Source organism: Peromyscus eremicus, chromosome X (genome assembly GCF_949786415.1).
Source record: "Peromyscus eremicus chromosome X, PerEre_H2_v1, whole genome shotgun sequence".
In the NCBI taxonomy this organism is placed as follows: domain Eukaryota; kingdom Metazoa; phylum Chordata; class Mammalia; order Rodentia; family Cricetidae; genus Peromyscus; species Peromyscus eremicus.
The window spans coordinates 99,302,724-99,374,212 of record NC_081439.1 but is presented as its reverse complement, the minus strand read 5'-3'; the positions used below and the strand labels follow the sequence as shown (position 1 = coordinate 99,374,212).

At 44.3% G+C, this 71,489-nt stretch overlaps 2 protein-coding genes and 2 non-coding genes across 4 annotated transcripts; all 4 read right to left on the bottom strand.

The window, feature by feature from the left end:
- Positions 1–7,009: 7,009 nt before the first annotated feature.
- Slc25a5 (solute carrier family 25 member 5) lies at positions 7,010–10,529 on the bottom strand. The gene is made up of 4 exons (XM_059250366.1): positions 10,317–10,529; positions 8,847–9,333; positions 7,975–8,115; positions 7,010–7,421 (listed from the first exon to the last, which is right to left on the bottom strand). The coding sequence occupies exons 1-4, from the start codon at positions 10,425–10,427 to the stop codon at positions 7,264–7,266; spliced, it is 897 nt and encodes a 298-aa protein (XP_059106349.1). The 5' UTR covers positions 10,428–10,529; the 3' UTR covers positions 7,010–7,263.
- A 10,085-nt stretch (positions 10,530–20,614) lies between these two features.
- Slc25a43 (solute carrier family 25 member 43) lies at positions 20,615–57,347 on the bottom strand. The gene is made up of 5 exons (XM_059250854.1): positions 57,073–57,347; positions 49,893–50,134; positions 44,253–44,425; positions 25,309–25,443; positions 20,615–23,285 (listed from the first exon to the last, which is right to left on the bottom strand). The coding sequence occupies exons 1-5, from the start codon at positions 57,345–57,347 to the stop codon at positions 23,085–23,087; spliced, it is 1,026 nt and encodes a 341-aa protein (XP_059106837.1). The 3' UTR covers positions 20,615–23,084.
- Positions 24,397–24,507, bottom strand: LOC131900294 (small nucleolar RNA SNORA36 family). The gene has a single exon (XR_009376196.1). It is a non-coding gene; the product is annotated as a small nucleolar RNA SNORA36 family (small nucleolar RNA).
- On the bottom strand, positions 30,847–30,979 carry LOC131900300 (small nucleolar RNA SNORA51). Its single transcript, XR_009376201.1, has one exon. It is a non-coding gene; the product is annotated as a small nucleolar RNA SNORA51 (small nucleolar RNA).
- Positions 57,348–71,489: the final 14,142 nt, after the last annotated feature.

Below are 71,489 nucleotides of genomic sequence, written 5' to 3'. Positions count from 1 at the left end.
ATATTATGTCCTGATACTACTGTCCATTTGTGGGGCTTTTCCATCACACAAAACAGAGATTCTGTACTTAGGAAATCGTTGCTCATCGGGCAGTGGTGGCACACGTCTTTAATCCCAGCACTTGGGAGGCAGAGGCAGGCGGATCTCTATGAGTTCAAAGCCAGCCTGGTCTACAAAGTGAGTTTTAGGACAGGCACCAAAACTACACAGAGAAACCCTGTCTTGAAAAAAACCACATAAAAAAGAAAGGAAATCATTGCTCTATATTTCTTTCTTCTCCATCTTGAGATAATGTCTAATCTTTCTGTTTCTATGAATTTGTATATTCTATATATTTCATATAATATAATTCTATAGTATTTGTCCTTTTTTGAATGTAAAAACATTTAATGTACAACTGCAACAGAAATAATACACAGATAGCTTGAACATAAAAACAGGTTATAATTCAAAAGTCCAGGGTTATTTGAAACTGGAAAATATTTTCTCTGTAGAAAATAGTAAAAATAATAACATTTCCCAATAAGCCCCTTTAAGCCAAATAATAGCTGAATTATACATATAAATATTGATTAGATTCTGGGATACAGAAGAGACCTATCTTCACCTGTTCAGAGAGCTATGTTTAACGTAAGTTGCAGAAGCACATTTTCTTACTTCAATCTGTCTTTCTCTAGAAACCCCAAAAGGACTATAGCCCCATTTAAGAAATAAGCTGGATGGGCTGGTACATGCCTGTATTTCCCCCAGCACTCAGGAGGCTGAGACAGGATAATCACAAAGATTGTCAATTCCAAATTAACCTGGATACATAGCAAGACCCTGCCTCAACCAACCAACTAATCAATTGATCAACTAATATAAAATTTGCCTTCCTGGAAAAAAACTGCTTTCTTGGATGTAAACACACACACACGTGCACACACATACACACACCCACACATGCACACACCCCCTCCACACACACATGCACAAAGTTGATTTCCAGTTTTCCTGATGGAAAAACTGACTCAAGACAGACATGGGGCTGAAGTAGGATTAGAATTTCTTTCTTTCTTTTTGTTTTTTTTGTTTTGTTTTGTTTTTAGAGACAAGGTTTCTCTGTGTAGCTTTGGAGCCTGTCCTAGAACTTGCTCTTTAGACCAGGCTGGCCTTGAACTCACAGAGATCTGCCTGCCTCTGCCTCCTGAGTGCTGGGATTAAAGGCATGTGCCACCACCCGGCAGGATTAGAATTTCTGTGACTAATTGTCTAAGTAGCAAGTAGGGTGCTTTTACCCATAAGCCCAAATGCTTTTTATCCTGACCTTCATTTCTAGATGAAGCTACTTACTACAAGGCTTTTAAAAAAATATCTTGCAGTGCAGAGGATTGAACCCTGGCCTTTGGCTGCCAGAGCGAGCACTCCACCACTGAGCTACCTTCCCACCTCTTGCAGCTTTACAGCTCAGTTTTTACAATGAATGGACTCCTGAACCCTGAGCCTACTTGCAAAAGTGAAAGGAGATCATTGCCTTTAAAGGTCTCAGGGGGTTGTCTCTTCGTAGCAGTTTCTTTCTCTAGGGAGTGAAATCACAGGATTGGGCAATCAGGTGAGGGCCTCGCAAATTCCTTGAAATACTGTGAGAGCAAAGGGAGTGGCAAGGGCCCTGGCGATTGCAGGGGGTTGGCCGGCTGAGTGGCACAGACTGCTTGGGAGGCAGGCCGGATATACTTTTGACCTTTGCTCCCTTTCGTAATCAGTGTTGTAAAATACAACCACATGTGCCGGTTGTTCAGTCCATTCCAGGAGTGTCATTTTCTTTCTTTACAACCTGTGTCTGATTTACTTTCTACCCAACACATGTGGAGTTTTCTTGAGACTGGTCTTAAAAAAAAAATGTGCAAATTGGGCTGGGGATATAGCTTAGTAGAATTCTTGCCTAGCATGCACAAAACCCCTAAGTTCATCTCCAGTACTGCAGGAGAAGAAAAATGTACAGATCAAGGACACATCATTTACACTAGCTTCCCATCGGTGATATGAAAATAAAATATATTGATAAAGCAATTAACAGTTATAATAAGATTAAAATTGTACAGAGGCTTAGTACAGCCTAGTTATGTAGAATGTGACTAGCATAAGTGAGACCTTGGTTCTGATCCCCAGCATAAACAAACAAACAAACAAACAAACAAACAAACAAACAAGTAAGACAAATGAACAACCACCACAAAGGCAAAACAAGTTGTTCAAAAATATTTCAAGAATAATGATAAAGTCTACCTTGGGGAAAAATACATAGTAATTAAAGGCATTAACATGTAGAAAGTCCTTAGAACAATGCTAGAGAAACTGAGGCAACAAAGCAGCTAGGTAAAAGGTGAGTATCAAGTGAAACACTGTAGTGCTTAAAAAGCTGAAAAGCTTGTGAGCAGTCCTGAGCAGGAAGCCTAGGAATGGTGTGTTTGGTTCTGGTAGAGATCAAGTAATAAGGAAGTCCCAAGCTTGGATCCTGCCACTGCCCTGGTATGCTGTGCTGGCTCTAAACCCCTTCTTCTCCTCCTCTAAACCCCTTCTTCTCCTCCTCTAGACCCTTCATCTCCTCTTCTAAACCCCTTCATCTCCTCCAACTCCACAGCAGGAATGGATCCAGGTTTAGGATTTGAGAGCCTCTTTAAAAAACAAAAACAAATAAACCAACAAACAAAAAAAACCTTATGAAAATTTTTACCAAACCATCTAAACAAGTGAATGCACTGCAGGCCCCTTTCTAGGCTTGGAAGGGGCCAGTGCAAGGGATGCCTGTGAGGAGGACGCATCCTCAGCATCGTCTCAGCGGCCTGTGCTGCTAACATGTCTCCCTTCTCAGCAGCCAGCCATTGGCGCTCACTCAGACAGAAGAGTTTTCTTTTCGCTCCCAAACATGAGGCCCTTGGAAAGTTGACCTGTCAAAAGCTATTTAGAAGATACTTTGCTTTGGGCAGGCAGTGAAATGCTTTTAATATGATCAGGTTCTAAATCTCACAGTGCTAAATGTCTTCCCTGAGTTGGCAAATGGCCTAAGGGATTGACTCTTCCTCCCCAACCCCAGAATGGATGTTCAAGGCTCTCTTCCGTTGCCCGCTCCGTTGACAGTCATGGGGGAAACCACAGATTAATAGGCTCCTTTAATTCAACTCAGTTTTGTCTCTGAAAAGGGTCCAGTAAAAGCAACCACCCAATCTGTCACTTGAACGGTGTTTCTATCTGTTGCTGGGATACCGAAGGCTCTTTTGAGCCTTTGGCTAAGAGGGGCACCATGCTTCTGACCTTATTCACCTGCACACACACACAGCAAATAATGGCCAAAATGACAGGAAAGCACATCCAAACATTTGGAGTGTAACACAAGGCATTCCCAAATTGCAGCATCCAGTATTTGTTGTTTAAATAAATTTCAACCTGCATACAGAAGTACACATTACACATAATAAGACAAGGCTTTGAAAAGACAGATAGATGTTAATTATTTGGAGGTAAATCGGATCACCTCTGACCTACCACCCTGAGCTGTAATTTTGTGGCTCTGCTTGGTCCTGAAATTGATGTAAATCTTTACATTTGTAATTTTACTTACCCACCCACCCAGTCTGTAAATGACTGCTGTGAGTCAGAAACGATGCAGTTACAATTGTGGTAGGTATTTTCAACTGTGCTCTGGGAGGATTAAATCACCTAACCCAAGTCCTTTCATTGCTTCAGCATTTTATGTAAAAATGATGGAGCTGGAGGCTGTAAACTGGAAGGGACTTTAGAGTTTGTCTTCTCCCCAGACTCTGTCTTTCATGGATGACAAACTAAGGCTCCGAGATGTTAGAAATGGTTTGACGATTTGCCCCCCGGTTGCTCAGTGATCATGGCTAAACCCAAAGGAAAGTACTGTTTTGGGGTGTTAATAAAGAGCCACACTCAGCAAACTGTGCTCAGAGTCTAGAAGCCGCCGCTTCCCTGCCCTCTTGCCTCTGACAACATCTGTGAGTCTTGGCTCCCGCTGAATGACACGCTTCTCAAAAAAAAAAAAAATGACATTTTAAAATCCAACTGGTGAGAATATGGTTCCGAGAAATCAGCTACTGTTGTAACAACAAGCATCAATTTGAAGAGGATGGGTAGATAGACCAGAAATTGCCAATAATGGTGACTTTTGAGGCGGGATGCTAGGCATGGAAGAGGCAGATGGATGGAGAGATCTTTACTTTGCATTTTATGCCTTGTCTTTACGATTTAGCTTTGATTATGATGTACAGACATTAACTATATTAAAAAACTAAAAGGTAACTTACAAACACCATACCCACAAATATCAAAGGAGAAATAGAAAGCATCCTAGTAACACTGATGCCTGAAAAGCCATTGCACAGTCCATCAATACTTTGAAAATATTTTTTTTTTCTCCCAAAGTATCCGTAACAGCAGAGGAGACTGAATGGACTTCCCCGTCTGGGGGAAGTGCCAGCAATGGTCCTTGTTTACAAGAACTCACTTTGCAGTTTAGGTTTTAAAAATAGTTTCTAATTAATAAACCCCTAGTCTAGCACATCTGCATCTCTTTTAATACAAAAATAATGGCTTAAATGACTTACCCTCCACGAAAGCTGTCCCTCTGGGAAGCCACCTCTTGTCTTTGCCCGGCGGTCTGGAGCACCCGCAGCACACCGCTTCCAGAGACTGAGTGGAGTGGCCCTCTGGAATAGAAAGCGCGCTGTGCACAAGCTGACCTGTATTCTGGCTCTCTCACCTGGAATCAGGCTCCACAGATCCTGTTGTGCATTGAATAGTAACAAAACAACAGCATAAATTAGGGTGTTGCTAAGATGTGTACCATCAACGTTTGCATGAGCATAATGGACGTAATGAATTCTATAGCACTATCCTGCACAGCTTGGAGAGATTAAAATCACTTTGTCTTTAAATTAAATTTCAAAAATCATTGAACAACAAGAATAGCAAGAACAACAACAGAACCCCCCCATCTGTGTCAGCCACCCAATGACAGGAGGTACAACTTCTTGCTTTCTGATCATTAATGCCCAGTCCTACATTTATTTTAATAGCTGGCAGCTCAGTGAGTACACATCTATTGTAATAACCATAAAGGGGGCTTGGGTCCTCTGTCCTCTTGTATTGTGTTTGCAACCCTAAGTGGAGAGCCTCTTATTCCCTTTCAGGAACAAAATCTATAACTGAAAGGCCTGAGCTGAAGTTTATTTTATATCAATGCTACACAAAATGGTATGTCTAGTTTTTTTTTAAGGTGGGCTTGAATTTATTCATAAGTTCTGCCATACTTTGTTCAATAGGAATGGGTGCTGAATGGCAAAATAAAACCTCACATCGGAGTGTTGATTAGATGCCATGTATCACACCCACTACTCAACAGGGTTCTTCATCCTCACAACACCCTCCAAGAAATATGGCATCACTATCTTGCCATTTTACCAGTGAGGTAACTGAGGCTCCTGGAGATTAACTGACTTGTCTGAGGTCATACAGTATGAAAATCCAGGTACTTCTTCTGATCATAGAACTCTGGAAGCTCAACTACCTCCTGATGATCACAGGTACCATTTAGGGGGTGCTTATTACATATGTTCTGGGGTATCTGGTTCCCATAAACAATTTAGCCTAAGAAACAGAGGCTTAGAGAAATTAAGTAACTTGTCGAACCTAGAGTTCAGATTTTAGTTCCGGCCTCTGTGATACCAGAAAAGCATTGCTTTTAAAATATTTCCCTCCAGAAACATCTCAGATGATGCTCTTTTCATCTTCTGTGCCAGAAAGGGGCCCAACCACTGGAGAAGAATGAATTCAGGCAAAGCAATACCAAGTGCCATCTTCACACAGGAGAGAATGGAGAATGCTGTCACCTCCTTGTCATCAATACAGAGCTCTTAAATAAGCTACACTGTGACTCGGGTGCTTGGCCAGTAGGTGCACAGCAAAAGCCTTAGCATCTCCCAGGTCCCACTATTTGTCTGTGAACAGCCTTAACACACACCAGTGAGTGGTGTTCATGTGTTCCTGAGCTTTATCTGCAAGTGCACCCATCTTACTTCCTATACATGTTGAGACACTTCATTCTTCATATAAATCTCATGGTACCGGCAAAATCCACTGTACTTCTGAGCCCTAATGAAGAGCTTCTGAAATTGCACACACTCCCCTGTGGACCCCAAATAAGAGCTTATTCAATAGAAACAGGAACATTCTCCCCTGAGGGCTGTGAGCATGTCAGGCAAGATGCAGGTGCTGTTTCTCCTTTGTCAAGGGAGTTCCGAGGTTGTGGCTGTCATCCAGCTCTCCATAATCTTGAAGAGCACTGCAATCTCAGCACTACAGAGCAGTGCCAGCCCTAATCCTCTGCTTTGAATGAGATTAAATAAAAACGGCTCGAGCCAGGTGAAGATGAAAGAAGGCAACTGGATGAAAACTGAGAACTGTGATTACCTCGTGTCTCAAAGAAACATTTAAATGAGGTGATATTAAGAGTCATTTGAAAATGAACAACTTGGCTTAGGGTTCTTGTTTAATAACCACAGGAGTGGGAAAAACAGGGACATGATACTTTTGGGGAGAAAGCTCATACAGCTATGACAGGCTACAGACCAAAAATGTTTAGATACACTGGTCCCAAATTTTATTTTGCTAGTGAATTGGGAATAGACAGGTACATATGCAAGTTATTCCTTGAAAAATTGATTGCTGACAATTGGTTTTAAAAGTTCATCTCATCTCAGCCAGGTAGTGGTGGTGCACACCTTTAATCCCAGTACTCAGGAGGCAGAGCCAGGCAAATCTTGAGTTTGAGTCTAGCCTGGTCTACAAAGTGAGTTCTAGGACAGCCAGGGCTACACAGAAAAACCCTGTCTCAAAAAATGTTTTTCTTCACCTCAAGAGATATTGCCGGCCTCTATTCAAATGTAGTGCTTACCCACATACAAAGCAGATTTTTATATGGAAAGAAACAACAAACAAAACTGTCTTTAGATATTTTTATTTCTTCAATTTTTATTATCAGGAGTGACTGAAATAAAAAATATAATTGAGTCCCATCATTATTGTCATTATGGAAATGGCTTTAAGAGAAAACTGGTCAGATGAATATTATTGCTTCCCACTTTTCAACTGGTAAATAGTTGCCATTGATAAAACAGACAAGCCCAGAGAATCTGTCCAGAATGTTCAAGATATGGTGTATTATACAACATGCCTGTTCTCAGGAGAACACCTAAGACATAATAATTATGTGTACTTCTTGATCTCATCATACAAGACAAGCACAAAGGCACCACCCATTCCCCTGAGAACGTTGGACCATGCACCCTTGAAGAAAGCCTTGCTTCCTTCATCACGAGCGATCTTCCTCCAGCAGTCAATCGTGCCTGTATACATGATATCAGCTGCAAAGAATAAAAAGACAGGGAGTTGATGTCTATAGGCCAATGAACGTCCGTCCCCATGTTTATAACACTAAAGAAACAGCCCTACCTTTAAAAGGTATTTTCAGTTTTTTGGGGGGAGTCATCCTGAGGATGGAACCCTGGGCCTTGTACATTCTAGGAAAGCTCTCTACTATTGATCTATTCCAAATACTTAATGTCAGTTTTCAACCCAGTATTTACACGTTAGCACAGGCAATGCTTAAGTATTAATGTTCTGATTGGAGTAGAGGGATGACCTCTAAATACAATTTAGGCACCCCAAGTCATAGGCATCCAAAGGGCTGCTTGCTCACAAGGCAGTTGTGCAGCCAACATGGATGCGGTCACCTCATCCCTTCACTGTCTACAGTGTTTTATGACACTGGAGATTGAACTCAGGACCTTGAGTATAGTGGGCTAGCATTCTACCACTGAGCTGCTTCCCCAGCCCCAGCCTGCGGTTTCACTCATCACTAGTTTGTGGCCATAACTTGTCCCATGCCCATGACTTTTAGGCTCAAGCAGAACTTACTTCCTTTGCGTCCCGACTGCATCATCATACGACGGCGAACCGTGTCAAAGGGATAGGAAGTCAGGCCAGCAACAGCAGTGACAGACTGCGCAATCATCCAGCTGATGAAGATGTGAGTATTCTTGGGATCTGGAAGCATTCCTGGAAAATATATATATATATATATATAGTTAGATAGGTGCAATGATTTTTCAAACCATCTCTTAATAGCTTCAGGCCAGGTGGTGGTGGCTCATGCCTTTAATCCTAGCACTTAGGAGGTAGAGGCAGGAGGATCTCTGAGTTTGAGGCCAGCCTGGTCTACAGAGTGAGTTCCAGGAGAGCTAAGACTACACAAGAGAAATCCTGTCTCAAAAAAAACAAAAACAAAAACCAAAACAAAACAAAAAAAATCACCCCAAGAACAAACAAACAAAAACCCCCAAACAACAAAAAACCACACAAACACAGCTTCAGAGCTTAGTGTGGTGACACAATGGTACAAGCCTGAAATCTAAGGCACTTGGGAACCTGAGGCAGGAGGACCTTGAATCTAAGGTCAGCCTGGGCTAACTAAAGACCTTATCTAAGAAACAAATCAGGAGCTGGGTGTGGTGGCCCACGCCTTTAATCCTAGTACTCAGGAGTCAGAGGCAGGTGGATGGCTGTGAGTTGGAAGTCAGCCTGGTCCACATAGTGAGTTCTAGGCCAGCCAGGGAAACACAGTGAGACTCTTGTCTCAAAGAAAAAAAGAGAAAAAAAAAGGGAGAAAATAACCAGGGCTTGGGGAGACAGCTCAGTACTGGGATTAGTATGCACAAGACCCTTAGGTTCCCAGCAATGCAAACAAACATCCAAAGCTCCCACACCTTCTAAGTATATAGCATACTTACCCTTTGCAGTGTCATAGATGCCAAAGTAGGCAGCTCGGTAGATGATAATGCCCTGTACTGACACATTAAAGCCTTGGTACAGGCCCCTAATCCCATCAGATTTGTAGATCTTAACCAGGCAGTCACCAAGGCCTTTGAATTCCCTCTCAGCTCCAGCTTTGCCCACATCAGCTGCTAGACGGGTACGGGCAAAATCAAGAGGGTACACAAAGCACAAGGATGTGGCCCCAGCGGCACCACCTGATGCCAGGTTCCCAGCAAAGTAGCGCCAAAACTGGGTCCTCTTGTCCACACCACCCAAAAAGATCTGCTTGTATTTATCTTTGAAGGCAAAGTTGAGAGCCTGGGTGGGGAAGTATCTGATGACATTGGCCAGGTTACCACGCCAGAAGGACAGGACTCCCTGTTCCTTGGGGATACGAACCACGCAGTCTATAATGCCCTTGTATTGCTTATCTGCCGTGATTTGCTTGCTGGCATGCTGCACCTGATGGACAGGAAGAAGGCAATAGGAACAGTTATAACCACAGGGAAGGGAAAAAGGAAGAACATAGACATATAATCTTTAAGGTTCGTTCCCCTTTCTCCAAATCTAGCTTTCAGAATCACACGAGCTGGACACTCCTAAGTGCTGACACTATCACAGGGGTTAAGAATTGATCTGCACCATCAGAAGTGGCAAGCCTCCACCACTGTGGAGGCACCCCCAAGTGGACCTATGACCTTTAGACCTGGAAGAAAGGTCATTCCCTCCATGTCAGATTCAGAGGCATTAGGGTGGGACCTGCATAGGACACGGTCACCTTGGTGACCACGGTCAACTTCTCAGGTCTCCTGAGCCTCCTTTTCGCCCCACCCCCACTTTTGTCCTGGGAGGGGGAAGGGTGACTAAACTTTCGCTCGCGAGTGCCCTCTAGAGGCACTGCGCGGCGAGCGCGCGGCAGGAAGGCCGGCGAGGGGCTGCGCGGGGGCGGACGTAGCAGCAGGCACATGCTCTTCCCAGCGTCCACTTCCGGCCTGCCGGCCGGCGAGGCTAGACCGCGTTGTTCACAGGCGGCGCGGCCGCGGAACCGGTCCGCGTGGCCTGCCCAAAGCTGTAATCTCCTTGCCGTGACCTTGAGGTTCTCGGTAAGGCCAGGTGTTGTTTTCCAGGGCCTGCTTTCAGGCCTATTGCCCTTACCCCTAAATCCTGGGTAGACAGTGTCTCTCCGGATGCCCTATCCTAGTTCTCTGTGCTGGGGATGGCCCCAAGCGCCTCGGCTCCCTCTGGCCCCGACCACTTGCTACACTCCAACTCCAGGTCCTTAAAAGCGCTTTCCTCCAGCTTGCCTTTTGGTCTGACTCTGTAGCCAGGCCCGGCCTTCACCTTGCCCCAAATCTAAAGATTGAGCCCCACTCTCCCGCTAGGGTACCCCCCTTTCTGTGCGGATCCCCGACTTCCTGCCTGGGCCCCTCGATCCCAGGACATACCTGCAGCAGCAGCTTGACCCGCTCGATGGGCGCTACCGCCGTCTTGGAGATGGCCGCGGCCACTCCACCTGCCAAGAAGTCCTTGGCGAAGGATACAGCGGCATCTGTCATGTTGAAAGAAAAAGAAAAGGCAGAGGACTGCGGGACAGGACTGGGTTGACAACCGGCTTTGACTCCCGGGCTCTGGGGCGGAGCAAAGCAAATGGCCGATTTATATAGTGGCAGCCGGGCGCTGAGCTGCCGGCGTAAGGGGCGGGCCGAGGCAGGCGCCCAGCACAGGCGCGCAGAATGGCTGAGCTGCTGAGTGGCTGGCGACCTGCGGGAGGAGTCTAGGGAGGTCGCCCTCCCAGCCTCTCCTGCCCTTGGCACCTGATCAGGCCGGAGTAAGGGGCAGCCGCAGGTAGTACTTACAACTGGGACGCTGGATCCTGAGAAGGGTCTGGGAATGGTGAGGAAGGGCGAAGATAAGTGTGCCCAAAGGAAAAAACAAAAACAAAAACCTGGGCCTAAGGCCAGGCCTAGGGTAAAGACGCTCCAGACAGACAAAACCTCCCCAAACCTCAGGAATCGAAATAAATATCTAATGGAATATTAAAAAGATTCCATTCAGACACAGACTGCAGGCAACTCACCCATTTTTGTAAAGAAAATTGTTTGGAGACCCAGACTGGAATTACAGTGAGGCACAGGAATCAAGGTCACGCTAGTACAGGATGGGATTCTGTCTTTGTAAAGTTCTGAACATTCATAATCCAAGGATTTTTGCATTGTTTTTGAGTTTTTAAAACACTGCACTGAGATTCATTTATCTTGGTTGCTGGGTTGTTCTGCGTCAAGTTCTGTGAACTTCACCCTAGACCTGGCACTACCCTGAAGCTTGTCCATGAAGCCAGAGAGAACTGAGGTATCAGCAGGGTGCGAGCCTGTCAGCTTGCCCTAGACGGGTTTGCAAACAGTGTAACAAAGATCTTTCAGGGAATTGGCCTAGGAGAGTCCAAAGGACTGGACTCAAGGGGAGGAAATGATTTTAACCGGAAGCCAAATAGAGAGTATCCAGAAGAGTAAAAGGCTTAAAAAGGTTAAGAATGTAGTTGGCATTTGACTCTGGACTCCAGGTAAAGTGCTTTTGGATTGAATAGATTGCTGAACTCCATCTGTAGTGCCAAAGGACCTGTGTTCTCTGAGGCCCTTAATCCCTGAACTGAATAAATATTTGCCACAAACGACCTTAAGATCAGGAGCACTCCCTCAGGTTCAGAACGGCAGCAGATACAGTGATCACAAATCTGCTTCAAAATAATTGATATTTATAGAAATAAAGGTGACAGATGAAAACTTCACTGCATCTGAACCGTAGGTGTCCAGCCTTCAGAATTGCCAAAGGCAAAATGCCTGCAGGCCTGTCTACACTTAAGACATAATGGGCTTTTTAGTTAGGGTTTCTATTTCTGTGATAAAATACCGTGACCAAAAGCAACTCGAGGAGGAAGGGTTTATTTCATCTTACAGCTTGGAGTCCATCATCCAAGGAAGTCAGGACAGGAACTCAAACAGGGCAGAAACCAGGAGGCAGGAGCTGATGCAAAGGCCCTGGAGGGGAGCTGCCTACTGGCTTGCTCCTCATGGCTTGGTCAGCTTGCTTTCTTATAGAACTCAGGACCACCAGCCCAGGGTTGGCACCACCCACAATGAGCTGGGCCCTCCCTCATCAATCATCAAACAAGAAAGTGCACCACAAGGCCAATCTGATGGGAACATTTTCCCAACTGAGGTCTCCTCTTTTCAGATGACTCCAGCTTAAGTCAAGTTGATATAAAACTAGCCAGCATAATTTTCTTGCCTTCTCCCACCCCATCTACATCTGTCTAGTACAGCTTTCTCCAGGGGTTTTAGTCCCTTCTATGAGTGTGGTTTGTTAATTGTTAGCTCCAAGAAGCCCAGCAATGCAAAATGATGGGCACAAACTGTAGATATTTGAAGGAGCGTTGTGGCTTTTTTTTTTAAAGTTTCCGGGATCTACCTTATTTGAACCAGTATATCTACCGTATGCATGTGAGATGTGTGTGCTCTACTGCTGAGCTACAACCCCAGCCCCTAGATTTTTATTTGAAAATTCCATCTGTATATGTGCCTGTTTTTGTGCTGGTACCGTGGTGGTTTGGGTACTGTGGCTCTGTAGTAGAGATCAAAATCTGGTATTGTGATCCCTCCAGCATTTATTTTTCAGCTCAGGATTGCTTTGAGCACTTGGGAATCTTCTGGGCACTCATATACAGTTTAGGATTCTTGGAGGAAATGCCACTTGAATCTTTCTAGGGTTTGCTTTGAATCTTTAGATTCGTTTTGTGATATAGCTCTCTTTACAGTGTTAATCCTGGTGACAGAAAGCATGGGAGAGCTTTCTGTCTCTTAAGGTCTTTTAAAATATGCCTTCAGCATTTTAAAATTTTGATTATAGTTTTCCCTTCCTTGGTTATATTTCTTCCTAGGTATTTTATTTATTTATTTATTTGCATGCACTCACGTATGCATTGGAGACCAGAGGTCGATACTGGGTCTTTTCCTTGGTTGTTTTTAACCTTTTTTATTTTATTTTATTTTGGTTTTTCAAGACAGGGTTTCTCTGTGTAGCTTTGAGCCTTTCCTGGATCTCGCTCTGTAGTCCAGGCTGGCCTTGAACTCACAGAGATCCACCTGGCTCTGTCTCCCAGAGTGCTGGGATTAAAGGCGTGCGCCATCACTGCCCATCTGATTTCCACCTTTTATATTGAGGCAGGGTCTCACATGAGCCATGAACTCACTTATTTGGCTCATCTACCTAGGAGTATCCTGTCTCTCTTTCCTGAGTGCTACATTTATATGGGTCGTGGCGAACCTGACTCTGTCCTTATGCTTGTTTGGAAAGCATTTTACCCATTGAGCTAGCTCCCTAGTCTTGTATTTTTAGACTATTGCCAGTGGGATCCCAGGCCCCCTGAGTTCTTAGGAAGTTTGCTATTACTATATAGAAAAGCTTTCTTTTCTCTCTCTTCCTTGTGTGTGGTGTGTATGTACCCATGTGTGTGTGAAGGTGCATGTATGTACACATGCATGTGGTGGCCTGAGGTTGATGTCATGTGTCTTCCTCAGTTGCTTATATATTGAGACAGAGTCTCTCACTTGAACCCAGAGCTCCCTGACATGGCTGGTCTTGGTCTAGGGCAATGGTTCTCTCAACCTGTGGACCATGGCTCCTTTGGGGTCACATATCAGATATCCTGCATACCAGATCTTTACATTATGATTCATAACAATAGCAAACTTACAGTAATGAAAGAGCAACAAAATAATTTCATAGTTGGGGTCACCACAACAGGAGGAACTATATTAAAGGGTCACAGCATTAGGAAGGTTGAGAAGCACTGCTCTAGGGATTCCCCTGTCTCTGCCTCCTGCAAGGTACAGGTGGGTTGTCACACCCACTAAACTCCAGTCCTCATGCTATGGCTTTCGGTGGGCCAAAAGCTACTAATTTTTGTTTACTGACTTTGTGTCCTGAAACTTTGTTGCAAGTGTTTATCAGATGTAAGAATTTTCTGGTAGAGTCTTTACTTTGTTTAAAAAAGGAAAAACAAACAAACCAACCTTTTTTTCATTCTAAGACCATAGAAGAACATGAACTCTGAAGTTACTATTTTTTGCTGACATCTTGGCCCAGAGCTTCCAGAGTCCCAACCTGAGAGCCTACTTACTTTGTGTAGGACATCAGTTCCGACGTAAATCACTTCCTCATACATTCTGTTTCCTGCCAGGCTCAAAGTCCGTATCTTCCCCACTGTGGAGGAGTGGATGTCCATTTCTCAGGGGCAGTGGACTGCTTCCGGCAGATAGTGAAGACCCAAGGGGTGCCGGGGCTCTGGAGCGGACTGACAGCTAACTTACTAAAGGTGAGAAGGGTGGCCATCTCCTGCCTCTCTCTGTCTTCCAGTCACTTCCCTTCCTTATCACCCCAGTACAATTTGCATGAAAACACCCCATCCACCACTAATGGACACTGCCCATCAACCCTGATTAATGCAATAGTGGAGAATCCAACACCCCATCCTAGAAGAACTGAGCATTTAGTCCCAACTAGAATTTTCTAACAGTGGGACATATGAACCCCTAAGGAGAATACAGCCCCCTTCTAAAATCGTCTGCCAAAATACAAATATAGTACATGATTGAATCATACTTCCATAGACTTCCATCACCAGAATTAAGAACAAGAACTCTGAACTAACCATGTGAATACATGGATATTCACACGTAAACATCCAGTCAACACCAGCATATAGAAATGAGCAGTGGCAGCCAGGCCGCGGCGGCGGCGCACACCTTTAATCCCAACACTAGGAATTTCATGCCTTTGAGCCCAGTATTTGGGAGGCATGCACCTTTAATCCCAGCACTAGGAAGGAGGAAACAGGAAGTGATATGGCTGGGTGGAGAGAGGAATGTAAAGTGGGAGGAGACAGGAGGCCCCTCTTTTGGTCTGAGGATTCGGTAGAGGTCCTTATGTAAAATTTAATTTAATTTAGTTATAAAATATTTTAAAAAAAGAAGTCTTTAATCCCAGCACTCGGGAGGTAGAGGCAGGCGGATCTCTGTGAGTTCGAGGCTAGCCTGGGCTACAGAGCGAGTTCCAGGACAGGCTCCAAAGCTACACAGAGAAACCCTGTCTCAAAAAACCAATAAAAAAAAAAAAGAAGTCTTTCTAGTGGCTGGCTGTTCTGCTTCTCTGTTTTCACCCTGCTATCTGAATGTGGGTTTTTTTTAAAGATTTATTTATTTGTTATGTATACAGCATGTATGACTGCATGCCAGAAGAGGGCATCAGATCTCGTTACAGATGGTTGTGAGCCACCATGTGGTTGCTGGGAATTGAACTCAGGACCTTTGGAAGAGCAGTCAGTGCTCTTAACCTCTGAGCCATCTCTCCAGTCCGAGTTTTTATTTTTAAAATCAATTAGAATTCATGCTACATATATCTGTGTACTTGTGTTTATGTGTACCCCATGTGTACTGGTGTGCAGATGCCCACAGAGTTCAGAAGAGGATGTCAGATTTCCTGGAACTAGAGTTATAGGTGGTGTGACCTCCCTGAAATGGGTGCTGGGAGCTGAGCCTAGGTCCTCTGTAACAGCTACAAGTGCCCCTAACCACTGAGCAATCTTCGTAGCTCCAGTTCTTGTTTTTATTTTTCTGTAGTGCTGGGGCTGGAATTCAGGGCCCTGTAGATACTAGACAAATATTCTATTATGGAGCTACATTCCTAGCCTTTAAAAAATTTTTTTTGTCATTGCAAATGACAGGATTTCATTATTTGGATAGCTGAGTAGCATTCCATTGTGGGTATGGTTCATATTTTCTGTCTACTTGTCAGGTGATGGACATTCAGGCTGTGTCTACTTTGAGGTTCTTGTGATTAGTGCAGAAATGACTGTGGGAAAGAAGTCTTGGCCAGCCGGTGGTGGCACACACCTTTAATCCCAGCACTCGGGAGGCAGAGCCAGGCGGATCTCTGTGAGTTTGAGGCCAGCCTGGGCTACAAAGTGAGTTCCAGGAAAGGTGCAAAGCTACACAGAGAAACCTGTCTCGAAAAATAAAACAAGGGCTGGAGAGATGGCTCAGAGGTTAAGAGCACCAGCTGGTCTTCCAGAGTTCCTGAGTTCAAGTCTCAGCAACCACATGGTGGCTCACAACCATCTATAGAGATAAGATCTGGTGCTCTCTTCTGGTGTGCAGGCATGTATGCAGGCAGAACACTGTATACACAATAAACAAATAAATAAAATCTTTAAAAAAAAAAGAAAAACAAAACAAACAACAACAACAAAGAAGTTGTCTCTTCCACATGCCAGATTGCATTTCTTTTGGATACATACCTTCTAGTGAGCTTGCTGAATTATACAATACACCTGTCTTTTGAGGAATCTCCCTAGTTTTCCAGGGTAGCATTATTAATTTACATCCTTACCAATGACATGCAAGGATTCCATTTTCTCCACTCCCTCATCAGTGCTTGTTCTTGTCAGTCTTTCTGATAAGAGCAGTCATTACCTCACTGTGGTTTTGGTTTGCTCTGCCTTAATAACTAGTGATGTCAGACATCTTTTTTTCATGGTGATTGGCCAATTTACATGCCTTCTTTTAGGGAATGTCTGATTAGGTTTATTGCTATAGCTTCCTGGCCTTTTGACTGAGATCAAGTGTAGGTTTACTGCTCACTTTTAAATTGGATTATTATTATTGTTTCTGTTGAGATTAGGAGTGCCTTGTATTGTGGATGTCAACCCACTCTCAAGTGTATCCTTTTTGCAAAGTTGGGACTTGAACATAGGGTCTCATGCATGCTAGCTAGGCAAGCACTGTACCACTGAACTATATCCCCAGCTCCCTTGTACTATTTTTGCAAAAATTTTTAAAGTCTGAAAGTTAAAAGCTTTCAAAAGAAAAAGACCAGGAACAAGAGGTCAGGAGAATAGAGAATAATATTAATGATGGTGATGATTATATTGATGATCTATATTTGGTCAGTTCATTAGAAACACACTTCTCCAGTGAGACATGGTGGGGCTCTATATGAGTAACTATTGTGGCTCTGGGGGATATGGAAAATACAAGTGTAATAAAGAAACAGGAACTGAAGCTAAGGCACTGTCTGGTAGTTCTGAAGAAGAAAAAAAAAAACAGGAAAAAGCTCAAGTAATACCAAGGCCTTGGATATCTATGTACCAATGCCTATAATGTAGGTCATACAATGAATTTTCTACAAGTAGGAAAACACAATATTATATACATTGATCAGACACCATGGGATGGGACTTCTGGCTGATATGGTCAAGGAAAGGGAAACCTGGCTGAGAGATACCACAGGGAAGTGAAGAACAGTGATTTCTCAAGAAGGTTATCACCAGTAGTTCATCGACTAGAATGTGAAAAGCATCAAGAAAAAGCTGGACATGGGGGTATATACCTGGAATCGCAGCACTCTGGAGGTTGAGGAAGTAAGACTGTGAGTCTGAAGCCAGCTGGGATTACACAGTGAAACACTGTCTCAAAAGTAACTAGAGGAGGGTAAGCAAGACGGTGCAGTGATGGAGAGAACAGACTCCAGTGAGTAATCCTCTGACCTTTACACGTGCACCATTGCACGGGTGTGCCTGTATTCACTCTCACACATGCTGCGCGCGCGCGCGCGCGCACACACACACACACACACACACACACACACACTCAAAATCATAAATAAAACAAGCTCTCTTTTTTAAAAGGGGTCCTCACTATGTAGATCAGGGTGGCCTTGAACTCAGAGAGATCCAACCGACTCTGTCTTCTGAGTACTGGGATTAAAGGCATAAACCACTGAATCCAGCTAAAATTAATTCTTGAAAAATGTTACTAAGAATTTCACCCCCGGGTGTGGTGGCATACCACGTAGTCTCAGCATTCAGAAGGCTGAGGCAGGAAGATTGCAGTTTCAGGCTAGCTTTTGGGAAATAGTAAATTTCAGGCCAGCATGGGAGACCCTCCACCTCTAAAAACCATCACAAAAATAGAACCAAAGAATGAAAGGGAGATACGAATATGTAGTTGTGGACATACATAAGACATTGCTCAGCAAGATAAAATGAAGAGTACTGCATATAGCTAGCTGTCAGAGGCAAGACATTATGACAATAGACAAAGACTATCCATTATAATTTCATTATTTAGATAGCAACATATCTGATAAGTTCTTTTCAGAATTTAATTACATATATTTACTCATCGTATATGTGTGGGCATGTGTGTGCTATGATGTATGTGTGTGTAGACATCAGAGGACAGCTTGCCAGAGGCTCTTCTCTTCACCATACCATGTACATCCCAGCAATTCAAGTCAGATCATCTGGCTTGTGGCAAGCACCTTTTCACAGTCCATGTCTGCTAAATTCTTGGCCCTTTCCCTGATAATTAGGAGTTCTCACACTAATGAGAAGCAATGAGGTATGTCACCAGGCTGGACTTAATACAGACAATGGATAAAAAAGATCTGGTTAGTGAGTGTGAGTGGCAAGAGTCTGGAAGGGTGTGACTGCGCCATCAGTCTCTCCTAAGCAAACAGCAGGCTCACATAGGCTAGGTAAAGTGTGTGCATAAATATGTGTCTGTGTCTATGCTTAAGGTAGAATTTAGAGAAAAGATAATGTGATATCCTGGTCAGACACCAAAGAGAAAGACAATTCATGAGGGAGAGGAGTCCAAAGAGAAAATTCAGATTTGTACAATTTTGAAAAGTTCTGATGAGAAATTAAAAAGGGAAAGACACCTGGTAAACTACAATGTCCACATAGGTTATTTTCTGATGAGCACAGTTGTTTTGTTTTGCTTTTTTCCAAAATACATGTAAAGGTAACAGAAGGACACCTAGTCTTCCCAGGACAAAGAGCAACATACCATAGACTTCTGGGAGTTGACTCACAAAAGGCAAAGTTCAGAATAGGCCCAGGCTTGTGAAATGGGAAGGAGCACAGTAAAGGGTTCTAACATTCTATTTAGAGCAAGGCATTTAAGGGTGCAGAGGTAGGATTTAATGGTGGCATGTGTGCAAGAGAGGACTGGGAGTGCTTGATTCACTGATGGCTCAGCGGTTACAAGTACTTAAGAGCATTTGCTGCTCTTGCAGAGGACCCAGCTTTGGTTCCTAGCACCCACACGGTGGCTCACAACCACCCGAAACTCCAGTCCCAGGGGATCCAACACCCTTTTCAAGCACTAGGCACACATGTGGTGCACATACATACATGTAGGCAAAGCACCAACACACACAAATAAAGTGTGTGTGTGTGTGTGTGTGTGTGTGTGTGTGAGAGAGAGAGAGAGAGAGAGAGAGAGAGAGAGAGAGAGAGAGAGAGATAACTGGGAGATCTTGGTTAATTGGGAATTACCAGTGCCAAAAGTGCTGATGATTCTTGCTTGAGTTGGACTAATATGGTATAGAACATAAGATCAGGGAAACTTTCAGTTCCATTTTGTCTTTGCTGGCCAACCTGTAGTGTTAGGCTCAGTTCTGGGTGCCACATTTAAGAGGAAATTAAGAAACTAGGACAGCTGGCTGGTGGTGGCGTGCTGGGGCATGCCTTTCTGTATGCTGTGAATATATGTTGTTCCCACTGGTTAGTAAATAAGCTGCTTTGGCCTATGGCAAGGCAGCTTAGAGGCAGGCAGGAAATCCAAGGAGAGAGACGGGAAAGAGAAAGGCAGAGTTTGGGGGCATGCCAGCCACCACCAGGAGAAGCAAGATGTGAAAGTACCAGTAAGCCACAACCATGTGGCAATTTATAGATTAATAGAAATGGGTTAAGTTATAAGAGACAGCTAGCAAGAAGTCTGCCATAGACCATACAGTTGATAATTAATATTAAGCCTCTGAATGATTATTTTATAAGCGGCTAAGGGACCATGGGTTCAAGCAGGACTGGAGGAATGCAGACTGTGGGGCCGGGCAGGACCAGAGAAAATTTCTGACTACAGTGGCACACACCTTTAATTCTAGCACTCAGGAGGCAGAGACAGGTGGATCTCTATGAGTTCGAGGCCAGCACAGAGTGAGTTCCAGGACAGTCAGGGCTACACAGAGAAACCCTGTCTCAAAAAAACAAAAAACAAAGAAAGAAAGAAAGAAAGAAAGAAAGAAAGAAAGAAAGAAAGAAAGAAAGAAAGGAAGGAAGGAAGGAAGGAAGAAAAAGAAACCAAGATAGATTCAAACACAGCCATCATGAAAGTGAAAGTGAAATGATATCATTATATCATATGAGAAATGGCTGAGTGAATGAGAGCCATTTAATTGGGAAAGTGCTTTGAGTAAAGGAAGAGCAACCTAATTTTCCTCATCATAAAAGGATGATCAGAGAATTCTGTGTGGAATTACCACAGGTTGATAGGCACTTCATGAAGGTAGACTTCAGCTCTTGGAATTACAGACACCTGTGAGCTGCACATGGGCACTGGGAACTGAACCCAGGTCCTCTAGAAGAACACTCAGTGTTCTTAACCACTGAGCCATCTCTCCAGCCCCCTCTTCTGAAGTTCTTAGTCCTGTGTGGTGCACACTGGTAACCAGAAGTCAGGAAGGCAGAACATCTTGTCCCACCTCTAAGGAAATAAAAATAGCTCTAAGTTCATATTAGGAACAGAATTAGAATTTTAAGGAGTTGTTCTGAAACTTCAGGAAAATGAGACACATTCTTGATTTTATTGAAAAAAAATTGCAACTCAGTGAGGCTAGAGAGATGGCTTAATTAGTAAGAGCACATACTGATCTATAGAAGAAGTTTCCAACAACCATGGTCAGTACCATATAACCACCTGTAACTCTAGATCCAAGGGATCTGATGCCTCTGGCCTCCATAGGTGCCTGCACTCACATACGTGTACCCAACACAAATAACTAAAAGTAACTCTTCAAAAAACCAAATCAAAACAACAACAAACCCTGCAGCTAAGAAAATACCTCTGTGCCAAGTGGCATCTCTCTTGTATTTGTGGAAGAATGCACAGAGTACTAAGATATAAATAATCTGAGGTTAGATTTCAACTTTTGTCAAAAACTACACTCATAGAATTCAGCATTTTCTGAAATTTTGTTTTGTTGCTTCAAAGAAAACCACAATGGACAAACATGGAGTGTTGACTGGATGCAGTATTTGCCTCCCCACAGACACTAACACATCAGGCTACACGTCAACACTACTCTCTATAAAATAGTCTGCTACAGGAGTTGGAAAAATGAGTTATTTTGTATATGTAAACCAGACTATGGTCTGAGAACTTAACCATAGTTTTATAACTTTGATTAGGAATAAATGACAGTTTTCTCTCTTTTAAAAAATTTAAGGAAAAAAATTTAGATTTATTTATTTTATGTATGAGGGTGTTTTTCTGCATGTATGTATGTGCACCAGGTGCATGTCTGGTGCTTCTTGAGTTCAGAAGAGGGTATTAGATCCCAGGGACTGGAGTTATGGATGGTTTTGGGCCACCATGCAGGTAGGTGCAGGGAATTGAACCCAGATCCTCTGCAAAGCAACAAGTGCTCTAAACTGCTGAGCCAACTCTCCAGCCCCATTTTTTTTCCTTTAGAAAATAAGTTTAATAAAAAAAAAATACTTTCAACACTCTGAAAACTTTCATGTATATGGTAGAGGAAAGGAACAGAAAATATATGTGAATTCATTTCAGAAATATATTTATTTATTTACCTATTGTTTTCTGAGATAAGATTTCAATATGTATATGAGGAACTTGAACTTACTTATGTAACTAAGGATGGCCTTGAACTCATGGTCTTCTTGCCTTAGCCTCCCAAGGGCTGTGATTGCAGATGGGCACCACCACATCTTGTTACATATTAATGCATTTTAAAATGCATACAATGGTAGTATTAGAGAAGTATATTTGTATAAATTTTACACGGAATCCCCATTTGAGTACATTAAAACAAAACCAACCAACCAAACAAAAACCTCTCCAATGGGTTATTAGCCTAAAGGATTTTAATTTCATGCCATTTGCGGGGGAGTATGTGTATCATATGTTCTATTTATCCTTTCTAGGCAACTAGGACATCTTGTGGGAATAGTGGAAGATGATTGAATAATTTATTTTCAAGGTAGGCTTACAAAGCAAGTTAAAAAGGCAGATAATTAAGGCCGATGGAACTGTGCATGACTTGAGTCAGGAATTTCAGTGCATCATTAAGAAGTCATGGGACGGTGGTAACACACGCCTTTAACCCCAGCACTCAGGAGGCACAGCCAGGCGGATCTCTGTGAGTTCAAGGCCAGCCTGCTCTACAGAGTGAGTTCCAGGACAGCCAAGTCTACACAGAGAAACCCTGTCTCAAAAAAACAAAACAAAACAAAACAAAAAAGTTATATGGAAAACTGCCTTCTTGAAGTAGAAGTTTCTAAGCTTCTTGTGCCTGATTTTTCTTTTTCTTTCTTTCTTTTTTGAGACAGGGTTTTTCTATGTAGCTTTGGAGCCTTTCCTGGAACTCACTCGGTAGCCCAGGCTGGCCTCAAACTCACAGAGATCCACCTGCCTCTGCCTCCGGAGTGCAGGGATTAAAGGCATGCACCACCACCACGGGCTCCAGGTGCCTGATTTTTCAATGAAGAATGAAGGTTCTGAGGATGAGCATTGCAGTACACACTTATAATCTCAGCTGGCTGGGAGTCTAGGCAGGAAGACCATGACTCTGAGAGCAGCCTGGATTTTGTAGCAAGATTATTTAGAAAAAAAAAATCTAAAAGTTTTCATTTGGGGTTTTTGATAAGGCCTAACTGACATGGTGGTTGGTGCTCTCAGCAAAGGTATGAGTTTAAGAAGTCTGTGTGGTGAAGCCACAGGTCAATGTGAGAAAAACTTGCCCTACTCTACCTGCACTTCCATGCTGGGCTCGTGACATGCTCTCTGCCCTGCTACCTCAGCTACAAGGTGCTCTGAAGTGTTGCGGCAATGTTCCTTCCCGAGGTTTCTCCTGGGGTATACTGTGCATCTGATTGCTACTAGGCTTCCTTGTAGTCTGGTGGAGTGCCATTGTGACAGAGCAGTGTCAGAAAAGCTTTTCAAGGCACAGGTATTCACAGGGAAGATTCGGGGTTCCCAGGTGATGTATTGTTCCTCCTGACGTGCACAGGTAAGAGGCAGGCCATAGTCATCTGTGATTGCGCATGTCTTCTACCAGCCTTCTTCCAGTCAGCTTTACAGAGTTGGCTTTTTAGATTCCAGTTTTCTGGGTTTGAAGAACTTCTTTAATTCCCGTAACTCCTGGGGCTTCAAACTTTGGTCCACCCCTGGGGTCAATTTGTAGGTCACTGGGGACAGGATGTAACCATTTTGATAAAGAAAAATTCTCTTACAGAACTCAAACATACTAAACATAACTCCAAAATATGGAACTACCTGTTAAACAGAAAATGAAAATGGCATTACATTCTTTTTTTTAAAAAAGAGATTTACTTCTTTACAAATAAAAGCACCAAAAAGTAAACACTTTATCACCGAAGCATGTCTTAGTTACTTTTCTGTTACTGTGACAAAATAACCTGACAACAGTAATTTAGGATTGAAAGAGCTTTTGGCTTATAGTTCTAGAGGGGATATAGCCTACCGTGGCAGGAAGGCGTGGGTGGGGCCACGGTGGCAGGAAGAGAAAGCCAGCTATTGTGTCCATACTCCGGAAGCAGAAAAACAGCAGAAAATTGGACCGGGTTATAAAACCTCAAGCCCCGCCCCCCCCCCCCCCCCCCCCCGCCCCTGTAATGTACCTCCTCCAGCAAGCCCCTACCTCCTAAAGGTTCTGTAATCTTCCCAAACAGGACCAACAACTGGTACTCAAACACAGGAACCTATATGTGGCATTCCTCATTCAAATCCCCAACAGAGCATCAGAATTCTACACATGTTTTTGAAACAATTCCATAATTTAAAAAATTACTTCGTCAAACTTTCATCCTTGTTTGAAAAAGTATCTGTGTTAGCAGTTCTTTTCTCAAATAAAACTTGGGTAAACAAACAAACAAACAAAAAAAGATTTACTTTTATTTATTTATTTATTTATTTATTTATTTATTTATTTATTTATTTATTTGTGTGTGTGTGTGTGTGTGTGTGTGTGTGTGTGTGTATGTGTGTGGGCACCCATGGGAGCCATAAGAGGGTATTAAATCCCTAGGAAATGGAGTTATGTGTGGTTGTGAGCTTCTCAACATGGGTGTGGGGAACTGAACTCAGGTTCTCTGGAAGAGCAGCAAACACTCTTAATCACTGAACTATCTCTCCAGCTTACATGTTAAATAACTTTTATAAATTAAAAAAATAATTTTAATTTAATTTAATTTAATTTTTTTGGTTTTTTGGAGACAGGGTTTTCCTGTGTAGCTATGGCTGTCCTGGAACTCACTCTGTAGACCAGGCCTTGAACTCACAGAGATCCACCTGCCTCTGCCTCCTGAGTGCTGGGATTAAAGGTGTGTGCCACCACTGCCTGGCTAATTTTTATTTTTTTTTATTGGTGTGCACTAGGAAGTATATGGAGTAACACTCCCTGTTTAATCTTTCCCCTTTAGCCAATTTAATGAACAGATCAGGGAAGTTACCCTGAACTGAACTCAACACTTTGGAGCCATGTATCAAATTATTAAGAAAATGTGCTAATGCAGTGGAGTTGCACCAGGGTAAACTAAGATAATAGCTCTGGGCAGTACTACATGGTAATTCTTTTTGGGATCAAAGAATATAGACAGAAGGAAAACTGGTCCAGTGTGGGAGGGGAAGAAGGATGTCAGAGCCACTGAAGGGCATGCCCTTGGCAAGCACTGGTTCTACATTAATACACATAGAGTTGATCTGCCACTGCTCATTTCTTTCTTTTTTTCTTTTCTTTTCTTTCTTTCTTTTTTGGTTTTTCGAGACAGGGTTTCTCTGTGTAGTCTTGGTACCTTTCCTGTAGCCCAGGCTGGCCTTGAACTCACAGAGATTCACCTGGCTCTGCCTCCCAAGTGCGCCACCACGGCCTGGCTGCCACTGCTCATTTCTATATGCTGGTGTTGACTGGATGTTTACGTGTGAATATCCATGTATTCACATGGTTAGTTCAGAGTTCTTGTTCTTAATTCTGGTGATGGAAGTCTATGGAAGTATGATTCAATCATGTACTATATTTGTATTTTGGCAGACGATTTTAGAAGGGGGCTGTATTCTCCTTAGGGGTTCATATGTCCCACTGTTAGAAAATTCTAGTTGGGACTAAATGCTCAGTTCTTCTAGGATGGGGTGTTGGATTCTCCACTATTGCATTAATCAGGGTTGATGGGCAGTGTCCATTAGTGGTGGATGGGGTGTTTTCATGCAAATTGTACTGGGGTGATAAGGAAGGGAAGTGACTGGAAGACGGAGAGAGGCAGGAGATGGCCACCCTTCTCACCTTTAGTAAGTTAGCTGTCAGTCCGCTCCAGAGCCCTGGCACCCCTTGGGTCTTCACTATCTGCCGGAAGCAGTCCACTGCCCCTGAGAAATGGACATCCACTCCTCCACAGTGGGGGAGATACGGACTTTGAGCCTGGCAGGAAACAGAATGTATGAGGAAGTGATTTACGTCGGAACTGATGTCCTACACAAAGTAAGTAGGCTCTCAGGTTGGGACTCTGGAAGCTCTGGGCCAAGATGTCAGCAAAAAATAGTAACTTCAGAGTTCATGTTCTTCTATGGTCTTAGAATGAAAAAAAGGTTGGTTGGTTTGTTTTTCCTTTTTTAAACAAAGTTTCCCTGTGTAGCCCTGGCTGTCCTGGAACTAGGTCTGTAGACCAGGCTGGCCTCGAACTCACTGAGATCTGCCTGTCTCTGCCTCCCGAGTGCTGGGATTAAAGCCACCACTGCCCAACTAGAATAACATTGTTTTGAGACAAGGTTTTTCTTTCCTTTTCTTTCTTCCTTTCTTTTCTTTTCTTTTTTCCGAGACAGGGTTTCTCTGTGTAGCTTTGGCACCTTTCCTGGAACTCTCTCTGTAGCCCAGGCTGGCCTCGAACTCACAGAGATCCACCCGCCTCTGCCTTCCGAGGGCTGGGATCAAAAGCGTGCACCACCACCGCCCGGCTGAGACGAGGTATTTCTTCTGTAGCCCAGATTGGCTGGGACTTCGCCATACTTCTGTTTCAGCCTCTTGAATGCTGAGATTACAGGTGTGACCCCCATGCCTAATTTAGAACAAATATTGATTTGCTATAGAACCATGATGCCTTCCTTGTTCACTTATTTGTGGTGCATTTTGCTTAAAAGAAAGCAGGCATTTTGGACAGACTCAATTTTATACTTACATTCCATCCTAGCCTGTGCCCAATGGACCTGTTACATATTCCTATGCCTTTAACCTTTTTTTGAGATTTATTTATTTTTTGTTTTACCTATATGGGAGATTTGTGTACCAGGTACATGTGAGGATATCAGATGCCCTTAGAACTGGAGTTATAGATTTTTGTTAGCTGCAAGGTAAAGGAAAGTGCTCTTAACTACTGAGCGATCTCTCCAGCCCCGGACTAACCTTTTTTGGTGCCCTCCCAACTCCTTATTTTAAAGGATCCCTCTCTGTGGTGATATAAAATTGTGTACCCCAATAAAGCTTGCCTGAGGAACAAAGGACAAGCCACTAGATTAGACATAGAGGTCAGGCAGTGGTGGCACACACCCTTAATCCTATCACTCAAAGGAGTCAGAGTGGATGTCTGTGAGTTCAAGGCCACACTGGAAACAGAGCCAGGCAGTGGTGGTACACACCTTTAATCCCAGTACTGGAAAACACACACGCCTTTAATCCCAGGAAATGACAGCAGGATGGAGAAAGGTATATAAGGCGTGAGGAGACAGGAACTAAGCAGCAGTTCAGCTGAGACCCTTTCGGGTAGACTCAGGCTTTGAGTCTGAGGATTCATGGAGTTGGTGAGGTAATAGGTGTCTTGCTCTGCTTCTCTGATCTTTCAGCTTTCACCCTAATATCTGGCTCAGAGGGTTTTTTTTTTTTTTTTGGTTTTTTGAGACAGAGTTTCTCTCTGTAGTTTTGGTGCCTGTCCTGGATCTCGCTCTGTAGAGCAGGCTGGCCTCGAACTCACAGATATCTATCTGCCTGGTTCAGCCTCCCGAATGCTGGGATTACAGGCGTGCGCCACCACCACCACCACCACCACCACCACCACCGGGCTGGCTCAGAGTTTTTTTTTTTTTTTTTTTTTTTTTATTATAAGACCATCTAAGATTTGAACACCTCTCCTAAGAAACCACCACTTAGGGGCTTATCTTCCCACAACACAGATGGTCCAGAATTGAGAACAGGGGTATTTGTGGCATTCTTCTGGTTGCTTATTGCTGTCTGCTTGACTCTTGTGACACAATTGCTCAACTGGGGCTCAAACTACTCCATATCCTTGTCCCGTTGTCATTGTGGACCTCCTGGCCACCCTTCGACAGTTACTGGAGACTGACACCTGGTGGTTCAGTTTAAGCCCAGCTTCACCATCATCTTAGGTAACTTTAGAAAGAAAAGGAGAAAGAAGATATTAAGCTGGAGAGGGGAGATACACTGTGGGCATGGCCCAGGGGGAGTTGGGAGAAGGGAGTGAGGGGTACATATGACCCAGATACTTGTACATGTGTCTAAACTTTTCAAAGAGTAAGAGAATGCAAAAAAGGACAGTCTGTGCCAGTCTCAGTCTGGCCCTCATCCTCAGGGGTCCTCACTTTTACACCTTTGGTCACCTTTCCTTCAGCCACTCATGAACTTCGTAACCACCCCAGAACTACTGATAAAACTGTCATCATCAAAATGCTCAATCCCTGAAAGTAACTCTCTTGTCTCTATAATCGCAGTACTTGTGAGGCTGAGGCAGGCACCCCCACACGGGTGTGTATACCCACCCCCCATATACATAGTTTAAATGAAAACAAATCTATAGAAAAGAGAAAAAACAAGCTAGGGGCTGGAGAGAGAGCTCAGTGGTTAAGAGCACCTGCTGCTCTTGCAGTGGGCTAAATTCAATTCCCAGAACCTACGTTGGGTAGCTCACAACTGCCTGTAACTCCAGTTCCAGGAAAATCCAGTACCCTCTTCTGATTTCTGTAGGCATCCACACTCATGTGTACATAGCCACACACAGACAGACACACATATGTATAATTAAATATAATCTTAAAATAGAAATAATAAGCTATTGCTGAATACAACGGCATGAATAAATTCCAGAGGAACTATACTGAGTGAGCTATTCTCAGAAGATAACATTACAGGGATGGAGAACACATGAAGTGTTATCATCTTACGGGTGGTCCTGGAGGCCTTGACTGCAAAGGGAGTGCACGAGAATTTGGGGATTGACAGAACAGTTCTATGTCTTGATTGTGGAGGCAGTCACCCAAACCTATACATCCATCCAAGGCTCCTAGAACTCTGCACCAAAACAAGCTAGTTGGACTGTTTTCATTTGGGAATCAGAGAGTGGGCCAAGAAGCAAAGGGTTGAGTCTGTTTATCACTCTCGTTTCCCATGACAGAGCAAGCCAGGTTAACTACTCAGGGAGGAGGTGATGGGTGTGCAGTGAGGAGTTTGGTAAGGTTTGAAAAAATCGTTATGAAGGACGTGCCAAGGACACCCTGAAGACTAGCTCTGCAGACTGAGGAGTGGTGCAGATCTGAGGCCATGAACTTTTCGTGGCCCCCAGCTTCCCTTCCATGCATTCATCTTCAGCAGTACGAATCAGAGGGAGTTTGTGGGGTTGACGATAAGCTGAGGGACAAGTGGCATGGATTTCAGAACGGGAGCAAAAAAGCCACAAGAATGAAAAGCAAGGGGCCTGGAGTTGCAGCCCTCTTGGTAGAGCGCTTGTTAGCACTCTAACAAAGCCCTGGGCTCCATCTGCAGCACCGCACGGACTGGGCATGGTGATCCATCACTGTAATTCTAGCACTGGGGCGGTGACGGCAGCAGCATCAAAACTCCAAGGTCATCCTCAGCTAATATCAAGTTCAAAACCAGCCTGGGATATGTGAGACCTGTCTCAAAGGAAAGAATGAAAAAGGGCTGGAGATAAGTCCAGTCAGTAAGATGCCTGTTATACAAGGTCTGGTTTCAACCCCCAGCACCCATGGGAAAAGATGGGCATGACGGTGCCTGCTCTCCCAGTGCTGGTGAGGCAGAGACAAGGTGATCCCTGCGGCTCAGTACTCAGCCATCATAGCTACTTGCCTAGTGCAAGGTCCCAGTGAGAGACTCTCTCAGAAAAACAAGGTGGATGGCTTCTGAAGAATAGCACCCAACACTGACCTCTGGCCTCCACACACATGTGCAGACATATGACATGCACAGACAGACAAACTCACAGAGTGGGGGAAGAGGGAGGGAGGGAGGAAGGGGCAGGGGGAACATGGGGATGAGGAACATGAAGCCAAACAGGACATAAAGGAGCCAGCAAGTGACCAGAGGCATTAATGAGCTGAGGGACTGTGCTGAATAGAACCATAAGGTGTCTTTGTCCTTGATGTGGTCTTAGGTTGGTATTTTTTTTTCTTGTGCTGCTGGGGATTGAATTCAGGACCTTGCATGTACTAAGCCCCGTTTGTGTTTCAGTAAATAGCCCCATCCTGATTTCATTCAGCTTTGCTGTCCCTCATCTACATCCTTACTGTGCCTGCCCACAGGGCTTGCTACTTTCATGCCATTCTCTAAGCATTGGAGCTAGACAGCTTGCGATAACTCACTAGCCTGTAACCTTCAGCAAATGCCTTGATCTGTCTGAGGCCCCCTTTCCCCTGTAAAATGGAGTAATAATAACATGTACCTTATAGGATTGTTGTTTATATTAAATAATTTAGCACATGCAAAGTGCTTAGAACTCTACTTGATACAGAGCAAGCACTGAATAACTAATCGCCATCATTAAGGCGATCATCATTATTACAATTATCTAAACTTGGAGAACAGACAAGTATGCTGAAGACCAAGCCAACCTGCTAGACTGGAATGCTAGATTGCTGGGTTCTTAAATTGGATCTTCCTAGCAAAGAGAAACAGAACCACAGTAGATGGCTAGTCACAAGGGCCTGAACTCAAGGTTTCTTCTACACAAACCCAGGCAACTCTCTAGGCTAGTAAAATGCAGCCGCCTGCTTCAGATCCTAGCCCTCAGGAGGAGCACGCTGGATCCTGCAGTATACCACCACCTGAAAGAACTCAGGAGAACTAGGCCCGGCTCTGCAACTCTCAGTGTAACCTTGACTAAGTCATTGACTTCTTGGGACCTTGGTTTCCTCACGTGTACTAAGGAAACTGAAATGGAATGACCTTGAAGACCCTTTCCAGCTTATGTAATCCTTGTCGCTGGCCCAACTCCACGTGCCTTCCTACCTCTAGGACTTGAAATCTGCCATATTCTCTGTCTGGCCACGCTTGTCGAAACAATCAGAAGAAATGGCATTTTCTCAGGGAAATCTTCTCAGATACCTAGACTAAAGCTTATCAAACACTTCTTGGTCACCATGCTCTTCATGGCATTTGATAAGAATTTGCAATGATCTGTTGTGTATAATTATTTCTTCCTTGTACTCTCTTCCTACCCCCTATCCTGCTGGGACTGCAAATACCACAGGATCAGTGACCACATCTGTGTTGACATGGGTCTTTTCCAAAAGCCTACTAACATTTCTTTCACACTGTAGGTGCTTACTGTATATTGAAAAAAAGGAAAAAACAAACACTTTAATGTTAAACATTTGAAAGTTTCTAAACTTCCCAGGCCCTTTAGAAGAGGTAGCATTTGCTAAATATTCTTTCCATGAATATTGAAATAGTTAAATAATATTTACAAAGATACAACTCATATATATACATATATGTATATAGGCATATCACATATATACATATCTTAGTTAGGGCTTTATTGATGAGAAGTGACACCATGACCTTGGCAACTCTTTTTTTCCCCCATGTCTCCCCATTCACAATACAAACCAGGCACAATGGCCTAGGCTGAGGTGTACATGGGGTAGGTTCATTCTGCCTCCTCTTTCTATACAGTCAGTGTAAGAACACACTCTGTGGTAAGCACAAGGAGGCTGACCGTGGCAACTCTTATAAAGGAAAACGTTTAATTGGGGCTGGTTTACAGTTCAGAGGTTTAGTCCATTATCATCAAGGCAGGAAGCATAGTGGCATGCAGGCAGACATGGTGCTAGAGAAGGAGCTGAGAGCTCTACATTTGTATCCACAGGCAGAAGAGTGACAGTGAGCCACACTAGGCCTGGCTTGAGCTTGAGACCTGAAAGCCAGTGACACATTTCCTCCAACAAAGCCACACCTACTCCGACAAGGCCATACCTCCTAATAGTGCCACTAAGACCCTATGGGGGCCATTTTCTTTCAAATGACCACATATACTAGCATGTTTTTTGATGACAGGGTCCATGTAACCTAAGCTGGTCTTGAACTCACTATATAGTTGAGCATGACTTTGAACTTCTGATTCTCCTGCCTCCACTTCCTGAGTGCTGGGATTACAGGTATGTACCACCATATATAGTTTATTCAGTGCTGGGTTGAAACCTAGGGCTTTGTACATGTCAAACAAGGACTCTACAAAATGTCTATATATACACCCAGCCCATTATCTAACATTTGGTTAAAATACTACTACCTAAGGAATTTATTCTGCAGTTATATATGCATATATATGAAACAATATATGTTACAAGGATGTTTGCTACTGCAGTGTTAGTAACAGCAAAAGACTGGAGAAAAGCCTGGATGTTCACCAGTAGGAAATAAGACATGCTATAGACTACTATGTCATAATTAAGAATATGTGGCTACTCTATCTGGATGGATAGGGTGTTACCCTCAAGACATATTTTTAGTGAAAAAGAAAGGGTGTAGAACAGTGGTTCTCAGCCTTCCTAATGCTGCAACCCTTTAACACAGCTCCTCATGCTGTGGTGACCCTCAACCATAAAATTATTTTCATTGCTACTTCATAACAGTAATTCTGCTACTGTTATGAATCATAATGTAAGTATCTAATATGCAGGATATCTGATATGTAACCCCTGTGAAAGAGTTGTTCGACTCCCAAGGGTTTGCAACCCACAGGTTGAGAACCACAGGTGTAGAAGACTGCACAGTACATTGCTGACTACCTAAAACCAGAAAGATCACAAGTCTTCACATTTATGTAGACCTTTGCATAAGCCATCTTTGGAAAGATACAGGGAAGAAAGTGAGAACTGTGGTGTTGTCTCTGGGAGAGAGCTGGGTGGGGAGGGCACAAAGGGTGAGGAGACTGGGTTTTCAAATGTGTGTTTATGCCACCGTTTGGATTTTGTGTGCATGTATTACTTGCTGAAAAGAGAATGTTTCATTGTAGGAGTTTTAAGAGAGCAAGACAAAGGTATAGTCCCAGATACGTGGGGGGTATGGGCAGGAGAATCACTTGAGGCTAGGAGTTCAAGATCAGTGGGTCAGGGAAGAGAAGGGAAAAATAAGTAGGAAAAAGATGGTTTGTCAGTGTAGCAAACAGGAGCTCAGAACTTTTCAATTTGTCACTTGGAAATGACCTTGATTTTCTGGAGATGTGTAGGATTCAATGTGAATGCAAAGCTGTGCAATTCCCAAACCATCTGAAGCATGTATGTGGAAGGCAGTTACGGTAAGAAGCTTGAGTCCTTTGGCAAATAGCCACTGTGCTGGTTAGTTTTAACTGTCATTTTGATAGAACCTAGAGTCACCTGGGAAGAGAGTCTGAATGAGGAATTATCTGGCTTACATTGGCCTGTGGGCACGTCTGCAGGGGACTGTCCTGATTGTTGATTGATGTAGGAAGACTGGGCAGCACTATTCCCTAGGCTGGACCCTGACCTGCATAGAGGTAAAGAAAGCTGGCTGAACTCAAATGGAAGGAAGGGAGGAAAGAAAGCAGGAAGAAAAGAAGGAAGGAAGGAAGGAAGTGCTGTTGGGTTTATTCTCTATGCTCTTGACTGTAGATATGATGCTTTAAGTTCCTGCCTTAGCTTCCTCACAATAACAGACTGTAATCTGGAATTGTAAGCTGAATAATATCCCTGTTCTTCTGAGTTGCTTTTTGTCAGACCATTTTATTATCGTTACATAAATGAAATTAGAATCAATAATTAAACAACAGCAGCAATAACAAGCCATTAATAATATTGCAGTAAATGGATCTTTCTGTCTTGTGAACCACATGGCTCACATCAGTTTTGGTGTAGCCAGGCTCCATATAGTTGTGCTGTAGCTGGGAATGCTCTACAGTAGATGGATTCACACAGTGGGCATGGGCAGCGGCTCTGCAGTGGTGTGCCTTTGAGCTCACCTTGATTCTGCCAGTGTAAATGTCTTACATTTCAGCATCAGGCCTGAGGAATGACAAGCTGCTCTGAAAGCCTGCCATCATTTCAGGAAAGGTGAGCAAACACAGCAGATTAGTTTTGTGCTTGTGAAGAGAGGAGAGGAACAGTCAATGCCAGTGTGGCCACTGAGGGCTTGGGGTGGGGAAGCCCAGAGCATAGCTGAGCCTCCAAGAGAACGCATTTGAGATGCAGGTAAGCAGCTTGTGAGGAAGCATGAGTAGACTGTGCAGAGGCCCAGGGCCTTGAGCCAGAGGAGCTCCCCCACTCCCAACCAGCAGCTATGGCTAAATTTTCTAAGAGCAAACTTCGACAGCAACATCTTGACTGGAAGGGAGAATGTACATGAAGAAAACAAATTTGGAAGATGACAATTTCCAGGAGGATGAGGACATGCAGTTATATGCAGGACTGGAGCTTGGGTGGCTTCTCAGTACATGTCTGTCTTTCTGGGGATGGAAATCAGGGCCTTGTGCATGTCAGGCAAGCACTTTTCAACTGAGCTGTATCCCTGACCCCTGTTATCTTAGTTTTACATTTTGGCCTGGTGAGATGGTCCAGCCAGTTAGGGCATATAATGTGAAGCCGGGCAGCCTGGAGCCTACATGGTGGAAGGAGAGAACTGACTCCTGTAGGTTGTCCTCTGACCACTGCATGAATGCTGAATAGGTGCTCCAAGCACATTGAGAACAGCATTTGCAATGTGCCTGTGTTCAATAACGCCCTTCAGTCTTTGCACAGGTACGTGAAGAAGGCACAGTTCTCTGCCTGATGCTGTGTGGACTATGAGGAGGATGAGGCTCAGAGGTCCTGTGGCCGATTCCTGTCCACACACAGGATTAAGGGCCACACTGGGACCATGTCATCCCCCCTGTGAGCTAATCTGTTAATCAAAGGCTCAAGGGGGACACGGCCATGAGCATAAGTAACTGGCAGCTGTAGGGTGGGAAAACTGGTGAAAGTAGGTGCTTCATCTCCAAAACTGCGGCAAAGGAGCAAGGGGGGGGGGTCAGTCAACTCCATTTTCCATATCCTCCGGACAACTCCATTTTCACATCCTTCAGACAGCAGAGGCTTCCCAGGTGGCTGCTGAGCCTTTATGTTTGACAGCTGGTGTTTCCTGGGGCCTTTCTTCCCTTTCCTTCATCTTCACTTGCTCTTTTGGGGGCTGGAGGTGGACAAAGGTCTTATCTTAGCTGCTCTTAGTATTTAGACAGAGCTTAGCACAAAGTGGCTGTTTAGACTCCCCGATTTTTATTGCTCCAAAGGAACAAGGCAGCTCAGGTCAGGAGAAAAGGGCAGAGTTCAGTTCCCTTGGCCCTCCTGTTCCCTCCTTGCCTGGCCTCTAGGGACAGTCTTGTTTCCCTCAGCAAGAACTGCTATCCCCAAAGTGTTTAGGGCGCTGTATACTTTTTGAGCACACAAGGGTGGGGGGTGGGCAGGTTTTCTTTTCCCTTCACTTTAAAAAACAATGCTCAAAAAACAAGTCCATCTTGCCCTAATGAATGCTCAGATATCCACCTGACATCACCGTTGCTTCTAACTTCCAAGGCAGCGGCGCTCGCTTGGGCAGTAGTGAGTCCTCAAAGGGGCCAGACATCAGTGAGCTGCAACAAAGGTAAGGGTCACAGTCTCCCTCACCACCCTGAGAGCTCAGCACTCAGCACTCAACACTGTACTTCAGGACATTTCAGTGGTCTCCTCACTAAGAATAGATGCTGTGCCATCCAAGAGACACTCAAATGGGCAGAACCATTAAACTCCATTAGCATCCTCTGTTAGTGGCCAGGAGAGCAATTTCCTTACCTTTCTTGGGGTCTTGCTCCTGCTCCCTCCAGGGCTCTCAGGACTTCCTTCTCAGTCCTTTGATCAGCCTGTGGCTGCCTAATGGTCTGTGCCTGTGCTCTGTTCCTTCCTATGCTTGCTAATGTTGCCAATGGGGCTTCCAGGGCCAGGCTGCTGCTACTGAGGTCCAGAATAGTACAGTTTTCATAAGAATAGTTTTCCCATTTTATTTTAGGTAACTAGCTTCTGGCCCAAACCAGGTTTATTACATTCCAAATATTTGTGTTTCCTTCCGATTTCTGTGTTGAAATCCTGATCCCCATGTAATGTTTCAGGAGGTGAAGCCTTTGGAAGGTAATAAGACCACGAAGCCAGAGCCCTGGGGAATGAGGTTAGTGTCCAAAAGCCACGCCAGCAGTTGCCCTGCTTCTTCCACCACGGAAAGGCACAGCATGACATTGTCATCTAAGAATGAGAAGTGGGCACTCCCTGGATGTCAACTTTGCCTTGACTTTGAACTTCCCAGCCTCCAGTACTGGGAGAAATCCATTTCTGTTGTTCAGAAGCCACGTGCTCACTGTTCTAGAGCAGCTCAAGTGGAGTGAGCCTTCTGCCTGTCAGTTTCTGGGCCTTTTCACATTGTTCTTTTTCTCAACTGTTTGTGCACTGAAATTTCCAGCTGCCAGTCCTCAAGGTCCAGCTCCCCGCCTCTCAGTAGAGGCAAGGGAACAAAAGTCTAAATTAGCTAATTACCTAGCATCTAGGAAAGAGCCCTGTACTTCTTAGTGGATAAAGGAAAGGCCTGAGGAAGGAGAGAGCCTGCTCTAACATATACTAGCTGTGTGACTCCTGGGCAAGCGGTTTCCCACCTGTGAAATGAGAATCCTGATAGTCCTTACTCTGGAGGTCGACAAAGAGGATTAAATGAGTTAAGAATCTGCCTTGTGTATATTATCTGAGCAGCAAATGGTAGTATGTTGTCATTACAGTTCCTTAATCCACAGCAGGCTTTTTGCTGTCTTTATCTCCTGTGACAAATAAATCCTCATGCCTCTAGCCCTGACAAAAGCTTCAGCCAGGACAAGCACAGATTCATATACATCCTTACACTTCCTGAAAAACAGTCACCTAAGGACTACCAATTGGACGGTGCTGTGATAGGTCAAGTGCCCCCGGGCCCGTGTGAAGTGGTGGGAGGTTGGGATGCAAGAAGAGTGCAAATGAAAACAGTGTGGAGATTTTTTTTTTCCTGTCATCTTTTCTTGTTTGGCTGAAACAGGGCCTCACTAAATTGCCCGGACTAGCTTTGAACTTGCTTTATAGCCCAGGCAGGTCTGAAAGTTTGATCTGAAAAGCCTGATCCTCCTGCCTCAGCCTCCCAGATGTTGGGGCTATAAGCTTTGGACACTGTGCCTGGCTCTTTCTTGTCCATTTGCCAGTCTTGACCAGTTAACAGCTTGTAGCCCTGGGTTGCACAGGGCAGGAGACGGCACTCTCAGAACAACACATGAAGGTAGCGTGAGGGGACAAGAAGAGGTCTTTAGGGAAGCAGGCTGGGAAGAGGGCAGGCTTGGGTGCTCTTACCTTCAGCTAGTGTAGGGACAAGCGCACAGACTTGAGGTTCACTCAGTGCCATAAAGGTTCAACTCTGTACTCACAGGGAGATCCCCTAAGCCTGCCTTCAACAGCATTCATTTTTAAACAAGTATCAAGTGCCTGTTACGTGAGACTACACGTTACAGGGATATACAAAAGTGTAACATATACTCCCCATAGGCAAAGAGCTTGCAATTTAGAGAAAGGAGCCAGACATTTATAATACAAGGGATCTTGTGACATGGTCCCTAAGAGAGCTACATAGGTTGAGTATCCTTTGTCTAAAAATGATTGGGACAAGAAATGCCTCAAATTTTGAATATTTCTTAACTTCGGAATATTTGTTCATAATGAGAGATCTTTGAATGGGAGCAATGTTTAAGCATGAAATTGACTATGTTTCATATCTCCCATGTTAGGGTAATTTTATGCAGTCTTATACATTTTATTTTGTTATTATTTTTCATTTTTATTATTATCTGTACGTGTGTATGTGTATATGGTGTATGGGTGTGTATATGTGCTAGTGCATGTGTGCCATGGCTTATGTGTGCTGTGTGGCGGTGAGAGAGAGGACAGTCTCAGATGTGGTCCTTGCTTCTAGTTTATTAGAGACCGCATCTCTGTTTACTGCTGTGTGTGCCACGCTATCTAGGCCATGAGTTTCTGGGGATTCTTTTAATTCTGTCTCCCATCTCAACATAGGAGTGCTGGAATTAGAGATGGACACTACTGTGCCCAGCTTTGTATGGGCTTGGAGAATTCAAACTGAGACCCTTGTGAGTATGCAGTAACCATCTCTGCAGCCCACATACAATTTTTCTAGTGTGCCTGTATTTTGTGTGCAGTCCTTTACACGAGGTCAGTTGTGGAATTTTCCATCATGTGGATGCTCAAAGTTTCTGACTTTAGAGCATTTTGGATTTCAGAGTTCCATAGTAGGGGTGCTCAGAGCTAAGCGAGCTAAAGACACTGGGATTGAGGAGACTACCTCTGCTTGGGAAAAGAAGAGGCGATATCAGGAGGGAGCTTTGATGGGGAAGGGACAACAGAGCAATGACGTTGAGATAAAAAAATGAATGGAGAGAAAATTATCAGAATTAGGGACCCATGGGTAGGCTAACAGCATTCTTTAAAAGGAGTTATTCACCTACGAACTTCTTGGAATGCAACTACTGTGCCCCTGGACATGGGGGTATAAGTGGAAGTCACTGAAAAACAGCATCTACCTTTTCAGAGAAGGTACTCTATAGTTAACTTGGTTTTTTCTTCCCCAGAATTCCTTCCCCAGTGGTCTGCATTGTGGTTCTCAAAGGGTCAAAGATGTGCCTTTACATGGTAAGTGCCTTAGGGGTGGGAAAAGCCAGCAAACAAAAGCAACAGCCCCTACTACCAAAGCAAGCTCAGCTGAACCTTTACAGAGACAGAAGTGATGCTGAGGCAGAGGTAGCTGCAGGAACAAAGGCCTGTTGACCGGAATATAAAATACATTTGGTCTTCAGGGCTTGGGGGAGGGGAACTTCTTCACTATTGCAAGTGGATGCTGAATTGAGCAGAGACCAAAAGAAGACACGTTTTGTTTTGCCCAGTCAGTACTTTTTTTTTTTTTTTAATTTGGAACCTTGAAAAATACAAAGATTTTACATCGAAATCTGGATTTAGAGGCTCCCTTGAAAACTGAGCTTGCATGTCTAAATGACAACCATCCTTTGGAGGAGAGAAGCTTGCAGCTAAGCTGCAGCCTGCACTGGCTCATTTCACTCTTTTCTGGTATGCATATTTAAATGCTAATCACATTCTGTGAGCACAGAGTTTAGCTTTCCAGAATGCTTTCAAAAGGCACGACGGCTTAGAATGCATTTGAAGGCTTATTGTTTGGGGCTGAGTGCCTGTTATCTGGGTTTCCCTAGCTCTCCTGTCCATTCTGCTTCGGAATTCCTACAGACGTTTAATTTTGCAACTCCCTATACAAAGGGTCTCTACACAAAAGAACAGTGAAGCTGGTGAGGGAAACATGCCAGACTAATGGGCCGTCCTTTATTCTCTAAAGGTGATGGAGAAGGAGCAACACAGACAGGGCTAAAGAACATTTGTTCTGCAAGAAACTCATGGGGTAGGCTGCTGGGGTGGAAACGAGTGCTGATCCCAGAGGCAAACTGCCTGGCCTTTATCCCAGCTCAGTCACTCGAAGATGGGTCTGTAAGCTACGGAACCCTGGAGTGCCTCCATTTTTCTCATCTCGACCAGCAAGATGGCTCAGCAGGTAAAAGTGCTTGCTGCCAAGACTGATGACTTGAGTTTAAGCTCCAGAGCCTGCACGGTGCACAGAGAGCACTGACTCCCTCCCGCAAGCTGTCTGAGTGCACCGGGGCCCGCAATAAAACAGGCTTAGTAGGAACAGTGCTCATTTGGCACTTGGTAAATTGTTGTAAGGATTGGATGACGTAACGAACATACAGTTGGCCCAGCGCCTACTGTATCTCCCTGCTCAGTGCTGATGATCCCTTTCAGAATCAATCCGAGGGAACAGTATGTGCTACAGTATGAGCTGATAAGGTCCTTGATTGGAGTCAGGGCAGGAAGAAAAGGGGCCCTTATGGGAGAGTTAAGAGTGCAGAAGCGACCCGGCTTTGGATTGGTTGGGTGAGGGGATGGCAGAGCTGAACCTAACTTCTGGCTGCTTAGCTTGGCTGTGTGGGACAGTGATGGCCCTGAAAGGGAAAACTCTAAGAAGACAGTTTTAGGGGAAGAATGGTAACTTTGATATACAGTGGGTTGGAAGTGACCATGGAGATGTGACAGCCAATGGCACTGATCAGCAGGCTGTGAGAGACATGGGGCCAGGACTGAGGGAGGGAGGCTGGGCTGGAAGACATAGCATGGAACACCAGAAGCTCTGAGTGGAGGTATGAAGTGACTGTGTCCTGCTCAGCAAAGGTTGCTCAAGGCGGTGAGCATCTGGCTCAGACTGGAGTCTGTTTGAGCAGGCTGGGGCCTCTGTTTATTCACTGACCATGTGCGTTCTGCTCAGTCAGCTCGGCCACTTGGATCCCACCTTTGTCCTCCACTTTATGCACGTTCAGTTCAAATGCTGACCTGGCCCAGTCCTGCTTACCTTGTGAGCTGTGGTGGCGGCAAAGTCCACCGGGGTACAAACCAACACGCTGATACGTGGCTTTGTATTTGATGAAATGGAGACACCCAATACGAGCAACAGAGTAGGTAGCAGGCACAGTAGAGAGGTTGCACATGGACCTCCTTCCTGATTCATTCAGAAAGCCTATCAGACTCCAGGTTCCATGTGGGCAGTGGCTCCCCAGATTCCCAGGACAGTGTTCCCCAACCTGTCTCACCCTCTCACATACTCCTGCCTATGGAACCATTATATGTTTTTTTAGGATTCTTTGGTCCTTAATAGGGGCTTACAGATTACTACATAAATTAATTTTCATCAACATTTCTCCTATCTTCTTTTTTCTTTTCTCTTCCCCTTCCTTCCTTCCTTTTTTTTTTTTTTTTTTTAGAGAGAGAGAGAGAGAGAGAGAAAGTCTCACTGTGTAGTTCTGGTTTTGAACCTGCTGTGTAGACCAGGCTGTCCTCAGACTCACAGAAATCCATCTGCCCCTGTCTCCCAAGTACTGAGATTAAAGGGTCAGGCCACTATGCCCAGCATATTGTTTCTTCAATACACTTAGTACTGCCAGGACCTTCTGGCCCAGGCTCTTAGCCAGGGGTGGAGATCCAGACAGAAGGGCCAGGCTCTATCTGGAAAAGCTTGGGTTAAAATGCCCGAAGTGTGAGAAGATTTCAGGCAGGGTTATGTTAGAGTCTGAAAACACACCAGGTAGAGGCACTTCATTCCACTCGGTCATGCAGCTGACCCTTCCCCCCACCAGAGACATTCTCTCAAAACATGCACATGCATACATTATTTACCTCTCCGTCCTCCAGCACGCCAAGCACGGAAAAAGAAAAACAGAGTAAAGTGAGTGTAAGCTTGGTGAAGGAAGGGCCCAGGTGGTTAAACAAGACTTCTGATTATTGTCATTAGTGTTCAGAAGGGTTCCAACCTGGTGTGGTATTAAACAGACAGACTGTATGCACGAGTGTCTGCATCAAAGCCTATTAAGACAACCAGGCACCCAGACAAAGGCGCCAGCCACTGTGGGTGCTGGGAAAAATCCCCTGTTTAGTTGGCTATCCACCAGACACCTGCTGTTGATTTGCTTCATGTTGGGCAGTGCCATGGAGAAAAGCAATGGAATGCAAATGTTACCATTAACTGTGTTCAGGTCACAGCAGCTAGGTTGCCCTGTACAAGTCCCTTGTGACAAATTAAGTTGGTAATCCAGTGGGGGCAGATGGTTTTTATGGTGTTCTCTTCTAGATGAATTTTGCATTGTGTGCTTTACAAGAAAAAAAAAAAAGACTTGAGGTGTTGCCTCTGGCTCCTTATCTTCCTAACTGAAAATGATTTTGATCTGGGATTGTGAGGTTGGTAACTGTTATTGAGCTGCTGGCTCATATACCTTTTCAGGGCTCAGATAATCTTCATTTACTGCAGTGACACCTAGTGGTCAGAGAAGGTAATGCCGTGTGTGCATTTAAAAGCCCCTGGCTTTGTCCTGGGTATTAATTAAAAAAAGTATATATATAAAATGGACAAGTTATTATATTTATTAACCCATGAAAATAACATTCTTGATAAGATCCATATTAATTGACTTACTGTATTTTCAGGTGGTATTTATGATGTCATTCATAATTAACTGCCTATCCTGTTTTACAGCTTGATTATGTTGCGTTTTTTAAAACAACCGCTATGATTTTGCATTTATCTGAAAGCTGTTTTCTCTGCTTTTGTTGTTTTCTTGAGGCTATATATGAGGATGACCTTGAAGTTTTGGTCTTTTTGGCTTTATCTCCCAAGTACTGAGATTACAGGGATGTGCCACCATACTCAGCTCTGAATGCAGTATCTTGAAGCTCTATGTATGCATTGTCTAGAAGGTTTCCAACAAAGGGAAAAATGATTAGGACTGCACTCAAATTTTCACTGCCAGTATCTCTTGCCCTCGTTGGTGGCAGACTGTTATGGGAAGGGTATAGCTTATTATATATGGTAAGGGTGCTTAGTACCTGAGGACAATGTGCAATGCCTGACGAACGTTAATGCCTTTAATATGTAAAGACCTGTTACCAATCAATAGGAAAATCTAGATATCCCCCAAATTGGCAAAGGGCATATAAAAATGATAAGGAAATGCAAGGGGCAGCTGTGAAACTGTGCAACCTCACTTACAAGCAATGGATTAGAATTAAAGCAATGCAAGCGCATTTCAGCTATTGCATTCACAATGACTTGAGAAACGACAGGTGATGTCAGTGACAGCAGCTGGACCACTCTCCCTTATGGCTGGTGCAAATGAAGCCTCTAACTTTTTGGAGTGTAACTTTCAGTAAGAGCCTGGGCATGGTGGCACACGCCTTTAATCCCAGCACTTGGGAGGCAGAGGTAGGCGGATCTCTATGACTTTGAGGTCAGCCTGGTCTACAGGACACATAGAGAGACCCCGTCTAAAAACAAAATAAACAAACAAAAAAAACAGGAGAGAGAGAGAGAGAGAGAGAGAGAGAGAGAGAGAGAGAGAGAGAGACTGACTCTGTATGTGTGTGTGTGTGTGTGTGTGTGTGTGTGTGTGTGTGTGCGTGCGCGTGTGTGCTCGCACGCGCCATGTGTAGCTCATGCTTAAACTCCCAGTACCCTGGACCCTGGAGGCTGAGGTAGGAAGCTCTTAACTAGTTTGAAGCCCTTCCTGGGTCACATGGGAAGATCAAGGCCAGCCCTGGCAAGTTAGGGAGATCTTGGCACACACAAAAAAATGTAAGGGCAGGGGATGTAGCTCAGTGGTAGTAGAATGCCTATCTAACTCACACATGTCCCTTGGGTTCAATCCTCAATACCTACAAAATAAAATGCTTTAGACTGATTCAGGTCTTGTGACCTGTAAGTCAATTTCTAGGGATATGATGTGAAAAAAAAAAAAAAAAAACAAACGAGAGATTTCATTACACTGTTGTTACACTTAAAGAAGGAGTAATAGTCTCATTATTTAAAAACTGAGAAATTTTAACTATTTCTAACACATTCATATGGTGAAATAATATTTGACAATTAAACACTTAATGGCCTGGAGCTGTATCTGCCTTGTGATAAGTGAAAAGAGCAGACTACTAACTTTTATTTACAGTCTAAACACAATTTCCTAAAATATGGTATATACCAATATGTGAACATACATAGAAGAAAAACTAGTAACTTATAGTCTATGGGAGTTGGCCTAAGAATAATTTATTGTTTTCCTAAAATTTCTGCAACAACATGTACATTACTTTTTTATTGTGGCCAAACATACATCATGTGAGATCAACCATTTTAACCATGTTTTAATATGTGCATTATTTTTTAAATCAGAAGTTATGTTCATTTTAAGTGGCACTAAGGAGACTCTTCATTTTGTACCTGCACTACAGTCACACCAACGTGGCAGTGGTTCATCTGGACAAGGACAGGAAAAAGGCAAGCCAGACAGATGAGATGTTTTGTGGACCGGAGTGGCAGAGTTGAGTGTCATCATGTCTGAAAACAGCATTAGTTTGTTGGCACTGACCAGACTGGTCAAAGGATGCTGTAGTAGAGAACGAGGAAGTGCGGAGGAGCATTGAGAAACCAGAGGGACGACAAGTCAGAGTCACGTGGAGAAACTAGTGGGACTACTCATTTCAAGTTGCAAATGCAAACGACTCCGGATTCATTTCCACACAGAGCTTCAGGGACACACAGATTATATAAGAGAGGCTAAGGAGGCAGATAAGCCAGTGGAGTGAGCAGGGTGAGGGAAGGCACAAAACTTCCAGTCTAGCTTGGATTCCCATTACCCACACGTGGCTGTAATCAACACCCTCATGTTATATCAACTGATCAGATTTGGTTTTGTTGATAAGAATTTAGGCTAAGCTAGTTCTTCAATTTGTGTCTTTACTGTTTGCTTTTGCCTTTGTGCTCTATAGTGAACCTGTTTCTCCGGGTAATTGTTAAGACAATGCATGGCCAGTTGCACCAAGATAGCACCCGTTTGAAATGCAGCTTCTTTCCGATGTCCCTTGCTGCTCTATGGTTCTTGGTTTATTTTAGTCCTAGCCAGTCAGTTTTACTGAGGGAAGGCACGGTGACAAGAAAGAGTGCCATGCCCTCCTTGTGGTGGCATCAGGAGGGCAAGTTAACAGGTTGCATACTACAGTGTCCTTCTTTTCTGGTGTTGCAGGAAGGAGAACTGTAAGTGATGTATTCAGTGACCAGGAAAGAGAAGGGAGACTCATCTGGAAGCTTTCTAGAAGATAGCTAGTCGCCCTGAGGTTAGCAGAAGTGTTACAGACTGCACAGTATTTGCATAAGCAGCTGAACTCGGTAGAAACATGGCATCAGTGGTGGGGTTATAGGGCAGATGGGGGTGGGGTGGGGATGGAATCTCGCGTTCTTTGTGGTTACCTAACTGCAAACGCTTCAAGCCCCCTCCCGCCAGTGCTCCGCACCTGCATCTTTCTCTTCACAGTGTCAAAGGGAAAGGAAAGAGTCTGGCTCACAGCAGCAGCCACGCAGACATTGGCAAAGTTCTGCAGGTGAGAGAAGCGGTCCCGGGGTCCATTCCAGATTTTCTCCAGGTTCATGTAAACTAGAAGGGAGCCAGCAGAGAAGGGAACAGCACCTGGGAACCAAGTACAAGGAGACATTGCTGTCTGGGGGGAACCACTGTCTGGAGCAAAGGAATGCCTATGGGGGATAGACAAGGGGAATAGCATGGGGTCTGGGGATATTTAAAGCCCTCCCAGCTAAGGAGCAAGAGGGCATGTTCTGGGGGTGGGGTGACAACACCATTTGGTCAAGATGCCTGAACTGGTTCACTCAAGGTTGGTGCAGTTTACTGTAAACACATAGTACATAAAAGACCTATAAGCAAATCGTGAGAGCTGGGTATGGTGACACACACCTATAATCCTAGCACCTAGGAGGTGGAGGCAGGAGGATCAGTCGTTCAAGTCCATCCTCACCTACATAGCAATGTTTATGCCAGCCTGGACTACTTGACCGCATGAGACACTGCTTCAAGGCAGAAGGAAAAACAACCAAACCTAGATGCTGAACTTGAGTTTGTGATACAGATGTTGAACAGCTTAGGGATGAAGTGCACTGGTGATTGCAACTTAGGTTAAAATCACCAAAGGAGCCAGGTGGTGGCGCACGCCTTTAATCCTAGCACTCAGAAGGCAGTGGCAGGCAGATCTCTGTGAGTTCAAGGCCAGCTGGATCTACAGAGAGAGTTCCAGGACAGCCAAGGTCACACAGTGAAACCTTGTCTCGGAAAAAAAAAAATCACCAAAGAAAAAGATGGACCGGTGAATGGCTCTGAGGGGTGTATAAACATGTGACAAAGTGAAAAGTATTAACCGAGGTCTTCAGTGAGTATATAATTATTTACAATTTTTAGAACTTTTCTGTGTGTTTGAAATCCAAAAAAAGGGGAGAAAAGAATGAAAAGAAACCATGGGGAGGAAGACATTGGGGGAGCAGGGAGTCATTTCCATGGTGCTGAAGAGATGGCTCATCAGTTAAGAGCACCTACTGTTCATGCAGAGGGTCGCCTACATCAGATGGCTCACAAGCACCTGTAACTCCAGCTCTAGGGAATGTGACACAGTCTTCTAGCCTCCACAGGCACTGACACTCATGCACACACCTACACCTACACACACACACACACACACACACACACACACACACACAGAGTTACAAAGAAAATAAAACGCTTTAAAAAATCACTTACATAAAGGAAGTTAGTAGGCAGCACTTGATCCGGTTTTGGAGGCTAGAAAGGGAGTGTTCTCTAATGCAGAAGGAAGCATTCTGTGATAACTGTAGCCATGGGTGTTACCTGACCTCACCTGGATGTCTTAGGGTTGGTTAGCATCATACACTGTGGCACACTCACCTTCCTAGTAACTAAGATAATGAGCAAATATCACACTATTTAGTACTCTCACAAACTTCCAGAACTTTCGGAGCCATCCCCACTTTACAGATGGACTAATTTGTCCCTCAAACGTGAGATTTGGGCTGGAGAGATGCCTCAGTGGTTCAGAGCACTAGCCATTCTTCCAGAACATTCAGGTTCAATTCCCAGCACCACACTGTGGCTCAGGACCATTTGTAACTCCAGTTTCAGAGGATCTGACACCTTTTTCAGGCCTCCATGGATACTGCACACATGTGATACACAGACATGCATACAGGCAAAACATCCCTACACGTAAAGTAAAAAGTAAAAATACAAAGAGATCTACTAGGTCGGATACAGCTGCGGATATAGCTCAGTAGTAGAGTACTTGCAAAGCTCTAAGTTCCATCCCTAGCACGGCAAAAAAGGGGGGCAGAATACAAGTGGAATATTATTTATCTTTAGGCATTGGTATGATTTAATAAACACATATTATAAATATATTAAAAAGGACTCACTATTTTTCTATTTTTATTCAAAAACATTTGGGGGAAGCTGGGAGTGGTAACACACGCCTGTAATCCTAGCACTAGAGAGGCTGAGACAAGAAGAACAGGCGTTAAAGGCCAGCCTTGCTTACATAGTGAGCTCAAGCCTAGCCTGCACTACATTAGACCCTGTCTCGAAATAGGAATTGAGGGATCTTTTGCTGTGTGTTGGGCCCTATGCCAGGTACTGAGATTACAACTCAGAGCAAGCTAATTTCTGGAGATATTTACCATCAAGTACAGGAGATAGCTATGGAGAACTACATATGACATCCTTGATATGTACCTACAGTGGGCTATACAAGATGCTCTATGCACACAAGTATCAGAGTGATTAATTTTGCCCAGAAGAACCGAGAAAGAATTGACAGAAAAGAGAATTATCTCTGTCTCTCTGTGTTGTGTTAGAGACGGAATATATAGTCCCAACCCCACTCTACCCACCACCTTTCTAATTCTTTGACATGGGTCTCAGTAAATTGCCTAGGCTTATTTGAACTCTGTAGCCCAGGTGGGCTTTGAACTTTCACTTCTGCCTCCACCTCCTGAAGCTAACAGGGAGGGGGAGGAGAGAGGGATTACAGACCCAGCATGTCTCTAGTTGTTTGAGATAGGAACATTATGTATCCAAGAGTAGCCTGGAACTCATGATTCTCCTGCTGTAACCTCTAGAGTACTGGGATTGCATCATATGCGTGTATCACAGCACTTGGTTTAGAACAGAGAACTTTTGAAGTGGGTCTTGAGCAAAGAGTAGATCCATCAGACACCGGGAGAGTGGGAAAGCAAGTCCAGGCAAAGGCTGGGCATACTACCATGTACGAAGAGCGTGATTCTCTAGGAAGCACACGGATTACTATATGACTTGAACATGAGAGCAGGCAGAGGCATGCTACAGGAGAGGATTGAGGTAGGGCAGACTGGCAGAGGCCAGCCCTGAAGGATCTAGCATGCCATAGGAATTTTAGCTTTCCCCCTTAGCTTTTAAGGATTGCAGTGGAATGAGGGCAGAACATTTGGAAAGACCACCCCCATCTGGCAGCAGTATGCAGGGCACACCGGGCATAGGCCCACAGATAGGAACAGAAGATTCTGACTCTGTGGAGTCAGTAGGAAAGACGACAGGGGCTTGAGCTAAGGCAGAAGAGCTGGCTTGACGAGGCAACAGGCTGTGCATTCAAAGAGGTCAAAGTGACAAAGCTTAGTGACTGAAGGGGAAACAGTCAGAAGAGGAACCAAAGTGGTTCCTGAGTTTCTGCAAGCTTGGGCCGCTGGGAGAAAGGAGGGCAGTCTTACTTACTAGGGGATGCGTAAAGAAGAGTAAGTTGGAGACGAATGAGCATGTCAGATTTTGCAACTAGGGAACATAGAAGCCAACACGTCCAATAGAGGCATGGTTCCATTAGGAACTGGCGTTAAGTCAGTAGCCAAGGGAGAGGGGTCCAGAATCATAGTGTCAGGGTATCCCACTGCCTGTGTGACCTTGGGTCAGTCATGCAGCTTCCGATATGCACCTACTTCCTCATCTGCTGTGGATATCCCGCTCTATATAAATAAAGCACTGATTGGTCAGTGACCAGGCAGGAAGTATAGGCAGGACAAGGAGAGAGGAGAATTGAGGAAGGAGGAAGGAAAGGGAGACCGGCTGGAGCCAACGCCAAGACAAGGAAGATGTAAAGTACCGGTAAGCCATGAGCCACATGGCAAAGTAAAGATTAATAGAAATGGGCTGAATATAAGAGTGAGAGCTAGACAATGATAGCCTGAGCTAATGGCCAAGCAGTTTAAATAATGTAAGAGTCTGTGTGTTTATTTTATAAGTGGGCTCCGGGACTGGCGGGACTTGGCGGTGGGAGCTGGAGAAAAATTCTCCAGCTACACTCATCTGTAGAATGAAGAGGTTGTTCAACAGGCCAAAAGTTAGACATCCCTGGTAAGGTGGCACACATCTGTAATTCTAGCACTCAGGAAGCTGAGGCAGGAGGATCAAGCAGCCTGGACTACATAGCAAGTTCCAGGCCAGTCTAGGTTACTTAATGAGACTTTGTCTCAAAAATGAAACAAACAGTGAAATGTTAGATATGAAGACTAAGCTGCGGGGTTCTATTGCTCAACATGGTGGCTATAGTTAATAACAATGTATTGCACATTTCAGATTCTTGATAGGAGAATGGGGGAACTCACAATAGAGGAACGATAAATGTTTGAGGTGATGGATATGCGAAGTGCTCTGATTTGATCATCATTGAATATATACATGTATCAAAATATCAAATGATAGCCCATAAATATGTACAAGTATATATCAATTAAAAATAAAGAGAGCTGGAGAGATGGCTCAGCAGTTATTATGCTGTGTTCTTGCAGATGAGTTTGGTTCTCAGTACCCATGTGAGAACATCCATCCAATGTCCTCTTCTGGACTTGATGGGGACCCACATTTCTGAGCACATAAGTCTGCATACAGATATAGATATATACATATGATTAATAAATAATAAAAACAAACTTTTGTGGGGGGAGGGAGAGTCTTCAAGAGTGTGGCCCTGGTAGGTTGATCATGATCCTGTGGAGATATACATATATATATATATATATATATATATATATATATATATATATATATATATGCAGCACAGAATGGACTGGGTAGGTTATTAACAAAGAAGACATGAAGCATGAAGTTGAGGGGGTAGATCTTGGAGGAGTTATGGGAGGAGTAGGATTATGATCAAATACATTATGTGCAATTCTCAAAGACTTAATAAAAATATTAAGTTAAAACCTAAGAATAAAAATAAAAAATTTTGAATGAGAAATTGTAGTCAAAGCTTCTAGAAAAGTACTTAGTACCCAGTAAGTACCCCTAAAAATGTTAGCATTATTATTAAAGATATTAGGAGTCAAAATATACTCATGCTTGTTGAAGCTACTAGCTTAGGATAGAGTCATCTAGAGGGGGAATGCAGAGTAAGAAAACCAGTGTAGAAGGCTGGATATGGTGATATGTGCTTGTAATCTTAGTACTCAGGAGGCAGAGGTAGGAGGATCACTGCAGGTTTGAGTCTATCCTGGTCTACATAGTAAGTTCCAGGCCAGCCAGGGCTACAGAGTGAGACCCTTTGTCTAACAAACAAACAAATAAACATAAACACCAACAAAAAACAAAGCCAATGAAGGTAAAAATAAAGCTGAGGGAGGAGCCTGGGGACCAAACACAAGCAAGCTGGCAGTGTCATTGGGCCAGATATGTCGGATAAGAAAGATGTGAAGATACCCAGGAGACAGTGGCACCCTAGAGACCAAGTCTCCAGAGGACAGGGTGACTAATCTCATCTAGTACTGCATAGATGGACTGAATTCTTCTGAATTTGGCAAACAGAGGCTCTGTGTATGTGTAGCTCTGTCCAAGGCTATACCTATCACTGCAGTCCTGTTGTGCCTACTGGTGGAGATACACACTGAAGACTCTTGTCCGCTGGGCAGTTTTTAGGGTGGATCTGAAGCCAGGCTTTTCTGAGTCACTTGCATTGTTTGACCTACAATCTTGAGGCCTCTGAAATTGATTTAAATGTTTCTGAGGGTATATAATACCTTCACATGTGTCAAGAAGAGATCAAATTCCACCTTACCTAAAACAGTGAGGGACACCCCTCGATAAAGGGCCAGGAACCCTTCTTGTTGATAAATAGTAGAAAAAGCATGGATAAGACCCCTATAAGATGGTTCCAGCATGTTCTGCACAATCAGCCGGGTTTTGATGAGGTCTGTAGGGTATGTGACAATCATAGAAACCATGCCTGCAAGACTTCCAGCCACAATGGCGCTCCACTGGGAAATACGGCCCAGGTCATCCATGAACAGCACAACGAACCTGCAGGGGGAAACAGAGAAAGCTCAAGATATGAGCTTTGGACTATGCTGGCATGCTTTACACCACTTCAAATGTTTCTGCGCATTTGGAAGTGCTTTACAATGTGAAAAACACCATAGAATTATACTGGGATTACTGAGTAGTAAATTTGAATTCCACTATCCTCATATAATGCTAGCTAGTTATAAGGAAGAGCTGTCCAGCTTCTGATTGATATCTTCCCCAAATTCTTCCCACTTCATCGTCAGCATTTTCTCCTTTTGTCTGCGTAACCATCTGACTTGCTGGTGGCAATTGCTACACTGGAATGCATACTTTCCATACTCTTGAAATTTAAAGGGAGTAGAAATTCCCGAAATAACTGCAAAATCCAGAAATTTTCACTCTCCTCTAGCACTGGGAATGAAATCCAACCGTCTTCTACACATTAGGCATACACTTCTGTTACTGAGGTACATGCCAAGACTAGCATCCCAGAAATTGAGTTCTGAGCCCAGCAGTCCAAGCCAATATCAACTTTAATCATAGCCATGGGGCTTTGGCTTCCTGCAGAAGGCCCTACATCCAGCTAGCTGATTAGGCTATAAGGATCACTAGCTAACCGACAACGAGGTGACTGACTGGATGACAAGGCTGCCACCAATTTAGTTGTTTCAATGCCTTGCTCCCACCCCCAGAAATGCTGTCTGACAGTCATGTGCTGGTTGGACTTCTTGGAAACTCCTTGGTTCTGGGAGATGTCTGATTGGAGAATTGGGTCTGGTTTGGTTTTGCTCAAATAAGCTCTGCTAAACTTAGTATAAAGAATTAGTTTCCTTTATAATGATAATTATAAGTGAAGCTGCGGTTTTACTAGTTATCAGAAAAATGACGTAAAAACAGTGACAAGATATCCACTTCTCATCCAGCAGACTGGCATCATGTCAAATGATGGAGAGAATGTGTGGAAACTGACACCTCACCCTTTGCTGGAAGGAATGTAAAATTGGCAGGGTCACTTTGCAGTATCTAGTAAATTTGGAGAAACATATTTTCTACCCTGTAATTCCATTTCCCAGTTCATAGCCTAGAGGAACTCTTACAGATCTACATGTGAAGACACACTACAAACATTTCTTTTAAGAATGAAAAGCTCCAACAATTAAAAGTGAAAATGGCTGGGTGGTGGTGGTGGTGGCGGCGGCGGCGGCGGCGGCGGCGGCGGCGGCGGCGGCGGTGGTGGCGCACGCCTTTAATCCCAGCACTCAGGAGGCAGAGCCAGGTGGATCTCTGTGAGTTCGAGGCCGGCCTGGACTACCAAGTGAGTTCCAGGAAAGGCGCAAAACTACACAGAGAAACCCTGTCTTGAAAAAACCAAAAAAAAAAAAAAAAGTGAAAATGTAGGAGAATGGAAAAAATGATGGCATTGTCGTTCAATGGATCCCATCTGGTTAAAATGAATGAGCTTAGACAAATCATAGAAACACACGAAAGAAGCCATAAAAGCATACTGATGAATGAACAAAACAAGCTGCACAGTGATCTGTGGTATCTGACAACTATAAACAATAAAACCCACAGGTATTGTTTGAGGTAAACAGGTATCTAGGAGGAAGTAGAAAAGTCAACCCCTGGGACAGTGAGAAGGGACTAGAATCAAGAACAAAAATGAAGAGGACTGTATCTTCATCCAGGCTTTATTATATTTAAGGGAGATACATGGGTGGCAGGTCTTGCCACATCACACAGGCCTGTAGTCATGGCTTCTCGGGAGCTTGTGGCAGAAGAAGCACTTGAGCTCAGTAATTCGAGACTGCTTGGCTAAGACTCAAACTCAAAAATGAAACAAAGGGACCGAGGATGGAGTTCAGTGGTAGCATGATTATTTAGCATGCTCAAAGCCCTGGATTTGATGCCCAGCATTACAAAAAACAAAAACAAAAGCTAACCAACCCCTCTCCACACCCCTCTCAACATCAACAAAGATATTTTGGGCTTGATGGTATGGGCCTGCAATCCAGCACTTGGGAAATTAAGACAGGAGAATCTTGAATTTGAGACCAATCTGAGCTACAGAACAAATAAAAAAAAAGGCCAATTTAGAATACAAAGAGAGAGACTGTCTAAAAATAGTATGTAAAGCATGGAAGGTAGGCGTATGAGTGTTTGACAAACTATTCTTTGTATTTCTCAGTAGGTTTACAATTTAGTTAAAATTACTTTGCATAGACTTTTCTAAATGCAAATCACCTGCCCCTTCAGCAAATCCTACTGGCCTGCGCCAACCACAAACAACCCTATGATAAGCCTTTTTGGGAAGGAAGCAGGGCATCCCCAATCATGAGTGCCTACCCCAGAAGAAATACTTATAAGGGTACGTCTACACAGCACACCCTTCCAGGCTACAAAAAAAGCAAGTTAATTCCTTAGCGATGAGGCTGGGAAACTAGGAAAAATAGTACTTTCTGCCATAGAATGGTACAAGGCGCATACCGAGAGCTTGGAATAAAACTAAGTGAACAGAGTTGGGCTAAAACAATAATTTTATCTTTTTCAAAATGAAAGCATTCCCAGTTCTTTGGCTCTCAAACTTCCAGTGGAAGGGTAGGTTTCCTGTTGTTCAGATGACAGCTGGCCTGATGAATAATGAGTGGTATTCAGATGAAACCATCTGAAGTTCATTCGTAACATCTCCTTCAAGGGCTTATTGGTGCATCTCAATTGGAACTCTGGCTCTGCTCCCAGCACTGAAGGGAAATGATATACAGACAATTAAAGCTGGCATTCACCAGCGGGCCACTGGCCTCTGTGTTAATGCCGGCACACTGTTTCTTTCCCCTGGCCAGTCAACTTGGAGGGACAGGAGACACACGAAATCGAAATGATGGTCTGATTGTCTACAGTGAGCTGGAAAAAAACCCTACTTTGAGCAAAAGGCAGCACCATTCTTTCTTATTGTCCCTTTCGTAGTCTCTATCCCATGCAGCCATTCTAGGACACGGGCTAGTTTATTGCCCATTTATTGACCATAATGCACCAGCTACTGCACTAGTTCTCAGCACAGATCACCTAGGAGAGCTCAGCAGTCCACACAAGGAAACGACTGGTAGAGGCATTTAGAGGGAAGGAGGCCCTTGGCTTACTAAAGTACTTGAACTGGGAAGAGGAACCCTATCTCATTATGTTGGTTTGTTGTATGAAATAGTCTTAACTATCAAATGCAGAAAATGAAAAAGAAGAACGGAAGGAAGTTCTTTCTTCTAAGACTCCTAACCTCTAATCTTCCCTTAGAAGAGCAAAGTCAAGGGGCTAGAGAGATGGCTCAGTGGTTAAGAGCCCGGCTGCTCCTGCAGACGGCTGGGGTTTGGTCCCACAATGGCAGTTCACAACCGTCCGTAACTCCAGTTCCAGGGGATCTGGTACCCTAATCTGGTGCACCTATGTACATGTAGGCAAACACTCATACACGTTTTTGAAAAGCAGAGTCAGTGTAGATAACCTTGTTAGGCTACCAATGACATCATTGTGGTTAACGCTCTGTCTGACTGGCTGGGGAGGCAGTGTTCTAGTTTTGATCTTCCTCATGTACATACAAGCATAGAAGCTTTTTTTTTTTTTTTTTTTGGTTTTTCGAGACAGGGTTTCTCTGTGTAGCTTTGCGCCTTTCCTGGAACTCACTTGGTAGCCCAGGCTGGCCTCGAACTCACAGAGATCCGCCTGGCTCTGCCTCCCGAGTGCTGGGATTAAAGGCGTGCACCACCACCGCCCGGCTGCTTTTTTTTTTTTTAAGTGAACCCAAGACCGAATGCACTGGTGATCTGCAGGAACTCCTTCCTTTCAGCTAGTGAAGTCTACACACACCCTGGATGTGTGTGATCAGTACTTACAATGCTAACCTAAGCTCATGATTGGTTATGAAATGAGGAAATGGGGGTGGCTCTGAAGAATTCACAACGCAGGGACCCAAACCAATATATATGCAAACATACAGGCAGTTGTGCAATGAAGCTGGAGGAGGACCTTCTTTTGGATGCGTTTGAAAGCCACCCATTGCGTCAGCTACCATTTGCTTGTGACAGAAACAGCACTGAACTTTCTAACCAGTAATCTCCTTTCATTGTCGATCTAATGAAGCAGAGATTTTAGCTGTGTCATAGTGGACAGAACCCTGGACTAAGGAGCCAGAGGATGTTTTCAAGTTCCCACTGTGTGGATACTTTTTCAACCACTCTATTCACTGAGTGTGCTGGATGGTTTGTTCCAACCCACGATCAGACAGTGTACCGCTATTCCCTGCCACCTGTTTTCAAATTCATGGTCAGGAGAGAGTGCAAATGAGTGGGTATAATGATAAGCCATGACTACCATCTTTATGTAGGAAGAATGGCCTCACGTCTGATCAACCTTTCTAACTATACCTTGTCATTCACCGGAATGCTTCCTTTCAGTTTGCAGAAAGAAAACAATCTGTCAGAAAAAATATTAGCAAGTCTAGTCTATGTAACTCTCTGCTCTTCTCTCTCTTCTTTTCTGTCACCAACCCATTTCAGATCACTCTGAGCTGCTGCATGGTGTGACAGGCTCCTAGCTGCACCACCGCCCACAGCCTTTCTCCTCTTTCATCCTACCCTGCCACCAGGAGACAATCATTCCCCTTGAATTTCTAATCACAGCACTGCCCCCACCCTGCGCAAACATTTCCCACAGTCACCCTCACACCAAGTCTGATTTCCAAGATCGCATTCCAACCTGCCTTTCCAGCCGGTTGTGCCGCATGCCTTTCCTCTTTGCCTGTGTTGACATTACCTGCAGCATCTCATCTTTGCCCATGAGACTCCTACTCATTCGCCCAAGGCCAAACTAGATAGTTTGTTCTCCTCTGTGAAGCCTTCCTGTCTTCTCATCCCTCACCTGAAGTGTACATTTCTATAGTATCTTTAACATTTATTATTTTTTATTTTTATGTGCATTGGTGTTTTGCCTGCATGTATATCTGTGTGAAGGTGTCAGAAGCCCTGGAACTGGAGTTATAGACAGGTGTGAGCTGCCATGTGGGTGCTGGGAATTGAACCTGTGTCCCCTGACAGAGCAGCCAGTGCTCTTAACTGCTGAGCCATCTCTCCAGCCCTCCGAAGTGTACATTTCTATAGTACTTGCTCCACTGGCAATTATATTAATTAAATTAAATTTTATGTTTGGGGACTGAGATATACCAGTCTTCTTTTTTTAAACTACTTTTTTTTTTGTTTTTTGTTTTTCAAGATTAAACTACTTTATAAACTGAGGTAGGGGGGACCATACTGCTTTCGTTCTTGCTCTGTCTCCAGCATCACGTGCATGGTACTTACTTCTGCATCCTTACTAATGTCAATTGAGTGCAGAAAGAAAGGTGGCATGATGTACTGCAGTATGGGGTTTGGAATCAGAAGGCCAAGTAGTACTGCCACTGGCTATAGGTACCCCAATGTGAGCTCGGTTCTGTACCAGTGAAAATGGACATAGTACTTCCTGTCCTATGGACTATTCTAGGCAGGAAGCAGAAGTTGGAAACGCCGAATGATGTACGTATATAAGATAGCTAATAGAAAAGCCATGCCATTAGAATTGGGCTTTGAAAATCTGTGTCCTCCTGGTTATCCTTTGTACACATTCTGTCTTATCCAAAGAAAGATTTTCCTACTGCTTTGTGGAGAAGAGAGGGAAATTGGGAGAAATTGAATCATTAAAACTCAAGAGTGCATGCCAGATGTTGCTGGGGTAACAGAAGAAGCCAGGCAGAAGCCACAGAAGATGGCCTGGAGCACTCAAAGGTAAGGATGAGTCCACTCAGAGTGCCAAATGCCAGGCAAGCCTCCCAGCTCTGGCCTTCCAAGTAACAGCATCAAGGTAAAACCTTTTGACCCTCTTCCAAGACTGAACTATGTGGTTAAGACTGACTAGTTCTTAGGGCTGGGAATACAGTGGCAAAACACCTCACTCGCCTGCTCTGCTCCAAGGCCTGGAGTTTCATCTCCAGCACTGGAAACAAAACGAAACAAAACAAAACAAAAGGTAGCCTGACCAGCTCGGGCCTGTAGGCTGTTTGTCTAATTCAGAGCCAAGGCCAGCCTTTAGAGCTGGCACTATGCCTATCTAATGAGGAACGCAGGGACTATCGTCCCCAATAGAGAAATAGCCCCTCCTCTAGTGATGCCATCGCTGGCTTTCTTCTCTTAGGCTTCCTTCCCAGCTCCCATGCAAATATTCTTGAGCTCTTATTAAGGTCACTCACATGCACCCGTCATTTGCATCTCTACATCTTTCCCCAAGTAGCAGTGCTTGATGTGGGAGAAGGTGAGAAAAATCCACAGGATGAGATCAGTGGGTGGCTGGGAGTGGGAAAACCTTAGGCTGAGGAGACAGGTCCCTGCTGAGGAAAAGGAAACTGCAGGTCCCATTGGATCCTAAAGCCAAGTTAGGCTGTGTCTGGAGCTGGGGATGGGCAGGAATCTTTCTGAGGCAAAAGACTGGTCCCTCTTCCTGTACACTGGTCTCACAGACACACCTTCAGAGCATTCTCTCCTAAGCCAGCGAAAGCAAACATTTCCAAGTTACGACACTGGGAATGGTCAGACCTTATCTCCTTGAGAAGCCTTTTCATTTCTTTACCCCAAATATCATTTGCCAATTCTGCCTCCTCCCCTTATTCCTCCCAGAAAGACTAAAGATTTCACAAAACTACAACTCGCAGGGCATGAATCTCAAAAGCATATGTAAAACTGGTACCTCGCTTTAAGGGCCACACATACGGCCTTGTGGCCCCAAGAAACCTCGCCCCCTCTTCCACCCCCCACTCCCCGCGCCGCGTTATCCGGAAAGAAGGGAGGCCGGGACTTCTTAGGATTCCCAGTGCTGGTACATCAGGGTGGTGGCTCCGCCACCCCAGTCCGACCTCCCGACCTCTCCCTCTGGACTCTTACTTTCGGTAGGCGGCCAGCTGCACCATGCTGCAGGGGAAGAGGCGCAGGCATGCCACGCCGTTCCCCTTCCACAGGGCCTTCGGCCCCTCAGCTAGCCACACTCGGCGTCCAGTGGCCCACAGCCCCTGGGAGTGGCCTCGCACCATGCCGACCTGGGCCAGCACGGTGGCGAGCTCCAGGGGCGCGGTGAGGCTGAGGCTCAACGCCCCCGCCAGCCCTGCACACAGGAGCCGCTGGCTGCCGGTTAGCCGGCCATCCCGCCTCCAAGTAGCCATCGAGACCCAGCCCCGCGCACGGGCCACCTCGTGGCTGGTGTCCCAGGGCTGGCGGGCCACCGGTAGAGTGGTCCGGCCAGGCCCCGCCCGGCGTGGGGCGGACTCTCGAGATGAACTAGGGAAGCCGGGCCCACGCCTGAGCTGCGCCTCCGGGCTAGGGTGGGATCAAAGGCGACTTTCTCAGGTATCTGAGGCATGCCCAGTCAGTGTGTATTTGCAATGCAATTGGCAAGACTGGGGCTTCCACTTTCTGTGGCGAATAGGCACCCTGTTCTCTCAAGGCCAAGCCAGCAACACTTGTTTCCTAGGTATTCACCTTGTTGCTTCTCTGTCCCTTTTCACATTCTATCTCTGCCTCCCCGGACTGTCTTCTCTTCTATCAACCTCTTTTACTTTCAAACCCGACTAAAAGGCTGTGCAGAGTGAAGAAAGGACAGACCTTGGATAACAACCACAGCTGCTACCTAGCAGACATTTGCCAAACACTCGGTGCATTCAAACCAGCTTTTTAGCAGATATGGCCTCATTTGCAGAGGCTGTGGGTGTGGTTAAAACGTGAACTCTGGAACCTACCTGCCTTAGAATCCTTGGCCCTGCAGATGACCGGTCATATGACATAGGGATGCCTCAGTTGCTTCACCTGTACCATGGAGTTGTTCTAGGAGTTGTTGTGAGGATTACATGAACACTGACTGGGACAGGTAACCAGTCTGTCTGTGGTTGCTTTTATGAGGTCGTGATTAGATATTACCTTATAGAAGAGGAAACTAAGACACGGAGACGCTCACTCAAGGCTGAGTGTCCACTGCAAGGCAGAAGCAGGGTTCATATGCAGGTCGATTTTAGGCCTGCATCTACTAAGGGTCACATACAAGGGCTGCATAGTACAACTGCAGTGTGGACATTCAGTGATTCTGTTAGGTAAGGAACAGGGCAATAAAAAAGGTGCTAACTGTGGCTTGGCCAGAATCTAAGAAGGATTTTAATGAATTAAACACTTTCCACTTTTATTTCCGTTTTTTTAAAGGGCACACAATAATAATTACAAGGAAAGGGACAGTTAGCAAGCACACTGTTAGTGTAAGACATGCCAGGTTGGTAGTTGCCTTTAGGTCTGCATCTCATTTTCTGTATTGATTATCATGATGCTAATGGAACGTTTTCCTTTTAAGTTAGGCATATTCATCCAAGCTGACACGTACTAACTGTACATATTCATGGGATAGAGTATGATGTCTGAACATGTGTCACAGGAATTTCAGGTCCTTGCCTCAGTTCACAACTAAGAAACTGGGGAGATGGTTCAGTGGGTAAAGCACTTAGGGCAGGCACGACGACCCCTAGGATCCATGTCAAAGCTGGGGCACAGTGGCCTGTGTCTGTCTGAAACAGTGAACCCGGGGTTTGGTGACAGAACTTGCCTCAGAAATTAAAGTGGTGCTGTCAGAGCGATGGGGGAAAAGATAGGCAGGAGGAAACGTTTGAATGAAACCAACAACGGTGTATGTTAATTTTAAATTGAAAATAAGTAAAAGCAATATATTGAAAAACAATGAGGACAATGATGGGGGAAGACACTTGATATCGGCCTCTGGCCTCCACATGTACAAGCTCCCCACCCCCTCCCCTCTTGCTCCCCCACCCCTCCCCCTCTTGCTCCCCACCCTCCCCTCTTGCTCCCCAACCCCCTCCCCCTCTTGCTCCCCACCCCTCCCCTCTTGCTCCCCACCCTCCCCCTCTTGCTCCCCACCCCTCCTCTCTTGCTCCCCACCCTTCCCCTCTTGCTCCCCCACCCCTTCCCCACTTGCTCCCCACCCTCCCCCTTGCTCCCCACCCTCCCCTCTTGCTCCCTCTCCACCCCTCCCTTCTTGCTCCCTCCCCACCCCTTCCCCTTGCTCCCCACTCCTCCCCTCTTGCTCCCCACCCCTCCCCTCTTGCTCCCCACCCCTCCCCTCTTGCTCCCCACCCCTCCCCTCTTGCTCCCCACCCCTCCCCTCTTGCTCCCCACCCCCTCCCCTCTTGCTCCCCACCCCTCCCCTCTTGCTCCCCACCCCTCCCCTCTTGCTCCCCACCCCTCCCTTCCCCTCTTTGCACGTATAATGCACCAAAATTAGTGAAGGGTCTATTTTGCTTTGGCCAGAACTGAGCAAACAGAAACTTTGAATCCCTCTCAGCTCTGTCCATGTCAGTGTTACAACTTATAAAAGGTGAAGTGCCAGGCTGGAAATAATGCATATATAAATGTAGCAGTGAGTCCAAGTTATTAGAAGCCAGAGATAAGTCTTTTCTCGTGAGAAACCAGCTTAGCCTCTGGTACCAGGGCTCCTGTGGGTGGCTTATCCTCACCCCAGCATGGATTTTCCCAGGGGAAATTCTAATCCTTAGGGCCCCTGTTACATAGATACAATGTACAGCGATCAAATCAAGGCAATTAGCATATCCATCACTTTAAACATTTACAATAATTTATTGTAGATTTCAAAATAACCAAAAAGAGGATTTTTGAATGTTTCCAACACAGAGACAAAGAAACTTGCTGAAAAAAAAAGGAACCATTTTAAGTCTTGCAAGCTATAGGCCAAGAAAGATGAGGTCTGTTTTAACCTCTCCAGTATATTTTTTCTATGCAGATACACAGAATATTAAAATGACTAGCAGCAAAACATGTGTTCCATGCCTTCTGCATTTTCATGGTTACGTACTGACAAGCTATGCTCTTATTTTCCTCAGCTAGTGTCTTTCGTCTGTTAAGCACTGGGCATGGCAGTGTTTCCACTGGGAGCACTTATTTGCATTACGGAAGCCTGGCTCTGCTCTGAGCAGCTGGGGGAATGTTTATTTGTCTTGCCTTGTGAGTTGTTGTGGCTTGTGGGAAGGGAATTTCCTAGCTGTGGAAAGTAGCAGAATGTAGCTTTCCAAGGCTGAAGATCAGAAGACGTAGGATTGTAAAAGGGCATGAATTGGAGCTTTGGGTTGTGGTAAGGATACCTTCAGGTACCAGTTGTGCCCTAAGCACTCTGTTACCACTGGGATTGGGCCCCAAAGCTCTGTCATGAAGCATCACCATGGGACTGCAGCTGCTGCTGCTTTATCCTGTTGCACAGAGAGTTGGCTCAATTGAGCAGTGTCAACTAAAAAAAAAACCATTTTCTTTTGGTGCTATGGAGTTGAACCTGTGGCCTTGTACATACTAGGCAAGTACTCTACCATAGAGCTACGACTTTTTCAAGTCAGCTTGTATGGGAACTTCAAACGTACCTTCTTGGAACTGTGTACTCTGCTTTTTATTTCTTTTTCTTTATGGTTCTTTTTGTCTTTAGATTTTCAAATGAGTCAGAGATGGAACCACTTTAAGTCTAGAAAGCTATAGGCCAAGAAAGATAATGAGGTCTATTTTAACCTCAGAAGCATATTTTGGTATATTTTTTTCCCTGTATTTAACACTGAACAGTAAAGTGACTAGCAGCAAAGTGTGTGTTTGATGCCTTCTGTGTTTTCAAGATAATGTGCTCACAAGATGTGCTCATATTTTCCTGTGTTAGAGTCTTGCTCATCTGTTAAGCACTGGGCATGTGATGCATGTCAGTCTTTTTTTTTTTTTTTTAATCATGTCCTGGGCATGGAGCCCAGGGTCTCACACATGCTAAGCAAACAGATTGCGACGTGTAGACTCTAACTTTACTTGTTTTTTTTTTTTTTATACCTATTTAAAAAAACCTCTACAACGATCCTTGAGACCTCCAGCCTCGGGAAGTGTATAGCATGTGAAAATGAGATATTATGCTAAAAGCAAACATATAACTAAAAAGAGAAGCAGTCAGTAAAAAGTTGTAGAAGTAATGTTGTGGCAGGAAGTAGATGGGTAGCCTCCTGTCACCTCAGTCACTCCTGTCACCTTTCAGTTTCTCTTCTCACTAAAGAAATCCTTCTCAGCACATTCCCTTAGCTGCACTTGCTAGTAGCTTCTTAGATGATTGTTTATCTGGCTCTAGTTAATTCCTGTTCTATTTTTCCTTTCATTCTTTACTCTTGTGGAATTTTATTTTATAAATTGCAAAAGCAGTATAGAGCTGTTGTCCTAAGACAAATGAAATAGAAGTATATCAAGGACACTGAAGTTCTCTGGTCTATGCTCTCAGGTAACCACAGTTAAGAGATGTGCATGCGTGCGTGTGTATGTGCGTGCATGCTTGCATATGTGCTTGTGTGGGTGTCTGTCTGTCTGTCTGTTTCTCTCTCTCTCTCTCTCTTGCTTTTTCTGTGCTCAGACATTCATTTGTGTGGAGTTGTTTTCTTTGCTATCCCCCCCCATCCTGCCCTTTTCTCTGCTCCCTTCTTTCCCTTTAAATAGACATAAAATCAGTACTCTGAAATGATTTTTTAAAACCATCTTTTTACAATCAGGTTGTCTGTGGAGAAGGAAACATGTACATTAGAGAATAATGGAATTTGAACTCTGTGTCCTTTTATACTGTTTGCATTTTCTCCTTTCCTTGCACCATGGGCATGAATTACAAAAAAAAAATTCTCTCCACCAGTTTTCTTTGAAGCATCCCATCAAATGCAATGTCTTCTGTAACACTATCTTGCCCTTGATGAGCTGATTAATTTTTAACTAGGGATGAGGGGTAGGCAGTGGAGGGTAGGGGATAGGGGATGAGAGCATAAGGGAATGGGATGGTTGAATTGGAACAGGGATGGAGGGGGAATGCAATGAAAGAGATACCATGATAGAGAGAGACATCATGGAGATTAAGAGAAACCCGATGCTAGGGAAGTTGCCAGGAATCCCCAAGGATAACCCCAGCCTGGGCTACTAGCAATAGTGGAGAGGGTGCCTGAACTGAACTGGCTTGCCCCAGAGATCAGACTGGTGAATACTCTGTCGTCACAGAACTTTTCTCCACTGACTGATGGAAGCAGATGCAGAGATCCACAGCCAATCACTTCAGGAGTCCAGTCAAAGAGAGTGAAGAGGGATTCTGTGAGCAAGTGTATCAGGATCATGATGGGGAAACATGCAGAGATGACCAAACCAAACTAGAGGGAACTCATGAAAGTTGGATCGATGGCTGTGGAGCCTACATTGACTAGGCCCTCTGCATGGCAAGACAGTTGTGTAGCTTGATCTGCTTGGGAGGTCCCCTGGCAGTAGGATCAGAATTCATCTCTGGTTCATGAGCAGGCTTTATGGAGCCCACTACCTATGATGGGACACTTTGTGCAGCCTTGAGGCAGGGGGAAGGACTTGGATTTGCCTCTACTGAATGTGCCTCCACATGGGAGGCCTTGCTTTCTTGTGGGAGGGAGTGGGGTATAGGTTGGGAGGGGAGGCTCGGGAGGGCAGGAGGAGGGAAGAGGGGGATCTTTGATTGGTGTGTAAAATGAAGAAAAAAATTTTCTTAATTAAAAAAAGAGAAAAAAATTCTCAATGAAGTTCTGAATGAAACAAGATACAATCTTTCATAAGCATATGTGCTAGTTAGTTTTATCAGGTTGACATGATTTAGGATCTCCTAGAAAAAGAATCTCGAATAGAATTGTCTAGACTAGGTTGGTCTGTGGACATGCCTGTGAGGGATTTTAATTGGTTTAATTGAAGTGAGAAGACAAACCTTTTTCATGGGAGAATGGACTGAATGAGTGGGAGAGAGCTGAGCGCTGCATGTGCTCTTCACTCTTTGGTCCTGATTATGGATTTGATGTGACCAATCAGCTCCCTGAGCTTCTGTTTCTGTGACTTTCTACCTGTGGTGGACTGGAACTTGGAGCTGTGAGCCCAACAAAATACTTTCTCCCCTAAATTGCTTTCTTTTTTCTTTTCAAGATTTTTGGGCAGGCGAGATGGTTTAGTGGAGAAAGGCAATTGCCAGCCAAGCTTGATGACCTGAATTTTATTTGTGGAAGCCATACAGTGGAAGGAGACAACCAACTCCCAAAAGTTGTCCCCTGACCTCGACACATTCCATGGTGCATGAGAGCCAGACAAATAGACACACAATAAATAATATTAAAATTTTGAAATATTACTTCTGGCTTTAAATGTGTTATGTGTGTGCTTCTATGTGGCTTCGTGCACATGAATGCAATGACCACGGAGGCTAGAAGAGAACATCAGATCCCCTGGAGCTGGAGTTACAGGAAGTTGTGAGCTGCCTGAGATGGGTGCTAGAAACCAAACTTGGGTCCTCTGGCAGAGCAGCTAGCACTCTTCTTTTTTTCTTATAAAGGAAAACATTTAATTGGGGCTGGCTTACAGTTTCAGAGGTTTAGTCCATTATCATCATGATGTGAAGCATGGCAGTGTGCAGGCAGACATGGTGCTGGAGAGGTAGCTGAGAGTTCTACATCTTGATCTGCAGGCAGCAGGAAAAAGCTAGGCCTGGCTTGAGCTTCTGAAATGTCAAAGCCTGCCCCCAGTGACACACCTCCAACAAGACCACACCTATTCCAACAAGGCCACACCTCCTATAATGCCATTCCCTATATGGACCAAGCATTCAAACACATGAGTCTATGGGGGCCATATCTATTCAACCATCACATGACTTAATCTTGAAAGAATCTCTGATTGCTAGGCACACATCCTGAAAGTTCCATAACCTCCACAAACAGTACCATCATCTGGAGACAAAGGGTTCAAGTACATGAGCCTATGGGGGAACATTTCTCTTTCAAATCAACACACCACGGTAGTCTCCAAATTTTGAGATGAAGCCACAGTTGCTGTTATTGGCTTTGATGATAGGTCTGCAGATTCAAGAAGATCAAGGCTGGTGTATCGGATATCACTTAATGTTTCTGTGATAAGTGTGTCTAGGTTGTTTCCCGGTATTTCCAGGTTAGAACCTGTGCATTGTTTCACTTTTATGTAGATTGATCTTTTTTTATTTTTTTATTTTATTTTTTTTTATTTAGCATTGGTATGAGGGTGTCAGATCCCCTGAAACTGGAGTCACAGACAGCTGTAAGCTGCCATATGGGTGCTGGGAATTGAACCTGGGTCCTCTGGAAGAGCAGCCAGTACTCCTAACCACTGAGCCATTTTCCCAGCCCCGTAGATTGATCTTTTTTATAACACAGGACATTGATTGGCTGTTTACAGCTCACACCAGGATGAAACAGGATGTTATTGCAGAGAACACAAAAATAATTTTGACATACCACAAAAGAGGTTTGTAAAACTCACTGAACGTGGGGCTGGAGAGATGTGGCTCAGAGATAAAGATCACTGACTGCTCTTCCAGAAGACCCAAGTTTGGTTCCAAAACGTTTATGTCAGGTGCCTAATAAATGCCTGTAACTCCAACTCCAAGGAGACATCTTCTTCTGGCCCGCATGGGTACCCATACATACATGGCATTAATACATAGACAATACTCAGTTACATAAATAAAGATAAATAAAAATTTTTGTTTGTTTTCCCAGGCAGAGTTTCACTGTGCAGCCCTGGCTGTCCTGGAACTCACTCTGTAGACCAGGCTGGCCTTGAAGTCACAGAGATCTGCCTGCCTCTGCCTCTTGTGTGTTGGGGTTAAAGGCCTGCCCCACCACTGCCCAGCATAAAAAATAAACAAACAACAGAAAAAAAAAACTTTTATGGGCTGGAGAGGTGTCTCAGCCGTTAAACCCTAATGCTTAAGACGAAAACCACGCTGGGTATGTGGGGATGACACTTAGTGATACAAAGTTTGTGTACCACACTCAAGGCCCTGGCTTCCTCTAGCACAGGGAAGGAAAAACGGGGGTGGGAGGTGGGGGATGGGGACTTAGCTGACTTGACCTTTGACCTTTGGGGAGCCAGACAGAGTTGGACTTGTACTGGTAACTTGCCACTTGCTAGCAGGTAGCGTTGGTGGCCTCCCTCTCTGTCCGGGATGATGGGGTTTCCCAGTCCCCCCGCCCCCGAAAGGTGCCTGTGGTTGTTGCTGTTTACAGTCTGTTGGATTCCTCAGGTGACGTGCTGGTGGTCCCCATCAAGCTCCACAAGTGTCCTTTCTGCCCTTACACTGCCAAGCAGAAGGGCATCCTCGAGCGGCGCACCCGATCGCACACAGGCGAGCGGCCTTACCCCTGCGAGACCTGTGGCAAGAAGACAGGAGCGCCTCCGGAGCCACACCCTGAGCGTAAGTGTCGGTGATGCCACTGCCAGGCTATGTCCAGTTTCTAACCTGAGGGTCAGCCTGTCTTTCACTTCTCTGTCCCCCACCCACCCACCCGAGGTTTTTTAGAGAATTTGGTGACGTTTTCTTTTACCAGATTAAAGCCGGCTGGTGGTGCTTAGAAAGTTAACACTGGCATGGGAACAGAGAATTTTTCTAAGAAGCTTAGTTTTTGCTCAAGGATGGCTGTCATGAGGCCAGAACTGTCAGGGACGGCAGACTGTGGGCCTTTTCCCCTGATATGGATGTAGAGTAAGCTGTATCCCCAATTTTCCGTCAGACTCAGTGCACTGGGGTGGGAGAGCAATGTATTTCCATTTTTTTTTTTTTTTTTTTTTTTACAGCAAGTACTCTTAACTGCTGAGTCATCTCTCCAGCTCCTTGACCCTTTTTCTGCGACATTTACCATGTCCACTTACGATGACAGGTCCACAGATCCAACCGTCCAGTCATCTGCAAAGGCTGTTGAAGAACCTTTACCAGCCACCTGTCGCAGGGGCTGCGGCGCTTCGGGCTGTGTGACAGCTGTACGTGTGTTACAGACGCTCATGATGAGGATGACGACTTGGTGCCCGTCAACCTCAGCCTGGTGGAGGCTTCATCTGAAAGCCACGAGAAGAGTGACACGGACGACTGGCCCATCTGTGTGGAGTCTGGTGAGGAGAATGACCCAGCAGCTAGCACTCTTCACCACTGAGCCATCTCTCTAGCTCCCCTGAGTTGCTTTTGTTAGGATATTGTATCACAGCAACAGCTGACAAACTAAGAGAACACACTACTTACATTCCTGGGGAATACTGAGTATAGACACACCCCAGAAGACATGTTTTATCTTTATGAGCAAAGCAGAGTTAAGCTTTTGACTCAGATCACTGTTGAACAGGTTTTGCAGCTACAGGGTCTGGTGGGATCTTTGAAAACCATGGTTATGGGACTGTCTTGTACGTTACAGAAGGACAGCATCCTGCCCCTTTTCTATGGAATGCTGGCAGAATACCCTATTGTGGTACCTCCCTTTGAGTTTCCAAACTGTACCCTTACGAGGCAATGCCGTTCCTGTTGAGAACCGCTGCTCAAGCTGCTGCCTTTGCTGGGAATGCTCTGTCCACCCATGTTTGCAGAGCCCGTTCTTTCTTGCTTTCTTTCAGAGCTAAGTTTAAATGTCATCTCTTTTCAGAGGGCTTGACTGGCCACAGTCTTTAAAGCCACCTCCCCCCAACTCAGTCGACTACATTGCTTCCTTTCAGCTCACTGCCTAGCTTTTAGTGTGCTCTTTTCTTTAATGAATTGTTCTGGTTCTCTGTAAATGACACCCAGTTACCTCTCAAAATTGACTCCCAATGACCAAGAAGGAAAATCAGCATTTAGCATGACTCTTCTAAACTGTTGATCTTCCTCCCTTGGTTAATCCTTTCTGCCCAGAAGCATTTCTCTTAGTTGATTCCAGATCCTGACAAGTTGACAATCAGGATTAACCATCATTGCATTCATCTATTTTGTCTCCATGGACACCAGATGCTATTTATGCTCTTGACTCCATGGGGGTCAAGTCTCACACTACCCCCTTCGGTGGTTTGAAGGAGAATGGCCCCTATAGGCTCATATATTTGAATACTTGGTTCCCAGTTGGTGAAACTCTTTGGGAAAGATGAGGTGTGGCCTTGTTGGAGGAGGTGTGTTACTGGGGGTGGGCTTTTCCATTCCCAATTAGCTCTCTCTATCTCATGGTTGAGTCTTAAGATGTGAGCTCTCAGTTACTGCTCTGGCAACATGCCTGCCTGCCTGCTGCCATGCTCCCCCAAATTTATCAATCAATAAGGCTGGTGGGATGACTCAGCAGGTAAAGGCACTTGCCACTAAGACTGACGACCTGAATTTGATCCCCAGGATAGGAGGGACCCAACTTTTCTGAGTTGTTTTCTGACCTTCACACACATGCATACTTCCCCCAATTAACAAATGTAAGTAAAAAACAAAAGTAAATCAGCTAGTAGATTGACAAATAAACAAGCCACTATCATCCCTAGCTCACTGGTCCCATAGAGAAATTCCATGAAACAATCAGGGAACAATTGTAATATTATATGTGTTCAGTTAAATATCCACCCAACTCATAAGGCTACTATGAAAAAAGAAAATTACAGACTGTTCTTTTTCATGCGCATACATGGAGAATCCCAAAATAAAACACTTGCAATAGAGTTGCCTTTGTCTTAGTAATAAAACAGAACTAATATTAGAAAAAAGCTATTAATTTAATAAACTAGGATAATAGAACAAAGGAGCCCAAACTAGCACTTCTTTTTATGTAACAACAATTAATGAAAAAAAGAGGCCATGGATTTGAAAGAGAGCAAGGAGGAGTGTATGGAGGGTTTGGAGGGAGGAAAGGAAGGGGAAAATGATAGAATTATGTAAAAATCTCAAAAAAATTTTTTAAAATATCTTACATTTTTATTTTTAAGTGTGTGTGTGTGTGTGTATGTGTGTGTGTGTGTGTGTGTGTATGTGTGTGTGTGTGTGTGTGTGTGTGTGTGTGTAGATATGTACATATGAGTACAGGTGTCTTCAGAGGCCAGAAGAGAGTATCAGGTCCTTTGGAGCTAGAGTTACATACAGGTGGTCATGAGCTGCCTCTTCTCTGTGCTGGGAATTGAATGTAGATCTTTTGGAACAATAGTACATAGTTTTAAACCACTGAACAATCTCTCCAGCCCCTTAGCACCTCTTTTTCAATCTTGTTCTGTAATGAGGAGCAGTAATAAAAATGCGACAAGAAGGGAAAATAAATAAAATGTAAGGATTGATCGAAATGACAAACTATGTACGGTCTACATAAAAATATGAGAAAGTCTATATGAATGATTTAAAAGGACTAGTTAACAAGGTTGGAGGATACATAAGAGCAATATAAAATACTCAATACTGCAACAATGTGAGCCTAGAATAGTAATAAAAACTAAAAGAAGCCGGGTGGTGGTGGCGCACGCCTTTAATCCCAGCACTCGGGAGGCAGAGCCAGGCGGATTCTGTGAGTTCGAGGCCAGCCTGGACTACCAAGTGAGTTCCAGGAAAGGCGCAAAGCTACACAGAGAAACCCTGTCTCGAAAAACCAAAAAAAAAAAAAACAAAAAAAAAAAAACTAAAAGAAAGCCGGGTGGTGGTGGCGCACGCCTTTAATCCCAGCACTCGGGAGGCAGAGCCAGGCGGATCTCTGTGAGTTTGAGGCCAGCCTGGGCTACCAAGTGAGTTCCAGGAAAGGCACAAAGCTACACAGAGAAACCCTGTCTCGAAAAATCAAAAAACAAACAAACAAACAAAAAAAACCTAAAAGAAATCCAGGAATAACCAGACAAAAGATGTGCAGATCCTAGATGCAAAACAATACATTTGCTCTCTGAAAAATATTTGTATTTGTTATTTTTTCATTGCTATAACAAAACACTCAACAGAATCAATGTAAGAGGGAAAAGCTTATTTTCCTTCATGGTTTCAGATGTATTTCCTTCCGTCTTGGTGGGGAAGAGTAGCTTCATGGTGAACAGAGTCTAAGATAGTGTCTTGTTCACATTGCAGCAGGAAAATTTGGAATCAGAAACAGGTATATCTTTCAAAGGCTATCCTGGAGTCATCTATTTCTTCTACCAAGACTCCATCTCCTAAAGTCTTCACTGTCTTCAAAGTAGCACCATGGTCTGGGGACCAGCTGTTCAAACCATGAGCATGTAAATGTTTCATATTCAAATCATAAGAATATTAAAGAAAATTTCAGTTAATAGAGGGGTAAAATCAGTTCATGTTTAGGGAAGTCTTACTAATGTAATGGTATAAAACTCTCTATATTCATTTAGATATTTGATATAATTCCAGTTGACATTCCAAATAGGACCAAGGATAGTCAAGACAATATGAAAACACCAATGCACCCTACCAGATTTCAATACTTTCTAAAAGTTTTAGTAATTAAGACAGTGCAGAAAAAGTAGGTCTATGAAATATATAGAGCCCAGAAACAAAACTACATACAAATTGAAACTTGATTCATGAACAGTGTAGAAATGAAGAATTATTTGATAATGTTCCTGGAACCATTGGTTATTCAGATGGAAAACCAAAATTCCATCTTAATCACAAACCATTTACATAAACAAGCTCAATGTGATTTAATATTTTTAATTAAGTAATTTTTTTTATTATTTTACATACCAACCACAGATCCTCCTTTCTTTCCTCCTCTTGCCCTCCAGTCTCTCTCTACCCAAAGCACCCCTATTCCCTTCTCAGACAAGGTAAGGCTTCCCATGGGGAGTCAGCAGAGCCTGGTACATTCAGTTGAGGCAGATCCAAGCCCTTACCCCTGCATCAAGGCTGTGCAAGGTGTCCCACCATGGGTAGTGGCCTCCAAAAAACCTGCTCATTCACCAGGGATGGATCCTGATCCTATTTAGGTGGTGGGGGGGCTTAAGCAGATCAAGCTACACAACTGTCTCACCTACGCGGAGGGCCTACTCCAGTCCCATGGAGGCTCCACAGCTGTTGGTCTAAAGTTCATGAGTTTCCACTAGTTTGATTTGATTGTCTTTGTAGGTTTTCCCATCATGATTTTGATACCTGGAGCTCGGCCTGGTGCTTGGCTGTGGATCTCTGCATCTGCTTTCATCAGTTACTGGATGAAGGCTCTATGATGACAGTGTATTCACTAATCTGATTACAGGGTAGGCCAGTTCAGGCACCCTCTCCACTATTGCTAGTAGTCTAAGCTGGGGTCATCCTTGTGGATTCCTGGGAATTTCCCTAGCACCTGGTTTCTCCCTAACCCCATAATGTCTCCCTCTACCAAGATATCTCTTTTTTAAAAAATATAATTTATTTATTTTTATTTTATTTGCATTGGTGTTTTGCTGCATGTATGACTATGTGAGGATGTCAGATCTTGAGTTACAGACAGTTATGAGCTGCCATGTGGGTGCTGGGACTTGAACCCAGGTCCTCTGGAAGAGCAGTCAGTGCTCTTAACCACTGAGCCATCTCTCCAGCCCCCCAAGATATCTCTTTTATTGTTCTCCCAATCCGTCCCTCACCCAGTATCTAGGTTGTTTCTAGGTTCTGGCTATTTTGAATAATGCTGCTATGAACATAGTTGAGCATGTGTCCTTGTGGTTAGATTGAGCATTCCATGGGTATATACCCAAGAGCACTACAGTTGGGGCTTGAGGTATATTGATTCCCAATTTTCTGAGAAACCACCATACTGATTTTCAAAGTGGCTGTACAAGTTTGCACTCCCACCAACAGTGGAGGAGTGTTCCCCTTGCTCCACATCCTCTCCAACATAAGCTGTTATCAGTGTTTCTGATCTTAGCCATTCCAACAGGTGTAAGATGGTATCTCAGAGTTGTTTTGACTTGCATTTCCCTGATGGCTAAGGATGTTGAGCAGTTCCTTAAATGTTGTTCAGCAATTTGAGATTCTTCTGTTGAGAATTCTTTATTTAGCTCTGTAGCCCATTTTTTAATTGGAGTTTTTGATATTTTGATGTCTAGTTTCTTGAATTCTTTATATATTTTGGAGATCAGCCATCTGTCAGATGTGTGGTTGGTCAAGATCTTTTCCCATTCTGTAGGCTGTCATTTTTGTCTTATTTACTGTGTCCTTTGCCTTACAGAAGCTTCTCAGTTTCAGAAGGTCCCATTTATTAATTGTTACTCTAAGTGTTTGTGCTACTGGTGTTATATTTAGGAAGTGGTCTCCTGTGCCAGTGCATTCAATACTACTTCCCACTTTCTCTTCTGTCAGGTTCAGTGTAACTGGATTTATGTTGAGGTCTTTGGACTTGAGTCTTGTGCATGGTGATAGATGTGGATCTATTTTCATTCTTCTATATGCTGCCATCCAGTTATGCCAGGACCATTTGTTGAAGATGCTTTCTTATTTCCATTGTACAGTTTCGGCTTCTTTGTCAAAAATCAGGTGCTCATGG

Coding starts and splice junctions, on each gene's coding strand:
- Slc25a5 (XM_059250366.1), bottom strand. CDS start 10,427: ATGACAGATGCCGCTGTATCCTTCGCCAAGGACTTCTTGGCAGGTGGA. Junction 8,116..8,846: donor CATCTATGACACTGCAAAGG/GTAAGTATGCTA, acceptor TATATTTTCCAG/GAATGCTTCCAGATCCCAAG. Junction 7,422..7,974: donor GCAGTCGGGACGCAAAGGAA/GTAAGTTCTGCT, acceptor TATTCTTTGCAG/CTGATATCATGTATACAGGC.
- Slc25a43 (XM_059250854.1), bottom strand. CDS start 57,347: ATGGCTACTTGGAGGCGGGATGGCCGGCTAACCGGCAGCCAGCGGCTC. Junction 25,444..44,252: donor CTGTGAAGAGAAAGATGCAG/GTGCGGAGCACT, acceptor GTTTCCTGCCAG/GCTCAAAGTCCGTATCTCCC. Junction 23,286..25,308: donor TGACAGCTAACTTACTAAAG/GTGAGAAGGGTG, acceptor TCTGTTTAACAG/GTAGTTCCATATTTTGGAGT.